Source organism: Rhincodon typus, chromosome 8 (genome assembly GCF_021869965.1).
Source record: "Rhincodon typus isolate 14 chromosome 8, sRhiTyp1.1, whole genome shotgun sequence".
Lineage (NCBI taxonomy): Eukaryota > Metazoa > Chordata > Chondrichthyes > Orectolobiformes > Rhincodontidae > Rhincodon > Rhincodon typus.
The window spans coordinates 15980898-16052986 of record NC_063339.1 but is presented as its reverse complement, the minus strand read 5'-3'; the positions used below and the strand labels follow the sequence as shown (position 1 = coordinate 16052986).

Genomic DNA, 72089 nt, shown 5'->3' with positions numbered 1-72089 from the left:
TACAAGGCCATTTGATACCAATGCTCCCTTTCATTCACTGGTTGAGAAGTTCTCTGTCCACTGTCTTCTAAAACATTTTACTCTGTCTTCAACAGTGGATTTGCAGAGAAAAGTGTACACCATTCCAGGAAAATGAAACATTGTGCAAACAGAAGTTTTAAAAGCGTGTTTATTACGCATTGTATATATTGCACAATCTCCTCCATTTAAAGCAGTATTTTTTTTTCAGTCCAAAAGATAACAAAAAAGATGCAGGACTTGGATTTTAGTCTCACAACTTAAAGGCTTTGAAAACTTTTAACTGCTAGTGCCTATACCTTTTTGTCTTTCTAGACACACAGTCCTCCCAACTATCTATGTTGTCAATGTGGTAGATGGCACATTTTCTAGGCTTAACAGACATGCTCCCAGTCATTCATGGGCACCTTGGAATTGGTTGTCCTTCATTTTTGATCTGGTTAACTAAATTTAAATTGAAGTGTGATGGCCACATTTCAAATAAAAAATTGTTGTGATTGACATAGAGGGCATTTAAAATAAAGAGGAGAACTAATCATCCTCTTCACCTGGTCATAACACCTTACTAGATTACAGTTTATCTTCTAGTTAGGGAGGAGGAAAAATAATGGCAAAAAAGTTCAAAGTGAAAAGTAGCTATAACTTACAAATAAATCATTTCAACATTAAAAGTCATTGTGTTTGGGTTGAAGCCCAGAAGCAACGACCTTGTAAACCTTTTCTCTGCAGAAGCATCCACCGCAAATACTGAAGTGAACCCAGATCCCAGCTTCAGATCGACAGTTACTCAATGGAAAAACAAACTATGCAGAAACACGGACAATTCGTAAACAGTAACAGAAATAATAGGTTACATCACGCAAGAGAGAAATCTGATGACAACATGGATTGCCAGGCACTCTTTTCATTCTCCACTCATTTTTCAAGCAGTAGTCACTGAACTTTAAAAGCTTCAAACAAACGAATTGCAAAATGTAAGCGCTGATACAGATTCCAAATGAGGATCTATTCTTATTCAGTACATGTATATAAACCACAAGGCAAATCAATTCTGAAAATTTTGCTTTAAAAGGACAGCAACAAAATGGAATAACAAAACTTGAATGCAATAACAAGACTTGAATATTCTACCTTAAAATTCTCAGGGATACTTTGTTCCTTTAACTAAACTTAACTCTAGGCCCTGGCTTACCTCCTTTTCAGTGCTCCCAGATCGTGACCAGACTTTTGCTGAACACTATGCATTTTCCCTGTATTTTCTTGAAGATTTTCCTGTACATGTGTGTACAAACACACCAAGAAAAAAAAAGTATGGAAATAATGAACGGTTGAGGTATCTAGGATCTAAAGTATTTCTGTAATATATATAACTCTATTCATTCTTTAAAGGAACACCATCTTCAAAGAACTGTTTAGCAAGCATTTATGTTTGGAAATTGAAACAAGCAGAAGAACCAGTGGGTCATATCATTATAAAGATGCAATTAGTTAGAGCCTGCATCATTGGCTGCATAATGCAAATGAACAAAAAGTTTGCCCGACACTTTTTAAAATGGAGACTTGCTCCCTGTTACAGACTCCTATTCCAACTCCCATGCTTTGTTTCTTTTCTCCACAAATAGGGGCCTTCAGATCACAAAAATTCCAGAGTTAGTAATTCAAAACAACAGCAGCTTGTTTACATTATGTTTAATCTTTAATTTTTTAGCTGCCTAACAAAAATGCATTTTATACTATTTCTCTGGTTTACTCATCCTCTTGTACCTCCAAGTGTTATACACTGTTCTACTAATATAATGTCCATCCAGTCACTATTACCGTGCCCTGCATTAATGCACCAAAATGAATATCGACTCTTACCCAGGTTCTTGCTCAAATATTCCAGTCAACCTTTTAAAAATTCCAAACACAACTCCTAATTTGAGCTCTGAAAAGAAGTCATATTGGACTCGAAACATTAACAATGTTTCTCTCTCTACAAATGCTGGCAGATCCGACTTTTTCCAACATTTAAATTTACCGTACTCTCCTTATATCTGAAACAATGTTAATATCACAATTTTTCATCAAATCAAATTTTGTTTCATAAGAATCTTGGCAAAGCAGACAAGAATAAAACTTTGGACTGGGGACAGCAAGGCACATTTCCCCTGTTTGTATCCATATACTTGGTTTAGGAGACAGTGTATTAACAAAATATTTGCTCACATTTTAATTCTCTCTCTCTCTCTCTCACACACAGACACAAACTTCTACAGCAGAGCCTAGCAACAACTACTTTTTGGGGAGAACAAAACCATTGTCTTCAGTCTATGTCACAAACGCCAAACCCTTGCCACTGACACCATGACACCTGACAACTCTCTGTGGCTAAAGAGATAGTTCACAACTTTGGTGTCATACTTGTCTAAAAGAAGTTTCTCATCAAAGCAGTGTATTCCCTGTAACATTACAAGACTCTGTCTTTGCCTCTGCTCCTTGACTGTGGAAATCCTCATCCATAAGATTACAAGACACAGGAGCGGAAGTAGACCACACAGTCCAATGAGTCTGCACCATCATTCACTAAAAGGTCATGGCTGATCCGATAATCCTCACACCCACTTTCATGCTTTATCCCCATGATCCTAGATTCCCTCGCTGATTAAAAATCTATTTCAGAATTGAATATACTTAACGATCCAGCCTCAACAGCACTCTGTGGTAACAAATTCCACATATTGGCTACCTGCAGAAAGAAATTTCTCCCCAACTTTGTGTGAAGTGGGTGATCCTTAACTCTGACTATATGACCTCTGTTCTTAGACTCTCCCACAATGGGAAACATACTCAGCAGCTGTCTTGTCAAACCCCGCTAAGAATCCAATAAGAACTCCTCTCATTGAAACTCCAATGAATACAGGTCCAACCTACTCAACATCTCATAAGAAAATCCCTCCATAACCAGGATCAACCTGGTGAACCTTCTCGTTGCCTCTAATGTAAGTATATCTTTCCTTAGACAAGCAAAACTGTTCACAATATTCTTGGTGTAGTCTGACTAGTGCCTTGTATAGTTTTTCCAAGATTTCCCTATTTTTATACTCTATTCCCTTTGAAAAAGGCCAACAGTCCATTTGTCTTTCCTATTTCCAGCTACTCTTCATGCTGAAGTGTATAAACTCAAATTTTCCCACTTTATATTTCATCTGACAAGTCTTTGCCTACTCACTCAACTTGTCCATATCCCTCTGCAGACTCTATGTTATCCTCACACTTCGATTTCCCACCTATGTCATCTTTAAAATTGGCTATACAATCCTATACAATCCTGCTATTACACGAATTGGCTATAACGTGATTAACAAATAGGTGAAAGCTGTTTATAAAACGTGAACTGTCACCTACATGTGTTGGCTATTACGTGATTCTATCCCCAAGAGTTTAAGTGTCACAGTGCATGGAGAAATACAATGTTTATGCCAACAGAGTCACATCACATCACATCACATGTTCAGTTGACTCATGTGCTGTGTTGTGAAGTGTTTTTTGAGAGGTGCTCCGTAATTTTCATTTTTTTTTGCAAATTTTTCTGTGTTACCCATAAAAATGGGGGGACAACGTAACAAGCATGTCTACAAGAAGCATCCTGGAAATAAAATCGCAGGTGGGAAACATAAAAGAAAGGCTATAACACTCGAAGAGAAGCTAGATGTTATAAAGTGTTTCAAACGTAATGAAAGAACATGTGATATTGTTTGTGCAACAGGAATAAAGGAGTCTACATTATGCACCATCAAAGACAATGCAGAAAAAATTAAAGCAAACTGTATTCCTGGAACAAGCCTGGAGTGCTAGCAAATCTGAGATCATAGTCAAAGAAACTTGACATGGAGCAGCTTCCAAATGTGTGGATAGAAGATCAAACGAAAAAGCAATCTGGGACCAGCTTTCTTATCATAAAAGAGAAAGCCTTAACAATTTATGAAGGCCCTCTAGTTCTACTGTCCCTACCAGGACTATGTCCCTATTGCCTTCTCCTGACAATGTGAATGTTTCCCCTGTATCATGGTGCCATGCTCAGTTCAGGAATGCTCCCTGTACTTTCCACTCTCATTCACACAGCTTATAAGAACTTTGTAACTGTTAGACAATGCAGGGATTAAGGCTACTCAAAAACTACCCCTGGAGTCCCCAAATCTGCCCTCGCCTGCAGTCACATGCTCCTGTCCCTGATCACTCCAAATCTGAAGTACCTGATCTGAGGATTGCGGCAGGCTCTTGCAGCCAAGTATGCAGGTAAACTTCCATTTCCCTGATGTGCTGCAACGTCTGCAGCTCTGGGTTCAGGTCCTCAAACCAGATCTGAAGATGTCTGAGTTGCAAACACTCGCTGCAAATATGTTCACCCTATATCACCTTTGTGTCCACCAGCAACTCATCTAGGAGTACACAACCTGTTATCACTATCATATTTTATTTAACATATGTAACATGTAGGAGACAGAGGGTGGTGGAGGATTGCTTTTCAGGCTGGAGGCCTGTGACCAGCGGTATGCCACAAGGATCGGTGATGGCTCCACTGCTTTTCGTCATCTATATAGATGATTTTGATGTGAACATAGGAGGTATGGTTAGTAAGTTTTCAGATGGCACCAAAATTGGTGGTGTAGTGGATAGCAAAGAAGTTTACCTCAGAATACAACAGGACCTTGATCAGATGGACCAATGGGCCGGGGAGTGGCAGATGGAGTTTAATTTAGATAAATGTGAGGTGGTGCATTTTGGAAAGGTAAATCAGGGCAGGATTTATACACTTAATGTCAAGGTCCTGGGGAGCGCAGGTTCATAGTTCCTTTGAAAGTGGAGTCACAGGCAAACAGGATAGCGAAAACGACATTTGGTATGCTTGCCTTTATTAGTCAGCTGCATTGAGTATAGGAATTGGGAGGTCATGTTGCGGCTCCACAGATCATTGGTTAGGCCACTTTTGGAATGGTGCATTCAATTCTGGTCTCCCAAGATTTACAAGGGTTGGAGAGTTTAGGAGGTTGGGGCTATTTTCCCTGGAGCATCAGAGGCGGAGGGGTGACCTTATAGAGATTTATATGATGGGCATGGATAGGGTGAACAGCCAAGTTTTTTTTCCCTGGAGGGAGTCCAGAGCTAGAGAACATAGATCTAAGGTGAGAGGGAAAAGATTTAAAAAGGGACCTAAGGGGCAACTTTTTCACACAGAAAGTGGTGTGTGTATGGATTGAACTCCCAGAGGCTGGTATAATTACAACATTTAAAAGGCATCTGGGTGAGTGTATGAATAGGAAAGGTTTAAGAAGGATATGGGCAAAATGCTGGTAAATGGGACTAGGTTAAATTTAGGCTATCTGGTTGGCATGGATGAGTTGGACCAAAGGGTTTGTTTCCCTGTGTACAGCTCTATGACTCTATATGAATTCATCATTCTAGTATCCCAGCTCTTTACCCTTCATTGTCATTTTAAATGCCATTATCATATTATACCTAACAAGCCATTTTTAAGAAAATGAGAAATAGAAGACTAGAGATATAAACATAAACCTTACTTTTACTTTTAAAGACAAGATATATTCACCACTCCTACCCACCAAACAGCTGCTTTCTCTAAGAAATGAGTATTGAGCAATATAGCCAGAACTTGGAAACAAAAGGGTACAGTTCAGAGATGCAACAGACAAAGGTGAAATCAATAAAATTGAGAAACAGAAGAAAAAGAGTTTTAAGAGAGGTGAAGGCTCAGGACAAAATAGTGTATGAAAACTACAGTATTGTCTGACAGCCCCTGTATCCTCACAGCAATGAACTGCAGTGTCCTGAGTGCACTCTTTTGCATGTTCTCCTAATGTCTGCATGGGTTTCTGCCAGGTGCACTGGTTTACTCCCACAGTCCAAATGTGTGCAGTTTAGGTAGATTGGCTGTGCAAAATTGCTCATAGTGTCCAGGGATATGCAAGATAAGTAGATTAGCCATGGCAAATGTGTGGGGTGGGGAGCTGAGTCTGGGTGGGATCATTTTCAGCAGGTCGACGCAGACTCGATGGGCCTAATGGCTTCTTTCTGTACTGTAGGGCTTCTGTGATCCTAAGAGCAGACCAAAGTGACAAGTTTCTATTTGCTTCAGAGACAATGGTTACTCAGCTTTCTCCCAGTGTTCACTAGTGTTGCCAAGACACCAGGTTACATTCCATATTGAAACAAATTGCACAGCATAATCTGCAATATATTCAACCAAAAAAACTGCATATTTCATTCTGCCAACATACTGCACAGGCTGCAATTATTCTTGAGTCACAGGAAAAGCTTTCGTAATGTCACAATCTGGGTTCACTGTGAGGTCACAAATAGCCTGTCATGTTAATTTTTTTTATTCATAAGCCACATAATCCTGTAGGCCACACAGAAAACAGCAAGTATTGTACCTAAAAACAATGGCAAGAAAATAATAAAACAATAAGCTAAGGTCAAATTAGAGAATTTATAATAGCCATCAGAATCATGAAATTGCATATCTCTTGCATTTCCTGCACTTCTGCCCTCAAAACCCCTCCCCCCAACAAAAATAAAGACAGAATCCCCCGGTCCTCACATATTACCCCACCAATCTCTTCAACCAATGTATCGTTCTCCGTCACTTTCACCACCTAAAATCCCAACCCATGACCAAAGAGACATTTCCCTCCTCACCCCTATCTGCCTTTCATAGGGACTGCTCCCTCCACACTCCCCACTAACCCCACCACATCTGACACCTTTCCCTGCAACCACAGGAAGTGCTACACCTGCCCCTACACCTCCCCCCTCACCTCCATTAAAAGCCCTAAGCAAACCTTTCATATCCTGCAGGGGTTCACTTGTACTCCGCCAACTTGGTCTACCATATCCGTTGCTCTCAATGTGGTCTTCTCTACATCGGTGAGACCAAGCGTAGACTCGGAGACTGTTTCGTAGAGCATCTGCGCTCTGTATGCGATAAACGGCAACACCTTCCGGTCACCAACCATTTTAACTCTCCCTCCCGCTCCCACAGTGACATGTCCATTCTGGGCCTCCTCCAGTGCCACAATGACACTACACGCAAACTGGAAGAGCAATACCTCACATTCCGCCTCGGGAGCCTACAGCCCGATGGCCTAAACAAAGAATTCACCAGTTTTAAAATCTTCCCACAACCCGCTTCATCCCATGTCCAACTGTCCCTCTCATCCCCACCTCCTTGACCCGACACAACCTGTCCATCTTCTCTCCCACCCATCCCACTGACCAATCCCCGCCCCTCCCTACCTACCACCATCCCATCTACCTTCCCCAGCCTCACACCTCTTCTCTATTTATTTCCCAGCTCCCTTTCCCCCTCCCCATTTTGAAGGGTCCCAACCTGAAACGTCAACTTTCCTGCTCCCTGATGCTGCCTGACCTGCTGTGTTCCTCCAGCTCCACACTGTATTATCTCTGACTCCAGCATCTGCAGTTCTTGCTATCTCCATGAAATTGGATTGTTGCCTTAAAATCATTTCAAAACTATGTGTTGCCTTAACGACCTTACATTCTGTGAAGACTTCAGTTGTATGCCTATTTTGTAGAAACTCGGCATATGCAATGTTGCCAAAGCTCTGCTTTGTTCATACACAAGATTTGGAATCAAGGATTTATAACAGTTGTAATCAATCAAGGCAGGGATGAGAGGGAGGGTTGGACACGGGATGAAGCAGGGTGTGGGAAGATTTTAAAACTGGTTATAAAGAACTTCTATGCTTGGTAAATAGCAGCCATTTATCTAAACATACAATCCTAAAACATGATGGAAAAAAAACAAGATAACTCACTCCTCCAAAGTTGTGTACTTCATGTCATTGCAGAACATTTATAAGGTGAATCATCATTACACATTGTAATGACTTACACTCAGTCTTGGATTCGGCACACATTATCACAGCTAAAAACAAATTATTTGGAAATGTTTAGAACCTAGCTATATGTAAATTGACTGCATGCTTCCTACATTATAACAGTAACTAAACTTCCAAATTAGATAATTAGCTTTGAAATACTACGGGATATCTTTCAGGAGAAAACAGCACTATTATAAATGCCATTTTTTTCTTGTAGAATCTGTCTGGGCAATTTTGTAAAATTTTGTTTTCTTTTCTTTAGTATTTCTTGGGATGTGGGTGTTATCAATAAGGCCAGCATTTGTTACCCATTTCTAATTGCCCGTACACTGAGTGACCTGCTCAGTCAATTCAGTGGGGCAGTTGAAAGTAAACCACCTTGCTGTAGCTGTCAAGTCACATGCAGGCAGACTTCCTTCCTTAAGGGATATCAGTGAAGCAGATTTATTAACTGAAATCAAATTCTACAAAACATCTGTGGAGGAATTAAAACCCATATTTCCAGTGGAAATACGAATTACATCACGACTCAATCATCATAGAACCCCATTCAGCCTAAGAAGTGCACACCAACCCTTCAAAGAGCATTCCACCCAAACCCATTCCCTAAACCTGCACATCAGCATTTGTAGATAATGCAACTAACCTAGACTTCCCTGAACACTATGGGTAACTGAGCATGGCCAATCCACCTAATTTGCACATCTTTGGACTGTAGGAGGAAACCAGGGCACCTGACGGAAACCCACACAGACATGGGGAGAACACACAAACCCCACACAGACAGTTGACCGAGGCTGGAATTGAACCCAGGTCCCAGGCACTGTGAGGCAGCAGCGCTAACCACTGAGTCACCGTGCTTCCCCCCATGACTAACTTTTTTTAAATTCACTTGTGGGACACTTGTCCTTTCTGAAAAAGTGTTTTAGTCCATAAGTGTTGAAACAAATTAAGCATATCTAAGCTAGATGTAGGAAAGTTGAAACTTTTCAGACAATGTTCCTTTATTTCCTTTTTCTAGGATTGTTGGATAATCTTCTTTTACAAATACGAATCAAGTTTTCAGCATTCCCTATCTGGCTTGTTCTGCAATCTCTCCCACAATGAAAAAAATGGGCAAATCCTGAATTCTCACAATGACCCATAACATCTCAATCAAGTATTAACTTCAGGAATATCTGAGGAAATACCCCTCATGCTTTTAATGATTTTTTTTTTACGATATACAGGAGAAAAAAAAAGATTTGTTTTGGACTGCCTCCAAAAAGGGCTGGCATTGACATACCGGGCCAGGTGACCTCTTGTGCACTAAACATCTATGAATCAAAAACAGTACATTCTTTGGCTTACCATGAGCAATGGATCAGGGGTTAGTTATACTAATAGAAAAAGAGATTGCATTCATGCAAATCACACATGTATTTTAGTCATTCTAGTCACCTAGGCATCCTCCTAGAAAAGTAAAACAGTGGATAGTAACACCTTCAAATCCATACCCATTAGTTCTATGAAAACAAAGTGCCCAGTTATACAAAATATGCCCAACTACTCTTTCATATACATGTTTTAGATAAGTATGTTCTCTCAACATATACTACATAAAGAGTTGTCTAGACTGGTAGAAGTAATCAGTTGAAAGCATTATTGTAAAATTATCATCACCATCAAAAGATACTGTAACTTTGAATAAAGTTACAGTACTTCCCTAAATCAAGGATTGTCTGCTGGTATTCAAAAAACTATTCCTTCATCAACCAACACCATTAAAAAACAATTAATTAAATTGTTGGCTGCTGCATCAGTCAACACTCCAGAAGACACAGAGCAGTGCAGACCACCAAACATTAAAAGAAGACTTGCACCTATACAGCAACTTTCAGGGCTTCAAGACATCTCAAAGCACTTTACAGCTAATGAACTACTTTTGAAATGTAGTCATTGTCTGTTGTGATGTTGGGAACATTCCTGTTTTGCAGTGACCCTTGGCATACATATTGCCACTATGAAGGTGGATTTTCTGGATTTAGGAAAACCATCTCATTAATGCTAGTGTCCTACTGGAACTAGGTCTATCAATAATCAGACAAAGCCCCAGCATAATAAACTTTGTCAGACTGACCACTGTGACCAAAAATCACCTCCCCACCAGTTCCTGTTTCCTCAATTTTCAAATGAGAAATAATCCAATGGAGGCCAAAGAAAATATTTCATAGACACTCTGAAGCTCTCCTTAAAGTGCAGCATCATTGACCTCAATGATTGTGAGGGCTTTCCATAAATCATTCAGAATGGTGACAATTCATCCACCAAGTGCCTTGATCTATATGTCGAGAATGACACATAAAGTTCAGACACATTAAGACCCATTGCATAAACTCATGAGCCTGAAGAGATATCATCCTGAATGGTGGAACAGATGACAACAAGGACAGTTGTTGAGCAAGAAATACAACAATTGATTTGTTCAGAGTAAACCACGCCATAAAGAACAATGTGCTAGTGGTCAGCTTATTTGGTTTGTGATGTTGCCTGACGGATAAACATTGGCCATGACACCACAGAGAACATCCTTCCATTGTTCACAATAGTCTTTATTCATTCATGGGATGAGGGCATCGCTGGCTAGGCAGCATTTATTGCCCATCCTTAATTGCCCAGAGGGCAGTTAAGAGTCAACCACATTGCTGTGGGTCTGGAGTTACATGTAGGCCAGACAAGATAAGGATGGCAGTTTTCTTCCCTAAAGGACATTGGTGAACCAGATGGGTTTTTCCAACATTCGACAATGGATTCATGGTCATCATTAGATTCTTAATTCCAGATATTTTACTGAATTCAAATTCCACCACCTGATTCGTCCCCAGAAGATTATCTGGGTCTCTGGATTAACAATCCAGCAATAAAACCACTAGGCCATCACCACCCCTAACAGTACAAATTTTTGATCTGAAAAATTTTCTAAATGTGTGGCACTCCCTGTCTAATGGCATTGGAGTGTTAGCCCAGATTATTGTCAAACCTCAAGTCTCTCGAGTGGAACTTGTAGCCCACACCGTTTGATCAGAGGCGAGATGGCTACACACCAAGCAAAAACTCATAATTTAAATTACAGCAACTTAATACCTTGCTATGTATCAGACAGTGCAGTAAGTGGCACTGTCCATTCGTGTTTAAAATTGAACCATTCTCTCCAAACGTCTACTTCTCCCAAATGGTTTTATATGGAACAAACGTTTAATAATTTGCTTAAAAGCCAATAAAAAACAACAAACGTCTACCCTGTCCTGATTAAACGTCAGTCTTTAAGCCTGCAATGCCCAAAGTCTGAGTTTGGACTTGGTGAAGAAGAGGGTTTACATGATCCCTGGCACCACAAAAGTATGCAATAGCCAAATAAAGGGTTAAGGCTCTGCAGGCCCTGCCTGCTCCATCACTCACTCATGTCCTTATGCTCAAATACAAGAGCGCAAAATAAGCTAGGAGCCAACGGCACTTCACACCGACAGAAGCCAATCGTAATAAAAAAAATAAGCTGAAGGAAGAGAGCAACTGAATAACCTGAACACCGCAGTTGTCTGATGAAGAGAAAATGAACCGACAGTCAGAGCAGATTGAAAAAACACCCCAGTCAATCAAGCTTGAATCTACCTCTCAGCCTAACTTGATAGCGACCCAAAGCGCCCACCCCTCTGCCGCCTTGATTGGTTCACCTACAAGGGAATCTCATGTCCATTGGTTCCAAGTGTCATCAATCACTAGGCCTACCACCACACCTAACTAGTTTGAACCGTCAAAACCCGCCCCCACCCCTTCAAATGGACACCGCCCCAATCCCGTCGCGGATACCGCCGATTGGACGAATGACGCCAGACAGCCTCCCGCCAAAGCTGGCTTTCAATCGGCTGGAGCTGGCTGTCAATCAGATCGCGACTTGGCGTTCCGTTGTTGGAGGGGGTCGGGGAAGAGAGACATCAGATGCGCATACGCATTTACTCGTTGTCCGTGTGGGGGTGGTCTGTTCAAAATGGCGGCGCCCTGTCTGAATCGTTTGGGAAGTTTGGAGTGAAAGTGCCGGTGTCGGAGAGGGAGAAGGACAGAGAGGAAGATCGTGAGCAGTTCAGTTTGTTGGTCCGCCTTCGTACTCTTTCCCCTTGTTTCTTCGGATCCTGCTGTAATTTTTGAGACCGAGCTAGTTAATTGTTTGTGGGGAAGCGGCTTGAGCTGGACGGTCGGGGAGAGAGGGAGGTTTTCTGTTTGACTGTGGAACCGAGCTTGGTGTAGTTTGAGGCCGGGCCTCAGCACCGCCTTAGGTAAGAGATCGAGCGAGGTGGGCACATGTAGTCAGCGGTGACTATTGCTGTTGTACCAGAGTTATGTTCACTTTTGGGCTGTGATCTGCAACCCCAGCCTCCTATGAAAGCTGAGCCGACTGCTGTTTAGGGCCTCCAGCCCCTTTGGAGGGGACAGGGATCAATAGTGGGGTTTATATCGCAGTTTCACATCTACTGATTATACCAACCCCCACACTTCACAGGTTCAACGTACCACCCCTCCCCTATCCCTCCCCCGGCCGAATTAAAGGGATATAATTTGTTTTTAAAAAATCCTTTCGTGCGTCGTGGGTAATTTATCTTTGAACCATTATCGGGAAGCGAGGGCTAAGGGTGCACCATGCTTTTGTTGTTTTGAGGGAGCTTTGTAAGAACATTTTGGGTCGTTTGGAGCCGCTGCTCCCCTTAACTGCTGCTGTTGTGTTATTGAGGAAATCTGATCACTCGTAACACTGATTAATTGTATTGATGAAACGTTAAATTATTTTAATCTACACTGAAAATCAATTTGGGAAATCTTTTGTTTGGATCTTCTTTCGTAGAATAGAACACAAGAACTAGGAGCAGGAGTAGGCCGTCTGGCCCTTCGAGCCTGCTCCGCCATTCAATAAGATCATGGCTGATCCTTTCGTGGACTCAGATCCACTTACCCACTTTCTCACCGTATCCCTTAATTCCTTTATTGTTCAAAGGAAATCTTTTTTTTAAAAGCGTTTACTGAAGTAGCGTCAACTACTTCACTGGGCAAGGAATTCCACAGATTAACAACCCTCTGGGTGAAGAAATTCCTTCTCAGTTCAGTCCTAAATCTGCTCCCTCTAATGTTGAGGCTATGCCCTCTTGTCCTAGCTTCACCTGCTAGTGGAAACATCCTCTCGACTTCTATCTTATCTATTCCCTTCATAATTTTATATGTTTCTATAAGATCCCCCCTCAATCTTCTGAATTCCAATGAATATAATCCCAATCTACTCAGTCTCTCCTCATAAGTCAACCCCCTCAACTCCGGAATCAACCTAGTGAACCTCCTTTGCACCCCCTCCAGTGCCAGTACATCCTTTCTCAAGTAAGGAGACCAAAACTGCACACAGTACTCTAGGTGTGGCCTCACCAGCACCTTGTACAGCTGCAACATAACCTCTCTGCTTTTTATTTCAATCCCTTTAGCAATGAAGGACAAAATTCCATTTGCCTTCCTAATTACTTGTTGTACCTGCAGACCTACCTTCTGTGATTCATGCACAAGGACACCCAGGTCCCTCTGCATAGCAGCATACTGCAACTTTTTACCATTCAAGTAATAATCCTTTTTACTATTACTCCTACCAAAATGTATGACTTCACATTTATTTACATTGTATTCCATCTGCCAGACCTTTGCCCACTCACTCAATGTATCTATGTTCCTCTGCAAAGTTCCACAGTCCTCTGCACACTTTGCTTTGCCACTCATCTTAGTGTCATCTGCAAACTTTGACACCCTACACGTGGTCCCCAGCTCCAAGTCATCTATATAAATTGTAAATAATTGCGGTCCCAACACCGATCCCTGAGGCACACCACTAGTCACTGACTGCCAGCTAGAATAGCACTCATTTATCCCCACTCTTTGCTTCCTGTTAGTCAACCAATCCTCTATCCATGCTAATACTTTACCCTTAATGCCATGCATCCTTATCTTATGCAGTAGCCTCTTGTGCGGCACCTTGTCAAAGGCCTTTTGGAAGTCTAGGTACACCACATCCACTGGGTCCCCATTGTCCACCTCGCTCGTAATGTCTTCATAGAATTCCAAAAGATTTGTCAAGCATGACCTGCCCTTCATGAACCCATGCTGCGTCTGCCCAACGGGACAATTTCTATCAAGATGCCTTGCTATTTCTTCCTTGATAATAGACTCGAGCATCTTCCCCACTACAGAGGTTAAGCTAACCGGTCTATAATTCCCCATCTTTTGTCTACTTCCCTTTTTAAACAGCGGCATCACATTTGCTGTTTTCCAATCTGCTGGGACTGCCCCAGAGTCCAGCGAATTTTGGAAAATTACCGCCAGTGCACCTGTTATTTCTCCCGCCATCTCTTTTATTACCCTGGGATGCATTCCATCAGGGCCAGGAGACTTATCAATCCTTAGCTCCATTAGCTTGCCCAACACTACCTCTTCCGTAATTATGATTGTTTCCAGGTCCTCACCTACCTTTGTCTCTTTGTCAATTACTGGCATGTTATTAGTGTCCTCCACTGTGAAGACCAATACAAAATACCTGTTCAATGCCTCGGCCATTTCATCATATCCCATAACTAAATTCCCCTTCTCATGCTCTAAAGGGCCAACGTTTACTTTAGCCACTCTTTTTCATTTTATATATTTATAGAAACTTTGCCTATCTGTCTTTATATTCTGCGCTAGTTTTTTCTCATGTTCTATCTTACTTTTCCTTATAGCTCTTTTTGTGGCTTTCTGTTGACCTTTAAAGTTTTCCCAATCTTCTAGTTTCATGCTGTTTTTGGCCACTTTGTATGCCTTCTCTTTCAATTTGATAGCCTCCCTTATTTCTTTAGACACCCATGGCAGATTACCCCTTTTCTTACAGTCCTTCCTTTTCATTGGAATATACTTTTGCTGAGCACTTTGAAAGATTGCTTTGAAAGTCCTCCACTGCTCGTCAACTGTCCCACCATAAAATCTTTGTATCCAGTTTACTTTAGCCAAGTCCTCCTTCATTCTATTGTAGTTCCCCTTGTTCAAGCACAGGACCCTTGTATTGGATTTTATCTTCACACTCTCCATCTGTGTTCTAAATTCAACCATACTGTGATCACTCCTTCCAAGAGGATCCCTAACTATGAGGTCATTAATTATTCCTGTCTCATTACACAGGACCAGGTCTAGGATAGCTTGCTCCCGCGTTGGTTCCATTACATACTGTTCAACAAAACTATCACGGATACACTCAACGAACTCCTCCTCAAGGCTACCCTGACCGAGCTGGTTCGACCAATCTACATGTAGGTTAAAATCCCCCATGATAATTGCCGTACCATTTTTACAGGCATTAGTTATTTCTTTGTTTATTGCCCGCCCCAATGTGATGTTATTATTTGGTGGCCTATAGACCTCGCCTATCAGTGACTTTTTCCTCGTAGAATTTCTAATTTCCACCCAAATGGATTCAACCTCATTCTCCATAGAACCTATATCATCTCTCAGCACCGCCCTGATGGCATCCTTGAATATCAGGGCTACACCACCTCCCTTACCTTCCTGTCTGTCCTTCCGAATAGTCTGGTACCCTTGGATATTTAACTCCCAGACGTGACCATCCTGTAACCATGTCTCCGTAATGGCTACCAAATCATATTCATTCGCGATGATTTGTGCCGTTAACTCATCAACCTTGTTACAAATGCTACGAGCATTCAGGTAAAGTGCCTTTATGCTAGCTTTCTTACCCTCATGATTTCCAACATCTCTAATAATATCTCCTGAGTTATCCTTCCTTTTTGCTTCTTTCATAGTCTGCCTTGAACTTAAACCCTCCTGCACACATGCTAACCTGCTGCTTACCTTTTTAGTTACCATCATACTCCCTGTCGTTTTCCCTTTCCCTTCCCCCCCAACTCACTAGTTTAAAGTCCGAGTGACCACCCTTCGCAAGAACACTGGTTCCAGATCGGTTCAGGTGGAGACCGTCCCATCGGTACAGATCCCTCTGGTTCCAAAACTGATGCCAATGCCCCATGAAATGGAACCCCTCTTTCCCACACCACTCCCTTAGCCACGTGTTTACTTCCCTAATTTTCTTATCCCTAAGCCAATTTGCACTTGGCTCGGGCAGTAATCCGGAGATTATGACCCTCGAGGACCTGTTCCTTAATTTTGTTCCTAGTGCTTGATAATACCCCAAACAGGTCCTCCATCCTAGCCTTGCCTATGTTGTTAGTCCCAACGTGGACCACAACAACTGGATCCTCCCCCTCCCGCTCCAATATCCTTTCAAGCCGGTCAGAGATGTCCTGCACCCTGGCACCAGGCAGGCAACACACCATGCGGGACTCCCGATCCGGCTTGCAAAGGATACTATCTATCCCCCTAACGATAGAATCCCCTATAACTACCACTTGTCTATTTGCTCCCCCCTCTTGAATGGCCTTCTGCACCATGGTGCTGCGGTGAGCTGGCTCATCCTCCCCGCAGCCCTTTTCCTCATCCACACAGGGAGCAAGTATCTCTTACCTGTTGGATAAGGTCAAAAGCTGAGGCTCCTCCACTCCTGAACTCAGGATTCCCTTACCTGCCTCACTTTCAGTCACACCCTGTTGTCCCTGATCACTAACTGAATTTGAATTACTTAATCTACCAGGTGTGACTGCCTCCTGAAACAAAGCGTCCAGGTAACTCTCCCCCTCCCGGATGTGCCGCAGTGTTTGAAGCTCAGATTCCAGATCTTCAACTCTGAGCCAGAGTTCTTCCAGCAACCAACACTTGCTGCAGATGTGGTCACTGCCGTTCACAATGGGATCAGCCAGCTCCCACATCATACAGCTACAGCACATCAGCTGCCCAGCCATCTCTACTTAGTTAATTACTTTATTACTTTATCTCAATTTATGAGTTAAATACTTTCTAATACTTCTCTGCTATGGTCCTTTCAAATAACCAGTTAATATATAAATAAAAACGAAGCAAGTAAATTTTTAACCAATTACACAATACAGAAGGAATAGAAAAAGTATAAAAACCTTACCTTACCAACACACCACAGAGTCCTTTTTTTTTGGTTAGAGGAGGAGGGCGGGTGGGAGACACTACACGTTTAGTGTCTCGGGTTCAGCCGCTGCCCAAATATATTCCCGGCAGCCCCCTGGTCCTCGCTGTCGCCTCTCTCTCTCTGCTGCTGGAAAAATGAAGTTATGAATGTAATGTATTTTTTGGCTGATTGCTTCAGAAATTGCTCTCCAAGTATATCTGCTGTTGTACAGTTGGAAGTGTCATTATGTCTGGGCCAGAACACCTGGGTTCAAGTCTTGGGTTCAAGAGGTGTGTCATAACATAGTTAATATTTTGACCCAAAGTTAACTCTCTTTCTCTCTCCACAAATGCTGCCAAACCAGCTGAGTTTCTCCAGCATTCTGTTTGTTTTAGATTTCCAGCATGTATGGTATTTTGCCTTTATTTGTGTGTCATAACGTCCCTGAAGAGATTGATTAAAAATACCTATCCACTGTGATATCACAATATGGTGATGCAAACTGTTTTCAGTGTTTTTAGCAGTAAACATTAGCTGGGACACCCCCACTCCTCTTCGGTAGTACCTTTTGGATCTTAGTATGGGAGCATGCGAATGGGCCTCAGTTTTATGTCTCAAAGCAGTGACAATTCTATCAATGCAGTGACAATTCTATCAATGCAGTACCTCTCAGTAGTATAGTGAATTCTTCAGTATTAGGTTTTTCAAACACTTGATGTCCACAACACTTTCCACTAGTAATAAGGTGAGTAGAATGTTGAAGCACCCTTGCCAAATGAAAAATGAAAGAATGATATTTATGCATCATTTCCCTGTCTCTTGACATCGGCCAACTCTACAGAATTCCAAGGTCTTAACACTCCTCCAATTAATACCCATTGAGCAATCTGAGTTAAGTTGCTCTGCTGATAATAACTGTTCTTTCTCCTGTCCAGACCAGACCCTAAGCTGTGGATCTCCCTCCATAAATCTCCTCAACTCTTACTCACTTCCTGAAATAAAAACAGAAAATGTTGGAAATACTCGACAGGGCTGGCAATATCTGTGAACATAGAGACAGAATTAACATTTCAGGTCATAGCCCATCATCTTTTTTCTATGTCACTCCATAAAACGTACAGCTGTTTGTTGCAATAGTATCCTGCTCAATGAGAAAGGAATTGCATTTCAACATTGACCAAGATCTTGGCCTTTTCCTAATATCACTTTATGGCTCAGTTGTCTTTTCTGCTTTTAATTGGGACTGTTAGCATTATAACCTAGATGGTTGTCTTGAGAAAGGAATTCCAGACCTTGTGGTCTTGGGGCTGAGGGCAGTCATATACTCATGAAAATCCGGGGAGTAGAAACCAGAGTTGGCGGAACACAGGAGCCTTGTGGGGTGAAGGGGTGTGCTTGTATGGCTTAACTAATTTGCAAAGGATTTGTCTAACTTAATGGAAAGAATTTTAAAGATTGGTGTCATACCACAATAGTCAGTCATGGAAAATGAAAATGTTAAGTTTGAGACATTGAGTCAATGCAGGTTTGCAAAGATTGGGTGAGTGGGAGCTACTGTGGGAGAGAATGTTGTTCTAGATGAACCAGTTACAATATCTGAAACATGGGCTGGTAAGGTGAGTATTGGATAATTGAGTCTGAGTGACAAAGACCAAAAGAAGGATTTCAGCAGTCAATGGTGGTCATAGGCACTAAGTTGGAAATGTGCAGTCTTTTGTGATGGGGCTGCAGCGGGATCAGAAACTAAGCTTTGAACCAAGTAGGAGACTAAGTTGCAAGCAGTGTGCTTCACTCAAAACACTTAGTGAGAGGGTTGGATGCAGTCAATGTCAAGGAACTGGTGATACCAAATAATATCCTAAAGGGCAGAAATCGCACAATTCCAGAACAGTAAATTATGGAAGGCATTCAAGTGTGAGACCACTTAATTCGCTGAAGTTGACAAATAGACTAACAGTTTACAATGGAGACTATTTTCCTGTGATCCTTAATGAGTTGCTTTCTATTTTAGCTGAAGTAATAAAACAAAGTTTGTAGGTATACTCTGAACCATTTAATCTGTGATATAATCTCAGTATTTAGTGGCACCACACATAGATTTGTTAAAATAATCATATCTTTCACTTAGTCAGAAATTAGTAAAGAAAGTTAAAGTTGGCAAACTCATTTTTTGGTACACCATTTATTTCGAATGCAGAAGTTTAACTTGTTGACTGATTTCAATACCGTCAAGTTAGCATGCTTATCGTTGACCTTTGTTCTTACCCGTGGATTCCTTTCAGTCACAGCATCAGAGCTGAGGGGTGATGATGTCAAGTTTGTTTCCATCTCAAGGTAGAACCTGTCTACACCAGCATTATAAGATGGGTTCGTAGCAAATCAGCAGTCATTTATTTTTGAAGATTAATTTCTTAGTGTCTCTCTTTTTGCTTTTACTTGACTTGATATTAAAAAAAAAACTTTGGCAACATTTTCCAGGCCAATAGAAAAATACAAACTGACATGGTGAAAAATTGCCTAGTATTCACTGAGGCCATTTGTGTTGTTACTTTAAACTACTGTTCAATTTGAACTATAGAAATAACTCCTATTTGTTTTAAAGCATGCAGCATTGAAATCTATTTTTCTTATGGTACAAGAGTTATTTTGAAGTTGAAATGTTGGTCCTTGTGCTGACTTCAATATAGTGTTTTCTGGAGGACTTGTAGTTTGTGTGATTTGATTGGTTTTATTATTAAAAAAAACCCTTGCAATACTAAAAAAAAATCCAAAGAACTGCGGATACTGGAAATCCGAAACAAAAACAGAAATTCCTGGAAAAACTCAGCAGGTTTAGCGTCTGTGGAGAGAAAGCAGAAAGATCTGAAGAAGAGTCACTGGACCCCATCTTTGACTCTGCTTTCTCTCTGCAGATGCTGCCAAACCTGCTGAGAGTTTCCAGCAATTTCTGATTTTTGTCTTTTCAGTACGAGTTGTGTTGCCAGTTATACACTTGACAATTAAACTTTTAAAGTAAAAGTTTGATTTCTGATTCCAGGTAAATGAAGGAAAATAAGGAAAACTCCACCCCAACAACAGCACTGGCAAATGCGGACCTCAGGAAGCCATGCTGGTATTGGGATAAAAAGGATCTGGCCCACACCCCATCACAACTAGAGGGACTTGATCCAGCAACAGAGGCACGCTACCGCCGGGAAGGTGCCAGGTTTATATTTGATGTGGGAACACGTTTGGGGCTGTATCCTTTTCAAAATTTACACATTTGAGGTGTCGTTGGGGATGACTGAGAAATAGGATGCTTTTCTCTCCTCACAGATTGTCATGCCTGTTGTCAGGATCTTCTACTCTTTATCAAGCCTTGCCAGGCAACTATAGAAAATAAAAACCAAAAGAACTGCAGATGCTGTAAATCAGGAACAAAACAAAAGTTGCTGGAAAAGCTCAGCAAGTCTGGCAGCATCTGTGAAGAAAAAATCAGTTAACATTTTCGGGTCTGGTGACCCTTTCTCAGAACTGGTAATGAGATATGTTTTGATCCAAATCTAGTTGCCTAGCTCCCTAATAACACAAAATGCTGGAAATGCTCCACAGATATGGCATCTCTGGTTAAAGGAACAAAATTAACATTTCAGTTGTCCTTTCACCAAAACTGACAGCCCAAAATAAATATTAAGCTGCCAAAATTTGGGTCTTGACCTTTGGATATGTGCCTTACTTTAAAGTTTGATATTTGTTTTCTGTTATGTTATTTGGCAGAAACTTAGTGATTTTTGTCAGCACGGTTCAGGGATTGGGCATGGAACCTCCCAGTCCGCATGATTGCGGAATGAACTGATCTGGAAATGTGTAGAATGGACAGAGGAGATCTAAAGGAAAAGCTCTAGTGTTGATAGTGAGACCCACATGTTGCTATTTGTTGCAGTAGTACTTGTGAAAGAAGCATTGCCTCTCGCATAAGTACGTTGTGCATCCTCATTACACTACCATCCCACTCCTATATTTCAGCTTTGTTCAGAGTTGCTGAGGGAAATCATTTCTAACCAAATCTTTCTTTAACCAAAACTACAAGACATTATGATACACTGGCCACAGGAATAATCTATTTTCATCGTTTCTACATGTTTCATTCTTTCAAGCAATTTCCGCGATACGTAAGTACTGACAGTCATTCCAAATGAAACCCAACAGCTTTCTAATGTGAAGATAACATGCATGCATTGCTTTGTTAAAGCTTCCTGAAAACAATAAACTTGTGTTGTTGTAAATAATGGCATTACACAAGCACACTATAAAGCAAACTTTCACACAAAGCTACATGAGGTGATATTAGTGCTGTAAATGAGAAGCTTGGCTGAAGAGATGGGGTTTAAAGAGCATTTTGAAGAAGGAAGGAGAGTTAGAGGTTTGAGAAGGGAATACTGGAGTATGGAACCGAGGCATGGCCATCAAAGGTGAAGGTATTTAAATCAGGGACACCAAAATTGGATAAGCAGACATTGTGGGATGGGGGCAGACTCCCAAGGGCATGGAGGGCGGAAAGGGATTTGAAAATTGAGGGGTGGCGGGCCGTGCATATGCATCTTAAATCTAGGCTTTTGCTTAACCAGGAGCCATTATAGCTCAGCAAGCACAGGAGTGATGGGTGGACAACACTTGGTGTGAAGATTGATGTGGGCAGCAGAATTGTGTATGACATTAAGTTTTCTGTTGTACACCAGAGATTACCACTGTCTTGGGGTGATGAGAGCCAACCAATAACTAAAACCATGCTGATAAGGGCCACAGATCCTGAAACTACTGACAAACTCCAATTAGTAGTATGTCTCCTTTCAACTGCGTGAATAATATGTTTTAAGATTTACAGCTGAGGTGTGGTGCTTTGGTGAGCCACAGTCAGACAGATTCGTGCTTGTAATATTCAAATTAGTAAAGCTGAGTTGTGGCTAGTTGTAATAGTTTGTGACAAGAATAAGTGGGTATGTTTAAGCTGAGGAAGTAGAATCGGCCATAGATGTGAAGAACCTTTACCTACCTGAGAAAGTGATTATTATTCAGTTAGGATTGCTATTTTGAAAAGAGCAACCTATAAAGTCAGGTTGTATGTACAATTAGTTTAGATCTACAAGGTAAAATCAGTGAAGTGTCTTTAAAGGAAACCCATTCCTGTTCTTGTTTCCTTTGTTGCTGCAATTGTAATTTAGGTTATTCAATATTACCTGTGATCCCTCCTCTATATATATTTTGTAGACTAGACCAGATTAGATTAGTAGGTTTATGTCTAGATGGTTTTTGTCATTTATTGTCCTGTGTGAAACGTGTGCTACTCGTGAGAAAAAAAAAACCCGCAAGTGGTTGTATGTTTAATCGTGGGTTGTGACTATGAATAGGGATATTGATGTGCAACAACCAAACAGAGTGCATTCTTCATTTCTGCAATGATCCAGCCCATAATGATTAATTTTAATGATAAATATTTGCTTAAAAGTAAATGTTAGTACTGTAGTTTAAAATCCATCTAGGTCTGAACTTCTTACATCTGTGTTCCAGAGTATGTTATTCTTTATCCATGCGTCATTGTATGTGCATCTCCAGCTTAATTGAGCATTTGGTCAATTTGATTTTGTCCTACACCCACATCAATGGAGAACCTTTTCATTGTAATCTTATAATAAAAATTAAGGTTGAAATATTATCTATGCTGATATTGTAGAGCTTTGCCATACTCAATGGTTTTCTTGTCTGGTGTATTTTTCGGTTGCTCTCCGTTGATTGCTTGGCCTTTCAGCGGGTACAATTTGTCGCTATATGAAGCAAACTCCTCTAAAATCAGTAGCGTTGTCCTGCGAGACTAGTTATGGAACAATATTGCCGCAGGTTGGATAAGTAACTGAGGGAAGAGCATGGGATTAGAACATAGAACAGTACAGCACAGTACAGGCCCTTCGGCCCACTATGATGTGCAGAAATTTTACCCTAATCCTAAGGTCTATCTAACCTCCAGCCGTACCTTATACTATCATCCATATGCCTATCTAATAGCCTGAATTCGGTAGGTTGTTCAGACTTGCTGCTCTCCTATGACCCATATCATTTTAGGATTGGCTGTGGCACGTTCAAATGTGAGCACTTGAAAAGCGGTCTCATAGCACGGTAGTGTCCCTGCCCATAAACCAGAAGACCGAGGTACAAGTCCTACCTGGCCCAGAAATTCAGAATAAACTCATTTATCAAGAAATTATTTATGAAGTCACAAGGAAGGACAAACAGTAACTATGATGCAGAAACAAATTAGTGATGGAAGGGGAGTGAGCATTATTGCTTTAAATGTTCTCTGTATGATCAGTGTAATTAGTTTGAGGGCAGCACACTGGCTCAGTGGTTAGCACAGCTGCCCCACAGCGCCGGAGACCCAGACCCAACCCCAGCCTTGGACGACTATCTGCGCGGAGCCCGCACGCCGCCACCACCACCACCCCCCACCCCCGTGCCTGCGCAGGTCCCCTCCGGCATTGGAAAATAAATAAAACTACTTTTTAAAAATTCAGCACTTCGCAGCAACTGTTTGTAAACAGCACTAGTACTTCAAAAGAAATTTTACTACAAAATTTCATGGTGTTCTGGTTGGATGCTTAAGGTCAGTACCTGCTAATAGAATATTGTCTTTGTTGAGATTCTTTTCAAATCAATTAATATTAGGCATCACACAGCACAAAGACCTTAAATTGGCACAATTTAACTTTCTTGTTTTACATTAATTTATTTTATAGGTTACAGGAGCCTGCTGCCTCTTCCTGGCTGGGAAAGTAGAAGAGACTCCTAAAAAGTGTAAAGACATCATTAAAACTGCTCGGAGTTTGCTGAATGATGTACAGTTTTCACAGTTTGGAGATGATCCCAAGGTAGTTTTTAAGAATATATATGAACAATGCCGTGAGTCACTAAAAAAAAGTACAAGACAGAATGTCTATGCTAATTGACAAAGAGTTACCCAGTCTAAACTCACCTTTCTGCACTTGATCCATTGTCATGCAGATCATGGCTCTTCAAGTAGATATTCAAGCACTTTTTCAACGTGGTGAGAGTTTTGACCTCTATTGCTCTTTCAGGCAGAGTGTTCCAGTTGTCTACCACCTTTTTGAGTGGAAGATAATTTAAGTACTGCAAAAATTGAACCACGTTGGTGTTCCATTGTACTTTCTCCTGTAGTATGGAGTCATTCAGGGCCCCAACAATTTTTCATGGAGTGAAGAAGTGTAGGTGTAAACAAAGATAATTTTATTCCAAGTATGATTGACTAACATTGATTGTTTCTTGATGGAACAGTGTAAGCCTACTTTTATCTTTACTGGACTGCAGTTGTTCTAGAGCTAAACATCTTTGCACTTATTTCTCTTCTAAGACGATATTGTACATCTGCATATTCAGTCCAATTGCCCCACCTTTTGACCACAAGCTTATTTTGAAAGGGAAAGGAGACAGAAATAGAAATAATCCAAAGAGGAAAGTGGGGGAAAAAAAAACAGACTTTGCAGAATAGGATCCAAAAGGATTCTTTTGTGTATGGGAGTTTGTATCTCTCAGCTCATTGTTCTATAGCCACTTTTGCAGTGATGTTTAGAGATAAATATGGCCCTCCCACTCTGCAGTGACATACTGTTCGCTCTGCTGATTTATATTTTAACTTGGACACTATTAATGTCAAAAGAAAATTTAGCTGCTGTAACAAAACTTTAAAATAGGTAAGCAGGAAAATACAAAACAGAAGTTTTTTTAAAAGAACCTTAAATGTTTAAAAACAGCAGTGGGAGATTTTGGGCTCAGCTGGATTTGGTATGCGAGGCAATCCATCAAAGGCTGTTACTGTTTTTTGTCTGAGATAGATTGTATTGAATGGATGACTAATTCAGTCAGGAATGAAATGAGTTTCTGAAAAAGGCAATTCTCTTATGTCCAATGAAATATTGTATGCATTTGATTTAGAGAAACTGTTCTCAGTTTGTTTACTCTATTGTTTGACCATTGCAATAACGTAACAAGAATGTACTATATTTTATGTTCCTCCATAAGAACATAAGATGTAGGAGCAGAAGTAGTGATTCAGCCCATGGAGTCTGCTTCATCTTCCAATGAAACCATGGCTGATCTGATAATCCTCACATCCACTTTACTGCCTTATCCCTGAAACCCTTGATTCCCTGAATGATTGATTGAAAATCTGGCTATCACTGCCTCGAACGCATTTAATGACTGGCATTGACAACTGTCTATAGTAAAGACTTCCACAGATTCACTACCTTCCGAGATTATACGCTGTAGTCACAGACTCTCCCACAAGGGAAAACAACCTCTCCACATCTACCATGTCAATCTCCTTTATAAGCCTATATGTTTCAATAATTTATTCTTCTAAACTCCATTTGGGTGAAAGCCCAACCTATTCAACTTTATAAGAAAATGCTTCCATTTGAGGAATCAACTTAGTGAACCTTCTCTGGACTGCCTCCAGTGTCAGTATATCTTTGTTTAGATAAGATCCAAAACTATTCAGTGTTTCAGGTATGATAAGACTAATGCTTTGTATAGTTTTAGCAAGACCTCCTTACTTCAAAGGAAATAGAGTATAAAAATAAACAGTTGCGGTCCATTTGACATCCATATTAATGGCTGAACTTGTATGCTAGTTTCCTTTGATTCAAGCATGAGACTGCTGAATCCTCTTCTGCAGGTTTCTGAAGTCTTTCCCCATTCAAATAATATTCAGCTGTTCTATTCTTCCTGCCAAAGTGCATAACCTCATGTTTTCCTATATTATATTCAATCTGCCTACACACTTTTGCCCACACACTTAACCTGTCTATACCACTCTGTAGATTTTTTGTTGTCTTACTGCTACCTGCTTTCCCATCTATTTTTGTGTCATCTGCAACCTTGACAGTACATTCGCTTCAGTCATCCTACCTTTGGGAATAGTTCTTTAAAAAGAAATACCAATGTGTGGTGGAGCAGGCTCATGGGGCCAAATAATCTACTCCTATCTTTCTCATGTTTGTCCAGCAATATTAAGTCAAATTGCTTCAGAAAAAATATGCTGTTTAGCAGTAAAATGCTATATATAAATGGAATAGTCCTAAGCATGCATATCATTTCTGTACTAATTTTAAACCGGGGTACCATATCTTTACGTATTCTGTGTTTCTTTTTGCCTTGTTTTTAAACTAGGAAGAAGTCATGGTACTGGAGAGGATTTTGTTACAGACCATTAAGTTTGACTTGCAGGTCGAACATCCCTATCAGTTCTTGCTTAAGTATGCTAAACAACTTAAAGGTACTGGAATTAAATGTTTATACAGAGTCAGTTTTGTTTTTAAATACTGCTTGTTTAGAATGGAAGGCACATCTCAAACAAAACTTAAACAACAATCTTCTGGTGACAATGTTTCTGAAGATAAATAATTGCAATAGTGTTCATAGAACACAGAATGGTACAACACAGGAATAGATCCTTTGGTCCACAATGTCAGTGCCAACCATGATGTCATTCTAAACTAATTCCATCTGCCTGCTCATGGTCCACAATCCCTTTATTCTCTGCCTATTTATGTCTGTCTAAATGCCTCTTAAATGTTGCTATCATATCTGCTTCTACCAACTCTCCTGGCAGCACGTCCAGGTACCTGTCAGCCTCTGTGTACAAAAACTTTCCTTACACATCTCCTTTAAATTTTCCCACTCTCTCTTAAACCTATGTCCCTAGATTTTGAAATTTCCACCCTCTGATTAACCATCTCTATCCGTGCCCCTCATAATTTTATATACTTCTATCAGGTTGCCCCCTCAGCCTCTGAAGTTCTAGCAAAACAATCCAACTTTGTCCTTTTATAGCTAATAAATTCCAGTCTAGACAGCATCCTGTCCAAAACCTCCACATCCTTCCTATAGCGTGGTAGCTAGAACTGCACACAGTACTCCAATTGTGAATGAATTAAAGTTTTATACGACTGCAGCATGACTTGCCAACTTTTACACTCTATGCCAGGACCAGTGACGTATGCTGTATGCTGCCTTTATCACCTTATCCGCTTGTGTTGCCACCGTCAGAGAGCTATGGGTTTGCACCCCAAGATCTGCCTTTATATCAATCCTCCTAAGGGTCCTGCCATTTACTTTCCTCTTATATTTGACCCTCCAAAATGCATCATCTTATATTTGCCCAGATTAAACTCCATCTGTCATTTCTTCGCCCAACTTTTCAACTGATCTTTATCCCAATGTATCCTTTGACAATCTTCTTCTCTATCATAGCTCCACCAATTTTCTTGTTTGCAGACTTACTTATCAGACTGCCTACGTTTTCATCCAAATTATTTTTATGCAACCAAGGCACTGATCCTTGCGGAACACCACTGATCACTGATCACTGACCTCTAGTCAGAAAAACTCCCCTGCACAACTACCCTCTATCTTCTATGATCCAATTTCGTATCAAATGTGGGGTGAAAATCATCGATTTTAAATCCTTAAATTTTCAAAAGGTGGTCCATTGCTAAATAAGCACTGATTGCATTAAAAGAAGACCCAGGTCAAGTTTGAATTAAAATAACCACCTGAATCCTACAACTTAATTCTAGCCCTGAGTTCACTTCTGAATTTGTTAGAATCATAGATTCCCTACAGTGTGGAATCAGGCCATTTGGCCCAACAAGCTCCACACCACGCCTCCGGAGAGCTTCCCACCCAGACCCATCTCCCTACCCTTTCACTGTAACCCTCCATTTCCCATGTCTAATCCACCTAATTTACACACCCCTGGACGCTATGGGCAATTTAGCATGGCCGATCCACCTAACCTGCCTATATTTGGACTGTGGGAGGAAACTGGAGCACCCGGTGGAAACCCCTGCAGACATGGGGAGAATGTGCAAACCCCACACACAGTCGCCCCAGGGTGGAATTGAACCCGGGTCCCTGGTGCTGTAAGGCAGCAGTGCTAACCACTGAGCCACCGTGCCGTTCTGTGATAAACCTTTCTAGTAGTGGTTTTGTTTGAATTGTGCACATTGCTGACAATGCAGCTTGCTCTATAACATATTAATTGGTCACTAAAGGATTGGTGACTTGTGCACTGCTGCACGCTTGCTGTAATGATATGGGAGTATGTATATATTATGCATGCACACGCTTACAGCATATGTGAGTTTGTAATGTGGTTATAAGAAGTAAGCAGTGCAGTGATAACTATGCAATCCATAAGTAGTTCAGCATGCACATTCTAATCAGATATTAAAACCCATGAAAAATAAAATGGCCTGGCTTGCTGTTCCAACAGTGCTGAGAGAACTTATTTCAATGTATTCTGCCTCTGAATTTTTAACAACTTCCTGACGGTGAGTTTTGCAAGTTTCACCATTGCAATTGATTTCTCTGCAATTGCATTCCAGGATTATCATATCCAGTAATTGGTAGGGCTTCCCCTAGTGGAGGCATGAACTGAAGCAGAAATGGCTGCTGTGGAGCTTCTCCCCACTCCCCTTGGCTAACTCATGTTTTCTCTCCCTTCCAGTCTCATCTCCTGGGTGAAGTCACCCCATCCCCACCCCACCTCTCAATTTTCACCAAAGGATCATGACAATTTTCAAGCCTTGAATGGGGTCACTGTGGGAAGAGGTTTGGGAAGCACTTCTTTGTGGTTTGATGTGAGATGTCTAGTAAATCCTAGTAATTTGAAAGACCCAAAGACATACCAGGTTATGCTTGACCATCACCCCAATGCTATTCCATTTAGTCTTTTGCTTATTTAATTGTCTATATAGAATCTAAGCCTGCAATTAAACTCCATCTGCCATTTCTCCGCCCAGCTTTCCAACTGATCTCTATCCTACTGTGTCCTCTGACAACCACCTATATTATCCACAACTTATGTTGTCTTGGATGCTTCACTTGTGGTTATTCCTTCACTTCCTGGTAAGGTTTTTTGATTCGATTCTTGCTGGGATACATTTTCCTGGGCACTCAACCCTCTTGGGCTGATGTTTGGCCAATGTCCATTCTGTCAACTCCTAACAGTGTTATTTGAGTATGGATAGGAATTGAAATTCTATGTTATTATCATTTAGCCATTTCATGAACTATTGAAAAATTTCAGATTCGTAGCAGGCTTTGAGAGGATAAATGCACAGTTGTTGTTTACCCATGCTGAAGAGTTCAAAACATTAAGGACAAAAATGAGAAAAAAATTCCTTGACTCGGGTGTTTCTATTTGAATTTCTCCACCCCAGACAGTTCTGGTACTTTATGTGCTGTATTATGGAATACATTTAGGACTGAGCTCAGTTAATTTTTGGATACTAATGGATATGGGAAATGGGAAAGTGGATCAAAGTAGAAAATAAGCTGTGAGCTTATTAAATTGCAGACCAGGATTGAGGGGCCATACAGCCTAGTGTACTCTTATTTCTTAAGTACACACTCTCGGGGTCAAGGTCATCAGCAAGTCACCTCAACTGTTGTCTGTGTTTCCCCCACCCTGGCTGTGACCCCTCCATTCTCCCTAATAGGAAAAAAACTGGAGTTTGCAGCTATATTTACTGGTTGCCTTGGCTCTGTTTTTTCCTTTTTCTTCACCTGTTGGCAGAAACAGACCAGGAGCCAAACCTGCAATCTTCCTTACGAAGTACTTGGCCTCATGCATTTACAATTTACCTAATTGCAGTATGTTGGATTGGGGTTATGAGCTCGTGGTAGTACATCTTCTGACATGAGCTTAAATCATGAATATATTTCTAAACATACCACATAGTACATTTAAACATTTGAAGCAGGGTGTCTAACCTGCAGCCTGAGTGTCACATGAGCTCAGAGCCCTAAATATCTCATCTGCAAAGCTTAGAAAGCTTTATTCTGTTTCTACTTATTTCTAATTCTTTAATTTGTCCTGAATGACTTTTTTGCAGCCTGGAAATTTGAAGAGGGCTGTTTTTAGATGTAAAGGCAAATTCTAAACCTGAATACTAAGATAAAATATCATCACCTTGGGGTATATGCAGATTAATGGGGATGTTAACTTTATGGGTACGCTGGAGGCTCCATGGGATATCAGGAGCCAGAAAGCTTGGGCACCCTGAGTTAAATGATCAGCCTTTGGGTTTTGGCAAAACAAGGCAAGGATACTGTTAATGCCTTAAAGTTGGAAAGCTCACTAAAATGTGTTTTCAAATGTAATGTGAGAATAATGGTCAATTGCACTTCAGTGCCAACAGATACAGTTTTAAAGTACATTAGGTAAATTAAGACCTTGATCCTAACTGTCCTTTTCTTTTTAATTCATAGGTTTTGAACTTAGAGGTTACACATAATGTTAGTCCAATTTTCTCTCTCTGCAGGTGACAAAAATAAACTTCAAAAGCTGGTGCAAATGGCTTGGACCTTTGTAAATGACAGGTAATTTTTTTAAAAATCTACTGTAAAATTAAAACCATAAAAGCCTATTTGGGCATTAAAAGGATATAATTTAGTATGTATAAGAGCTAAATTTTTGAGCTCTTTTCCTTATCCTAATGTACCTTTTGTGTTGTAGCCTGTGCACCATGCTTTGTCTACAGTGGGAGCCAGAGATCATTGCTGTGGCTGTGATGTACCTAGCTGGTAGGCTGTGCAAATTTGAAATCCAGGAGTGGTCAGCAAAGCCCATTTACAGAAGGTGGTGGGAACAGTTTGTACAGGATGTGCCTGTGGAACTACTGGAAGGTACAGTAAACAGTCCAGATTGCTAAGACAATGTTGGCAATATCATTTCAAGGAAGTAGCGCGAGTTTGCATGTTTCTAGACTTTTACTTTTCGGATATATTTATTTATTTTAAAAATGCTTCTTATTGAATTTAACATGCTATGGTATAAGTTATTTTGCCAAGCTTGTGTTTATTTTTTGACATGCCATTGGCTTCTTAGACTGTAATGATCAAGATGTAAAGCTAAATTTGAAAGAGGGTGGAGGAAAGAAAATTCTAAACCTGGTATAATTTATGTAATAGTAGTGATTCATAGTCCCATTAAACTAACTCAGTGCTTTAGCGATTTGAAGGATCAATCATTTTAGTAAATTTTAATTGATATTCCTTTACACAAGAATGAAACTATTGTGTATATAAAATTAAGGTTCCTCTCCTTTGTAACCCAATTCAGTTGCTTTACCTTTTCCAAACCCTAGATTGATTGATTGTTTTTTTTTTAACCTTGATCTATTGTATAAAAGCCATATAGTTGACTACGTGTTTCTTTCTACAGTTAAAATAACTAATTATCTTTTGGTCTTGCGTAGACATCTGTCATCAGATACTGGACCTTTATTCCCAGGGTCAACAACAGATGCCCCAGGCACCCCAGCCACAACTGCCAACAATCCCAAGTCTGGAGCAACCGATACCACCACTGCAGGTGCAGCAGACAAAAAAGCTTTCACCTCAGTCAACACCACCTCGGCAGATTAAACGGCCTGCAGTAAGTGGAAAAAATACAAATATATTATCATTTCTGCTCAAGATGTATTCTTGGTGATTGACGGTGCAGTCTGAGAATGAAGTAAAACATGCTGTGGCACTCTATTTTATTCTACTGCAAGTTCAGTTGTTGTGTTGTTTCTGCTGTATTGTTATGTTGTGTTTTAACATTTTATATTTGCTTCTTTTATTATTAGGTGGCTTCTCCAAAGGAAGATGGCAAGACAATTGGTAACATTTTTAGGCTTTAACCTTTGCACCCACATATTTATTGTACTACATTTGTGTATCTTCCGAAGGGGATCTGTAATCCAAAATAGCCAAATTTGCCAAGTAACCCCTAGAAGAAATTGTCAAAAAGGTTTCATTTTATAAACACCAACCATAATTCATGTAAATTGAACAGCCAAATCTTAATTTAAATAAGAAAGTTAATTTTGTGTTAAGTAGTCAATATGATAAAGTTACATTTTGCAGGATCACAAGCACCCCATCGCTCCCTGCACAAATATAACAATACATAATTAGAGTCCGACCATATACTGTTCTTCGTTTGCACAGGTAGGTCAGGAGTTCTATACAACAACTGCTTTTACCTTTTGAGTTTCATGTGTGCCATTCTCTGCAGCATCTATTTTGGCCAAGCAGAATCTCTCGTTCTCAGAGAAATGTGTTTTTTTTCTGGCAAGGATATAATATGTTGATCCTCCTGTTTTGTATTTTATTTGAGTCTTTATTTGATAAGATAGTTGTCTTCGGTCTCCTAGATGTAGCTCTCCTTTGTGCCTGCAGCTGTTTAGTGTGAATGCCATGGACATAATTTCTGGTCTGAACCTCTTTCTTTGGTGGCAATGCTTACAGGTCAAGGCTTTCTAGGTGACATAGAAAATGCAAATTTTTTTTAATACACACTATTTCATATTAACCAAGAAAACTGCAATTTATACAAACTCAAGTCCTTTTCAAACATTCTTAAAATGTCTGTGAAATCTGTAATTTTTAAAATTACAAGTTTTCTTTACTGTACTGCTTCCAGGTCAAAAGTTATCACAATTGTTTGTTTGTGTATGAGTGGATTGCCTGGCTAATTCGGGTCAATATCTATGTGCTTTAACTTCTTATGTAGTCATGGATGGGTAAGGTGGCAGATTTATCTTCCTGAAGGTCATTCATGAACATTTGAGTTTTAATCATGCAGTTTTTATGATTTATATTTTCTGGAACTCGCCTTCAAAGTATCAGAGTATTTATTTCTTGTGTTTTTGTATTTCTGTAAATATCTGAAATCTGTCTCTCAAATTCCACAGAGCTACAGCCTCCTAAAATTCCAAAGTTGGAAACCCCACACCCGGTATTACCACCAACTACCCATCCTCCTCCAGGTGAGCTTTTTAAAATTTCTGCCAGTAAATTGTATACTTTTGCTCCAGTAAAGTAGTAAGTGCATCCATATTTTTATTAGTTTGTTTTATTAGCCATTTATTAGCTGTTTCACAGTTGTTGCATTCATTTAATGTGATGGCCTGTTGCAAGCTGACTATCAATGGGTGTTTTTAAGAGCACAGTTGAGTGGATAGAGTGAGTACAAAGCTTCTTCCTTTTGGAAGATCTGAACTAATATCATTGCAATTACAGTTTGTATGCAGGCAAATAAGTTTGGACTATTTTGTATGACTCCTAACTTCAACATCTGAAGTGGAATTTTAACTGTCTTTTTACTGTAGGTGGGGTGTCTGCTGTTACACTATATCAAGAAGTTAATATAATCACTACGATTCAATTTATTTCACTACCTGTAAAATGCTTTGGGGCATCCTGAGTTCTTGAAAAGCACTATAGAAATTCAAGTTATTTGTATTTCCAAGTGGGCATTTCTTGCAATGCCAGCCTTCGCTCATTCCTAATCTCTGTTGAAAATGAGCATCAATTAAAATGGGATCATGTTGGAAAGTAGTTTGCTGTAGTCATTTGCTTCACTTTGCATGTGCATACAGTCATGTTCTATTGTTAGTGTGGACTTTGTCCTGCATTGAATTGAAATGCAGAGGTCACTTTGGTGACTTTAAGTGTATTGGTTCACAGCCTTGATGGTAGTTTTATCTTAACCTCTTGAAAAATACAAGTTCCACCCATTTGAAGTTGCCTAGCAACACTTGCACTACAGTGCAAATCATTAAAATGTGCCATAATTACATGATTCCTTGTGACCAATTATTTTCATTACTTTGTCTTTGTCTACTCTCCCTGGGTAAAAGTAGCATCTCCTTAATTTTTTCCCCCCACATTCCTGTTCCTGTTTATTAATGCTTAGTTAGTGAGCAAGAATCCTATATAAATGATTGTGCTGTACCACTTTGTTTCCACCTCCTGATTCCAAATTTTATTGCACCTTCAACCTTCCTGACCAGCAGTTTCTTTGCCTGTGATAATCCTGTGGTACCAATATAGCTATCCCCATAAAGTCTGAAGTTGCCCTAATATGCCTCCATTGTTCCAGGAAGGATCATGGTAACAGATATTTGGCTGTTTATTCAATCATCAGTCTAAGGACATTAAAATCCACTGTAATACCATTTAGGGTGAAATCAATCAAAACGGATTTTCTTTGCTGTGTATGGCTCAAAATGTTGCATAGACACGTTTGATATTCAAATATACCAAACTCATGAGACTGTAATGTAATTATATCAAACTAATAAAGATAGTGAAAATGAGGAGTGGACAAATGATTGATCTCACTAGTGTATTATCTGGATATCTGCAGTTAAACCGATCAGATTTAACCCCCTCGTTAACGTTCAACAAAGAAAAGTTGTTCCTCTGCTCAGTTAGTCAGGAGATGTCACTTGAATGGGAAACTGGAAGGAGCCAGATTTTCTCACTGCTTTGTGATGGTTATCTGCTAACGCAAGCACTGTTATCCTGGGTCAATGCAAATGGAAAAAGACCAGTCTACGTTCCATCTACCCGGTTATTAAGCTTTGTATGAGGGTGAAGGAAAGTAACGTTCAGCCATAACACAATCATTCTCAAAGACAGACATTTTTTATTCTCATGGGATGTGGGCATCGCTGGCTAGGCTAGCATTTATTGCCTGCCCCTGGATGCCCTTGAATGTGGTGGTGAGCTGCCTTTTTTGAATGTAGTTTAAGAACCCATTTTTATTTCTGCAAATATCCTGTTTTCCATCTACCCAAACTCCTTGCTGAGGATCTGGAAGAAGGGTCCCGAACCAAAATGTCGACTTTCCTACTCCTCTAATGTTACTTGACCTGCTGTGTTCCTCCAGCTCCACATTGTGACTCTGACTCCTGCATCGGCATCTCTTGCTGAGGTGTGATGTGCTGATTGTGCTTTGATACCACCCCCAAATTATATCCTTCATAGTTGGGAGTATCTATAGGTTGTTAGACCTGATTGATTTGTCACAGCACTGTTGCCTGTGTCTGTTTCTGGATTTTCTCCGTTTTTCTGTCCCCATTGCCCCCAAGAACAAGGGATTGCTGCTTGCTTTGTTCATCGGTAAAGTTGTTCTATATTTGTTACATACTTGAAGTTAAAATGTACCTTTTTTCTTCAAATTGCAGAACGCAAACCATCCATAAGTACAGGGTCAAGCATCATAGAAAGTGAACCACCTCCAGCAGGAAATGCCTCGGAAGTGGCTAAACCTTCTATTCCACCACCTCTTCATCCTCCTACTGTACACCAACAGCCACAGATTCCTCAACGGCCTCCACCCTCTGCTGCTTACATAATGGGAATGTCGACAACAAGCTCCTACATGTCTGGAGAAGGTTTCCAGAGTCTGCAGTCCATGATGAAGACTGATGGACCCTCATATGGAAGCATGCCATCTTATGGACCTCCAACCCATGTCCCTTACCACCCACATGTGTACCCCAATCCATCTGTGCCTCCTCCCACAAATTATCCACCCAACATCCCCCCTCCTAATCCAGGATATCCCCCGCCAGGGTACAATCCTACTTACTTGCCGCCTCCTCGGATTCCCCCAGCACACACTGTGCCACCTCCGCCAGCACTAGGTCTTCCGCCAACCAGCTATCCTCCCCCCACAGTACCGCCTGGGGGGCAACCTCCTGGACCACCACCGCCACCACCACCAGGCATGCCACCTGTGGCCGGTCTGAGTCGTGGAGGTTGGTTGAGGTAATGGATGTTTGGACTTTGGTAATTGTCAAGTGTAAGTTGGTTTCTCTCAAGGTTTGGGGTGGCCCTAAAAAAGGTTTAGATTGTCTTGCGTCCCACGTCGGAGTGATGTTGCCGATGCATATTGTTCAACTGATGTTAATACTTCAGTTTTATTTTCTATCATACGCTGCCAGTTTCTGAGGTGCAGGAAAACTAAGAAGAGTTTTCGTTTTGCACTGATGCCTCATCTTTTCTGTTTAGCCACCTTTCTTCCCCCTCTCCATCCCAGCCAAGTATGCTCCTGCAACTTGCTGTTTCTGCTGCTCTTGTCTGCAGTTAAAATGCACCTGCTCTCGAAGCATCCAAGTGAAATCAGTTACCAGAAGTTTCATAATATTTTGTAGAAGCTATCCTCTACTTTACTTTCTGCTGAACAGTTTTTGGCTTGGTATGTCCCAATTAGGACTTTTGCTAATGTTGATAACTTGGACAGATCTTGGTTAGTGGATGAGGTAAAAAATGAATTAAAGGAGAGCTGAGATCCCAGGTTTGTATTTTGACATGTGTTGGACCTGTCTTTGACGTGGTTGCTGATGGGCTGTGGAAGGTATGAGTCGAATTGAATTTGATTATGCTGGAGGTCACTACAGATTTCTAATCTCTATTAAAAAGTAACTGCTGTCACTTGAGAGCAAGTAAGAAAGTTTTTCTAATATTTGTGTTCTTGCCTAAAAGGCAACAATAGTAAACATGTTCTCAGTTTACACTAATTGGTTATTCCTCATCCATCAGCTCAGACAGACGGTTAATGGTCAAAGAATTTAAGCTAGAGAGTTATCACTCTAGTCTCATTTGAGACAGCACATCATCAAATATCGTCAAGGCTTGTTGAGCAGTGACCAGGAACAGGCACACAGTCCCACACAATAAATTTTCCTCTTCGTATTCGAATGGAGAATTTGTGAAACCAGTTATGTGAGCTCTGTCATGCCTTGAATTGCAAACATTGAATTCACGGATATAACTTGATCAATACGAGTTGGATTTTTGGAATCATCTGTTGACTCGGCTGGAGTTTAACCCTTGCGTGGCTTCTGTCTTACCCCTACACCTGTTGTAAAATTAACTCTCTCATCACTAATTTCATTTTTAAAGTAACAAACTCCTGACTGGAGGGAAGGCATTGGTTTAGACATGGTAGTTTACGTATAGTGAGCTGTGGTAATTCTTGTGTCTTTGTCATTTATATCACCTCTTTCTGTGCCGAGGTAGAGATTTTGGTTTGCTTCTTCTGAGCTTACCACCCCAGGTGGTGACAGTAACTGTTCTCCCTTGGGGGTTGTCATACCCATTCAAAGATATCCACACATCCGGAGTTGCCAAAATTTCTCTTGCTGTCTCTTACTCTCTATACACCCCCAGTGCAAGGAAGCTGAAACCAGTTGTTGTACTCTGGTTGTTGTAACAGCTGTGATTACTGGTACAATTTGCATGAGCACTGGCTCTAACTGAAATCATCAGGTTACATTTTCATTATATTACTCTAATATGTTTGTAAAAACAACTAGTTGAAGTGTTTTTTTATGTGGATTGATTTCTTACCTTAAAGAGGTGGAATTGATCTCTTGTTTATATTCCCAGAACTGCTGCTTTTCCAACCTCAATATTGTCTTTCGATGGAAGGACCAGGAAAAAAAAAGTCTGGGCAATGTAGCCTGGGCCATGAACTTTGGCTTCTGGTTTGAGAAAACAGGCCTGCACCACTGCTGCAGCAGTCAGGACTGTATCCTTGGAAATAAATGCTTGTGTTCAAAAAGATATAATAGCATCTGAACTTTACTAACTTCTAAAAGTACAATACGGCAGTGCATTGGTTTATGCTGGTCAAATTATTACAGTTCATTGATTTATGCTGATCGAGTGACTGTTCCAATCAATATCTCAGATGTACACTGACGTGATTCATGCTTTTAGATCTCAGTTGGAACACTCCACTTGGACGATTGAGAGTTTTTAAACTGGTCTTTTTTTCCCATTAGTTTAGATCCTCTATTTTTCCAGTTGTCTGTATAACTTGAGAATTCTTTGTAATTTACTCTTTCTCTGTAGGCAATTTGTCTATAGGTAGAATTGTTTATTTTTCCAAGAAGTGTCAAAGCCTGAATGTAACACATGAGATTGTACTGTGAGCTAGGCATTGACCAGAGTATTGTACATTTAGTGGCTAATTGCAGCCTAATAAATTTGATATTGGAGCCAATTTATCCATTTATTTTTGAAAAGTTCTTTCATTGTTTCACAGCTGTATGTTAGGTTTAGTACAAGTTTGGAAAATCTGGACAATTAGATCTGAGCTGTGAATTACTAATGTGCAAATAGGCTGGACGTAACCAGTCTGTTAGCAAAGAGAATTAGCAGTTGATCTAGAACATATCCAAACTGAGAGCATCCCCTATCTGAAGAGAAGATATTTCCTCAAGAACTCAGTCATTTATTTTTGCAAAATTCACTTTCATTTGGATTCTCTTGCTCTTTGCTCCATCCTGCCAGTCCTTCCTTTCTAGAAATTGTTGGCTTTGTTCGGTACAGTTCCATGAGTACCAGTGCTTCCATGTTTTCTTGGCTAAAACACCTCTCTTGTGATCCCAAATACCATGTATTGGCTACTTTCTTGGACCCTGGCTCCTTGGGGCTCGGATTCAGATCTGGTCCAGAATGTTGATCCAAATAAAATCTTCTAAAATAAATGTGGACACACTCAATCCAATAACCAGGTAAGCTTAGATCAACAATGCAAAGCTGCACCTAATTCAGCATTGTTGCATGTCGAATCATATTGGTACTGAAGCACTTGGTGTGCATTCCACGTTGTTGCCATCAACACAAAGATATTCAAGTTATTGCGGGTTACTCATAAATGATTAGTTCAGCCACAGCTGGAGTACGGCATCCAGTTCTGAGCACCACACTGTAGGATGGATGTGAATATATTTGGAGAGGGAGGGGAAGAGGTGTGCAAAAAGCTTCCAGGGATGCAGGTTGGATGGTCTTCCTTGGAAAATACAAGACTGCGAAAGATCTGATAGAGGTAGATGCATCTTGGTGGGGACAGAGCGTTCCTACTCGTGAAAAGATTGAGAAACAAAACGGCTTAAGAAAATGTTTTTCTGGGCAGCAAGCGTTTAGGTCTGGAATGCGCGGCCTGGAAGTACGATGGAGGCTGGTGTAATTGAGGAATTCAAAAGGATATTAAACTATTATTAAAAAGGATGAATGTGCAGCATTACATAGAGGAGCACGAAGTGAATTGCTTATTGGGTGGACCAGTACAGAAATGATGGAATGAATGGTCTCCTTCAGCACTGTACTAATCTGTGATATTGCAAGCATGGTAACATTGATCATTGGAAAATCCATCTTTGGGGCATCATTGGATTTAGTCCTAGATCTGGAAGACAAAGTTTTGAGCATCAGCAATGTGAGTAAAATAGTTGTTCATCACTCAGTTACAGCAATAAGTGGCATGACCCACCCTTGGGCACTGCAAGGACCACTGTTCAGTGGGCACTGGCAGCAAGTTAGTCATTTAGTCTTATAACTTTATTTTTCTGGTTACAGCTTTTATTAACTGCCTGTATATGACATGGTTTATCGGTTGATGGCAGGGCAAACAAAATCTGAGAGCAAGGAGAGTGCCAGAGAGTCTTTATCCTGCCAAATATTAGGAGCATGTCATAGTGGTGTATGAGTGGGTGGTAGATTATTGTGATTTGCAGAACTTCTCAAAGTGTGATCCCAACAAGACAACTGAAATTGGAGAGTTTTCAGCAACCTCCAAACCCTCAGCTCCTTATTTACTTGCCATTAAATTCCAGGAATGGGTGTGCAAGTTACTTCTCATTGCACTGTTGTGGATCAGGGAAGCTAATATTGAAAGTTTTGTGTTATATTACCTGGAGTAGATTTTTTTTTTACAAAAAACACTTCTTTGACCTTTTAAATGGCTAAATTGCAGAATTACAGGACTAAATTAGGTAGCTCTTTCAAAGAGCTGATAACATGGATAACAGAATTACAAGGCAGGCAGCTATTCAATGATTCTATCTCAGATATTGCTGCATTTCCAACGTTTTCTGCATTTTATTGCTGATTACCAGTATTCATCGTTTTGTTATTGCTTATGGGAGAGCTGGCTTGATTTGTCCCAATTTGTCAAAATAATTCCACCTGCACCCTAATGGGAAAAAAAGACCAGTGGAAAGAAACAACAAACAATCTGAAGAAAAAGTTAGATGCTGCAAGCTCCCGAATGCACTCTTCCATTATTTTGTTGCTAACCTGGTTTCAAACAGGGATCCATAAATTGGGCAGCAACTAATTTGCTGTTATACTTTGTAATGTGTACTTTAATACAGCAGAGGGCGTTTTGGGACCATGATGGCAGTAAGGATGAGCAGTTAGGATTGCTCTTCATTCAAATCAACTTTACTTTAGAAGCAATAAGAAACAGCAGATGTGACTGGCAGTGATTCGTAGCTTAATTCACTTTCAACTTTTTGTTCCCCTTTTAGCTTCCAGCCTCCACTTTCCATGCTCACAGTGAGCATCACTGCTGTCTCCATGTGTGACTAGAAATCTATCTTGATGCAATGAGTGAAAGGGGAACTTGAACCTGAATTCATGTGCACTGTTGTTACTGAGTATTGATCTGCTTGGGCCCAACTTCAAAATTTGGAAATGACATGAAGCTCAGCAGTATCGTGAGCTATAAGAAGGTCGGTGATAGACCTCAAGAGTGTACTGGTCACCATAGTACTACAGGCCTGCTGTCTTAGACATGACTGGTAGTGAATTTAACCTGAGAGTCACTGTGCTTCAGGTGAGGGGGGGATGTTGAGAAGGTGGGGCCTTCACAGTGACCTCAGCCAGTGTGGTATGGAACCCATGCTGTTGGAGTCACTCTGCATTGGAAGTCAGCCATCAAGCTAAGTGAACAAACGGAACCCCAGTAGAGGGTGTAATGACAATGGAATGGACCAGCATTTGGTAAATGAAATTTAAAGCACAGGTGTGAACTGATTCATTTTGGTTGGAAAAACAAGGAGGCTATATAACAAGTTCTAGAGTGAGAGTCACCCCTTGCCATGTATGGAACCAATCTTTTACTGTTGGTTTCATTCTGTCTTTGTAGTTTAGAACAAAATTGGATGCCTCTGTAGCCAGTAAACTAGTACAAGAACTCTGAATAGCAGTGGAAGGATGACCTTTAACTCAGTGTATTCTGTCATTCTATTGTCTCTTCCCTCATTCTACCAAGTAATTTAAAATAATACAGTAAGATGTGCTAAGGGTAACACTGATAAGTTCAACTATTGCAAGTTAACTTATGAAATGCTTTAGATTTGCTAACAACTGGAAGATACCAATGTTCATAAGCCCAGAAAAGGGCAATTTATTAGCCATTTTAAAAATAGAAGCCTTAAGTTCTGACCACTGCCAATTAGTGAATGCAAGTTTCACCACCCATTGTTGCTAAGGATATTACCCCTTCTGTGTTCCCGTGAAGAATAACAGCTGAGTGATGTACCAGAGGCTGACTGGACAAAATTGGAGAACTGACGGTCATTAGGTTCTAATCCAAAGAATCCATGCTAATCCAGAAAGATGACCATTAGTTAAGAGGTAGGTGATCCAGAGGGCAGTAGGATCTCAGCCTTGGCAATTATCCAACAGTTTTGATGTTCCTTAGATTGCAGTTTCTCTCCTTTTCTAGACAAGGTGGATCAGCTAACAAACCATGGGATTGTGGTACAGGAAGCCATTCAAAATGGGGAATGATGGGAAAGAGGTGGCAAGGGGACAGTATAGTGAGAGGGCTTGATACAATTCTCTGGAACAATAAGTACGAGTCCAAAAGTCTGTAGATGCCTTCTCATTGCCAAGGTTTGGGATATTTGCTCATGACTGGAGAGGAACTGGCATTGGGAGGAGGAGAATCTTTTGATGTGATCTATGTTGGTACGAATACATGAAGGAAGACAAAAAAGGAGGTTCTGCATAGTCAGTAAGAGAAACAAGGCACCAAATTTAAGCAAGACATCAAACGTCAAATTCTTTGGATCATTGCCTGAGCCACGAGCAAACCTGGTAGAGGGCAAATCCAATTAGAAAGGTGAGTGCATGATGTGGGAGAAATAGGTTGCAGTTCATTGGGTACTGGCACAAGTTTGGGGAACGTGGAACCTTTGTCAATGGAACAGTATCTGCCTGAACCACGCTGGGGCCAGTGTCCTTGCTGACTGCAGAACAATAGAAGATTTCAAAATCAAATTTGGAAGATATGATCAATCAAAGAAGAGTCTAGGCCAAAGAAAAGGCCATCAATATAGAAAATGAGAAGCAGACCAAGACACAAAGAGTGTAAGAGAGTGTAAATCAAAGAGTCAATCAATAGATTAGATTAGAATTTTAAATCAAGTAAAAGGATAAAGCTAAAGGCTTTATATCTGTATGCATGTAGTGTTTGACACAAGACAGGTGAAAAGCACAAGTAGAAATGAGAAGTTAGGATCTCGTGTCATTAAAAAGATATGACTGCAGGATTGCTACCTGAATCTTGAAGGATACAGGACATTTAAGAAGGACAGGGAACTAGGAAGAGTTGGAGGTTGATACTCCCAGTTGATGGTATTTCGCACAATATAGAGGGATAACCTCGAATCAGGAAACTAAGATGTGAAAACTCGAGCAAAAGCAAAATATTGCAGATGAAAGAAATCAAAATGCTGGTTTGGCAACATCCATGGAGACAGAAACAGCACTAATACTTCGAATCCAGTCCTGAAAAAAGAGTTGTACTGGACTCATTTTCCACTTGGGAACTCTAACAGCGTTCTGAGCTCAATATTGATTTCAACAATTTTAGGGCTTGAGGCACCTTCACATGTGCTTACCCCAACATCCACACACCAGGCCCTGTTATCAAAGTGTGGATTTTCTGAAGAAGGGTCGTGACCTGAAACATCAGCTTTCCTGTTCCTCTGATGCTGCCTGGCCTGCTGTGTTCCTCCAGCTCCACACTTTGTTATCTCTGACTCCAGCATCTGCAGTTCTGACCGTCTCAGACCCAGTTATCACCACCCATTGTCAGCCAATAATTGTCCACTAATAACTATTCATTCTCCTAGGCTAATTGTTATCTACTTCTTTGTCTGCCCAACTGTTGTCTCCCCTCTCTTCCCTCCACCCTGCCTCCCAACCGCTCTTCGCCCCCCCCCCCTCCACCGCCAAACTTCTGCATTTTAAAAAAAAACCTTTTCCTAGCTACCATCACTTCTGAGGCAGGGTCACTGAACCCAAAACATCCAATCTGTCCACAGACCTGCTGAACCTTTCCAGCAATTTCTTGTTTCTCTCGCCACAGATGCTGCTAGACAGGACGTAGAAACTGTTTGCGCAGAAACGAGAAATGACAGTAACTACAAGATCGGGTGGAGCATAAAGTAAGAAATAATAGGAGCTTGTCAGAGAATCACAGCAATAATTGTGGGAAAGTTTCATTCACATAGACTAGAAAAGTCAGATGGACAAAGGTAGCCTAGTGAGGAGTTCATGGATTGTTTTTGGGATAATCTCTTAGAGTAGAATGTTCTGATCTGACCAGAAAAGAAGTTAGACTAGACTTGGCATTATGTAATACCATTGCATTAATTAGTGATCCCATAGTGAAGGTACCCTGAAGTAGTAGAGTTAATAATTTGACTGAAAGGGAACGAGAGAATAGGGGCAATAAGACTCCGAGGAAGAGCAGGCAGGGTGTAGTTGCTAATCCAAGCGGGTCTGGTGGACTGAAGTGCATCTGTTTCAATGCAAGAAATGTAACAGGTAAGGTAGATGAAGTTAGAGCTCGGATTAGTACTTGGAACTATGCTGTTGCTATTACAGAGACTTGGTGAAGGACAAGATTGGCAGCTTAACGTTCCAGGATAGATGTTTCAGGGGGATAGAGGAGGATGTAAAAAGGAGGGCGGGGGGTAAGTTGCACTATTTGTTAAGAAGGTTATCACAGCTGTACTGCAGGAGGACACCTTGGATGGCTCATACAGCAAGGCAATATGAGTAGAGCTCAGGAACAGGAAGGGTGCAATCAGAATATTTGGAGTTTACTATAGGCCTCCCAACAGCCAGCAGGTGCTAGAAGAGCAGATATGTAGGCAGATTTTGGCAAGATATAAAAGTAACAGGGTTGTTGTCATGGGTGATTCTAACTTTTTTCATATATTGACTGGGACTCACTTAGTACTTGGGGTACGGATGGGGCAAAGTTTATAAGGAGCGTTCAGGAAGGCTTCTCGAAACAGTATGTAGATAGCCGTAAGGGACCTAGTATTGGGGAATGAGCCTGGCCAGGTGGTCGACGTCGCAGTAGGGGAGCAGCTCGGGAACAGTCATCGTAATTCAGTAAGGTTTAAGGTACTGATGGATAAAGATAGATGTAGATCATAGAATCCCTACAGTGTAGTTGTCAGGTAAAGGTGCTAAATTGGGGGGAGGCTAATTACAACAATATTAGGCAGGAACTGATGAATGTAGATTGAAGGCAGATGTTTTGAGGGCAAATCAACATCTGGTATGTGGGAGGCTTTCAAGTGTAAGTTGCTGGGAACTCAGGACCAGTATGTTCCTGTAAGGATGAAGGATAAATATGGCAAGCTTAGGGAACCTTGGATAATGAGAGATATTGTGAGCCTAATCAAAAAGAAAAAGGAAGCATTTATCCAGACTAGGAGGCTGGGAACACACGAAGCAAGGGTGGAATACAAGGAAAGTCGAAAGAAACATAAGCAAGGAGTCAGGAGGGCTGAAAGGGGTCATGAAAAATCATTGGCCAACAGGTTTAAGGAAAACCCCAAGCTTTTTGTACATGAGCAAGAGGGTAGCCAGGCAGAGGGTTGGCCCACTCAAGGACAGGGAAAGGAATTTGTGTGTGGAGCCAGAGGAAATGGGCAAGGTATTAAATCAGTACTTTGTGTCAGTATTCACCATAGAGAAGGACGATGATGAGTCTGGGAAAGGGTGTGTAGATAGTTTGTGTCATGTTGAAATCAAAAGTGAGGAGGTATTGGGGGTCTTGAAAAACATGTAAGGTAGACAAGTCCCCAGGGCCTGATGGGATATACCCCAGAATACTGAGAGGCCAATGTTGTTCCTTTGTTTAAGAAGGGTGGCAGGGATAATCCAGCTAATTACAGGCTGGTGAACCTTACGTCAGTGGTAGGAAGATTATTGGAGAGGATTCTTCAAGACAGGATTTACTCCCATTTGGAAATAAATAGATGTATTAGCAAGAGGCAACGTGGTTTTGTGAAGAGGAGGTTGTGTCTCACTACCTTGGTTGAGTTTTTTGAGTAAGTGACGAAGATGATCGATGAGGGTAGGGAGGTGGATGTTGTCTACATGGACTTCAAAAAGGCTTTTGACAAGGTCCCCCATAGCAGGCTGATACAGAAGGTAAAGTTGCACAGGGTCAGAGGTGAGCTTGCAAGATGGATAAAAAACTGGCTCGGTCATAGAAGACAGAGGGTAGCAGTGGAAGGATGTATTTCTGAATGGAGGGCTGTGACTAGTGGCGTTCCTCAGGGATCAGTGTTGGGACCTTGTTCTATTTGTCATATATGTAAATGATTTGGAGGAAAATATAACTGGTCTAATTAGTAAGTTTGCCGATGACCAAGGTTGGTGGAATTGCGGATAGCGATGAGGACCATCAAAGGATACAGCTAGATATAGATCAGTTGGTGAATTAGGCAGAGAACTAGCAGATGGAAAAATGTGAGGTAATGTATTTCGGAAGGTCTAATCCAGATGGAAAGTATACAGTAAATGGCAGAACCCTTAAGAGTACTAATGGGTAGAGGGATCTGGATGTACAGATAAAGTGGCAATGCAGGTGGAGAAGGTCGTTAACAAGGCAAATGGCATGCTTGCCTTCATTGGCCGGGGCATTTGAGTTTAAAAACTCACAGGTAATTGAGGATGGGGATATTTGTGAAGCTGCTTCCTCCAGTGAGTTGTTTAATTATCCACCACCATTCATGACTGGATGACACAGGGCTGCAGAGCTTGGATCTGATCCATTCGTTGTGGGATTGCTTAGCTCTGTCTATCACTTGCTGCTCATGCTGTTTGGCATGCAAGTAGTCCTGTTTGGTGGCTTAACCAGGTTGGCGTCTCATCTTCAGGTATGCCTGATGCTCCTCCTGGCATGCCCTCCTGCACTCTACATTGAACCAGGCTTGATTGCCTGGCATAACAGTAATGGTTGAGTGGAGGATATACTAGGCTATGAGGTTACAGATTGTGCTGGAGTTCAATTCTGCTGCTGTTGATGACCCACAGTGCCTCATGGATGCCCGGTCTTGAGTTTAGTTCAAGACTGATGGAGAGTATTCTCAATGTGAAAGCAGGGACTTTGTCTCCACAAGGACTGTGCGATGGTCACTCTTACCAATACTGTTATGGACAGATGCAACTGCAGCTGGCAGATTGATAAGGATGAGGTCAAGTATGTTTTTCCCTCTTGTTGCTTCCCTCACCACTTGCCACAGACCCAGTCTAGCAGCTATGTCCTTTAGGACCCGACCAGCTCGATCTGTAGTACTGCTGCCAAGCCACTCTTGGTGGTGTGCATTCAAATCCCCCACCCAGAGTACATTTTGTGCCCTTGCGTCCTCCAAGTGTTGCTCAACATGGTGGCGTACTGATTCATCAGCTGCTCAATGATGGTATGTGGTAATCAGCAGGAGGTTTTCTTGCCCATGTTTAACCTAAAGCCATGAGACTTCATGGGGTCCCAAGTCAATGTTGAGGACTCTGAGAGCAACTCCCCGACTGTATGCCACTGTGCTGCTGCCTCCATGGGGTCTGTCCTGCTGGTGCGACAGGACATATCCAGGGATATGTCATTGTTGTGGATGGAGTTTGGATAGTTTTTTCTTGTAGGTCTATTCTTTTCCTTGTTCTAGTCTTTTATTGTTGAATGGTGATGGCTTATTCCAGTGTGGTCATCCATTCTTGGTTAGTCACGTTGGCATATGAAGTTTTTTGGCGTGCAATTTCCCGTTCATATTTGTGGAAGCAGTTGTGAGTATCGATATCTTTCTGCAGCCATTCTTGTGCCTGTGGATGGTTGATCGTTATATTTAAAACTTTGTGGTAGTACCTGTTTTCTGAGTATTCGTGCAGGACATATAATTGTTTGTGGTCGTGCTCAGACAGATAGCATTTGTCTCCCATCTGTAGGCCAGTTTGAGGAAAAACAATCCAAATTCATCCACAATGACATGGACAACACACAAATATGGATCAAGAATATCTCAGATTGACCATTTACAGGCACTGAGGAGACCGTCCTAGTACACAGACTGAATTATAACTACCGAGATGCCAAAGAAACTGACTTCCTGGCTGAGATAGTAGGAACTGCAGATGCTGGAGAATCTGAGATAACAAGGTGTAGAGCTGGATGAACACAGCAGGCCAAGCAGCATCAGAGGAGCAGGAAAGCTGACGTTTCGGGTCTAGACCAAAGAAGGGTCTATGCCTGAAACGTCAGCTTTCCTGCTCCTCTGATGCTGCTTGGCCTGCTGTGTTCATCCAGCTCTACACCTTGTTATCTCTGACTTCCTGGCTGCTCTGGAATTGCCGGAGGAAATACATCAGACAGATGATAGTCCCAACACTAAGCAGAAAAGGCAAGTGGAACACGTTCAACACAAGAGTCCTGGATAGACTCAAAGACAGAAACAACATAATCTTACCAGCAGACAAAGGATGCATGACAGTAATCCTTAATAGAGCCTAATACATTGAGCAAGCTAATGCACTACTAGCAGATACTGACATCTACCAACAGATGGTGATAGACCTAACCCCACAGTTGGAGAACTCGATCAAAACAACCCTGAAGAAATTGCACAACTCAGGAGATATCAACAAGACAGACTACCAGAAAATGAAACCAGAGGGATCCAACACACTCCGCTTCTATGGATTCCCCAAGGTACACAAGCCAGGGGACCTCTCAGACCCATTGTCTCACTACCCAGGCACGCCAACATATAGACTAGCCAAAGAACTACAACGGAAACTGAAATACTTAGTTGACAACACTGCCCATACCATCCACTCCTTCCAAGAATTCCTCAACATCATCAAGGACACCAGAACAGAAGAGGACGAGATAATGATATCCTTCGACGTAACGACACTCTGTACATCCGTGAACATTGACCTAGTCAAAGAGACAATTGCCACACTGCTGGATGAATCAGGAAGGCAGGCACCCCACAACATCAACAGCATCAACAAGAACAGCACCCTGAAACTGCTGGATCTGTGCCTCACAACCCCCTTCACCTTCAATGACTGTATATTCGGACAAATCAACAGAACATCAATGGGATCCCCAATAACAGGACTGATTGCAGAAGTGATAATGCAAAGGTTAGAATGAACAGCGCTCCCCACTATAAAACCCAAACTCTGGGTCCGCTATGAAGATGACACCTTTGTGATTATCAAACGTAGAAGAAACCCACCGACACACGAACCCCATCCTCACCAGAATAAATTCACAAAAGAAGAGGAGAACAATAACCGACTACCCTCCCTACACGTAATGGTGGAACGTAAGAACAACGGGGAACTCCAGACTAGCATATACAGAAAGACCACACGTACCAGATACTTAATTACTTCAGCAACCACCCCAACACCCATAAATAGAGCTGCAGCAGGACATTATTCAAATGAGCCACAACACACTGCAGCAACCCAGAATTACGCAAAGCAGAACAGGAGCACATAGATGGAGTTTTTAGGAGGCATGGATACCCAAAAAGCACAATCCGCCATTACCTCCGCGACAGATCACCAGAAGACACAACACGTCCAGACATACTAGTCACCCTACCATACATCAGAGATAACCACAAACTACTCAGACCCCTAGGTATCAGGGTAACCCACAAACCAATCACCCTGTGACAGCTACTGATGAATGTAAAGGATCCCATACCCTAACTAACGTAATAGACAAAATACCATGCAAGGACTGTGAAAAACATTACATAGGCGAAACTGGAAGAAAACTGACAATATGGATACACGAACACCAACTAGCCACCGAGAGACACGTCCAATTCTCACTGGTCTCAATACATATGGACAAAGAAGGACACGAATTCGACTGGGACAACACATCCATAATAGTGTAAGCCAAACAGAAACGTGCCAGGCAATTCCTGGAGGCCTGGCATTCCAACTGGAACTCCATCAACAAACACATTGAATTGGACCCAAAATACAAACCACTGAAAAACAGAACCAGAAATGATGCCAACCACCCCAGCAATCCGAAGCATGTAAATAACAAGCTGGATAGAACACCAATGCTTCATCGGAGGTGCGGTAACTATGTTACCTTGCAGGATGATGAAACGTCTGCACTAAACACACTGACTTGGCGAGCAAGTCTACTACACCATCCTTCCTAGGGAAGAGTGACCAGAATTGTATGCAATATCTAAAAGTGGCCTCCCCAAAGTCCTGTAGAGTCGCAACATGATGTCCCAACTCCTGTATTCACTGCACTGACCAATGAAGGCAAGTGTGCCAAATGCTGCCTTCATCACCCTGTCTCCATGAGAGTCCACTTTCAAGTAACTTTGTGATTCACCCCAAGGCCTTTTTGTTCGGCATTTCCCCAGGGCCCTATCATTAACTGTATAAATCCTGCCCTGGTTTATCACCAAAATGCAATGCTCACATTTATCTAAATTAAACTCCATCTGCTACTCCTTGGCCCATTGCCCCATCTGATCAGGGTTCTGTTGTACTCTGAGATAATCTTCTTCACTGACCACTAAACCACTTTATTTTGGTGCCATCTGCAAACTTGCTAACCATACATCCTATATTCACATCCAAATTTTCCAAATTACCTAGATTTGGGGAAAGTCCCTTTATAATTAAAGGTAATGATTGTAACTCCTTTTATTCAAAAAGGAGATAAAACGCAGGAATCCACAGGGCAGTAGCCAAACATCTAGCATAGGGAAACTGTAAGAAGCTATTTAAGATTTCTCAGGATATTCAGAAAAAATTTGAGGTCATCTAGCAGAGTCAGAATGGGAAATCATGTTTAATCAATTTATTACCGTTTATTGGAGAAGTAACAGGTGTTGTGGATAAAGGAACATGATAAGGTGCCACATTAAAGATTATTGCAAAAAAAAACACTCATGGTGTCAGGGTAATACATTGGCATAGATAGATGATTGGCTAGCTAACAAGAAACAGTAGGCATAGGTGGATCATTTTCTGGTTGGCAAGATATAAGGAGTGGTGTGCCACGGAGATCAGTGCTGGGCTTCAACTGTTCGCATTTTATAGAAATGATTTGGATGAAGGGATGGTGAGTATGGTTGCCAAATTTGCTGATGACACAAAGATAGGTAGGAAAGTAAGTTGAGAAGAGGACATGATGAGGCTCAAAACAGATATAGATTGGTTGAGCAATAGAGTGTGACAGTGTGAAGTTTTTAAATAAAGCGTATTATCTAAACAGTGAGAGATTGTAGAGTGGCATTTCAGAGTCCTAAGGCATGAATCGCAAACGGGTAGGCAGTTACAGCAAGTGGTTCAGAAAGCAAATAGAATATTATAATTTATTGTGGAGAGGATTGAATACAAAAATAGGGAGGTTATACAGGGCACAGGTGAGATCACCAGAACAGAAATTGCTGGATAAACTCAGCAGGTCTGGCAGTATCTGTGGAGAGAAAATAGGGTCAACATTTCAGGTTTGACCCTTCAGAACGCTTCTGTTCTGAAGAAGGGACACTGAATCTGAAATGGTAACTGATTCGCTCTCCACAGATGCTGCCAGACCTGCTGAGTTTCTCCAGCAATTTCTGTTTTTGTTTCAGACTTCCAGCATCCACTGATTCAATCTCACCTAGAGTACTGTATACAGTACTGGTCACCTTATTTAAGAAAGAGTGTTTAGGCATTAGAAGCCGTTCAGAGATGGTTTGCTAGAAGACTACCTGGAATGAGGGGATTGCCCTAGGAGGGCAGTTTGTAGAGCCTAACCTTCTACCTGCTGGAGATTGAAAGAGTATGAGTTGACTCGATTGAAATGCACAAGATCCTGAAGGGCCTTGATTTGTGTGAGAATCCAGGAGAGTTTTAAATAGGAGGACATCCATTTAAAGCTGAGGGGTTTTTTTTTGCACAGAGAAGGATGTGAATATGGAGAGATTTTTGGTAAGAAAGAGAATGCAAGATTACTAGGGGATGGGGGAGGCAGACAGTGAGGTTGTCGCCATAGTTAGATCTTCTTGAATGAAACGGTAGCTCAAGAGGCCAAATGGCCTCCTCGTAACTCATATTCTTATTAGAAATAAATGAATCAACAGATATTTTGCAGCAATTGAAGTAGTTATCACCCCACCTCCAAATGTCTGCTAACATATTTTCCCATTCATTAAATAATATTCAGTTCATTCTCTCTATTGCTGTATGAGTCCATACTGTGATTGACTTTTTTGATGTGCAATTAACCAGAGATATCCTGATGACATGAATAGTTCTATATAAATGCATATTCTTCAGTGAATAAATGCGTTACACGTACTTTGAGTTGGCAATATGAGTGTTAGTCAGAGACTTGTATGAGAAGACAGTCCAGGCTTCTTGCTCCAGAATGGGCTTGTCTATAAAGTTAGCCAGCTCCATTTAGGCTGATGTGTGAAGGATGTCAACAGGGGAGATCTTAGGAGGCCTGAGGCATGTGAAACTGCATATCAAGAAGGCAACTTTCCCAAAGTTAAAGAGTAAATAGAATAAAAAGAAGTGTAACAGTTCACAAATTTTTTTTTTGCATTGTACCTTGTAAGTTAAATCAGTGGCACACATAAGACAAATCAGACGTTAATATGAATAGGTAATACTGGGTACTATCATCAGGAAAGACTCCTTCAAGCTCTGGTAGTTAGGATGCCCCTTTTGATTACAGCAGCAGAAGCAAAGAAATGCTTGAATAGACAAAATGCAGCTGAAACGCTGAGATAGAAAGAATTAAATATTAGCAATGAAAGAATGAGATAGCATACTTATGCGTACATTATCTTTGGATTTTTAACAAAGGAAGACACATGACTGCACAACAAATTGGTATGTTTTATTTTGCCTGAAAGTCAGCTAACAGCTCGTATGAGATGTATTTCCTTTTTATTGTTTAACTAAAATATCAGAGACTAAAACTGTCATCTTTTAAGAAAAAGTACACTTTGGGGTGAGGGAATAAATGGTGTGTTCTATTGAAGTTACAAATCCATGCCAGGCCCACACAGCTTTCAATATGTACAGAAGGAGCAGTCAAAAACAGCAGTGTTCATTATAGTTTACAGACTCAGCACGCACACATATACACAGCAGATAAAATAACAGCAGGAATTTCCTCATCAAGTTCCACAGCGAAACTTCAGTTGCAGTTGTGCTCAAGTACAGTAGTTAATATGGTCACTTCACAACCTTATCAAAATATCCATCTTTTATATTCACAGTGCATCTACTCTCATTCTGCACTTTTCTAGTTTTCTTTTATAGATGTACATATCTATCCTCAGAAAAAAAGTTCTTAATTTTAAAAAAATATCTACCTCCTATCTCACTCCTTGCCCTGAAGCACTTATGATACCCCCAAAGCAGCTTCTTCAACAGGTATGGTTGAGTTAAAAGTGATCTGTTGTGGGATCTCGCCCCTCCCCCCATCACACAATTTTGTTCCAGCAGTTTATCTAGATTATTTGGAAATATGTACTCTGTCGTTACAAACTTTTAAAAAAAATCTTTGTTGCTCAGGAAGAAAAATAATGTTTCATATTTAGCCAGTGCTTTCTTCTTGCAGCTTCTCTTAAATGCATTACTACCTAGACCCTGTGTCCCATTATAAAGCAAGGAAAAAATCTGGGAAGGGAAGAAGAAAGATTTCCCCCTGACTTTGTACAGACAACTGGTAGAATCTGCAACATCTCATAGAAATGCATTACCAGATCAAACTTCAAAACTTCTCAGAAATTGAACTCATTCAAGCCATAAAGATTGTTGTACTAGAAGATTTTTTTTTAAATTATGGAGCCAATTATTTAACTAGAAGAGATTTGTCTTGAAATCAGATTGTTGGCCTTTTCTGTATAGTTCTCATCAGAAGTGACCTTTCACACACAGCTTAACAACAGAGAATCCAGTCTGCAGAATTTTGCGAATCAATTGATTAACTGCACCATGTACCTGCATTTATTCAAGTACAGATAATTGCTACTGGCTACCAATATTGCATATAGGAAGTGAAGTTTACAATGGTAATTTTCTCTGCTTACTACCTCTGGTTTTGCATAATCTGGTATAAAACACAGTTAATGTTCAGTTCAATTTTTTTTCCAGGCTTAGTGTGAAGCTAAAGATTCAGAATCTGCAGGCGATGTGCATATGTGTAAATAAAAATTCAAGAGCCTAACAGATTTTTTTGACAGATAAGGGTGCTAAAATATTATGAATTAACGTGGAAAAATGAATCTTGTGACATTTGGCTCTAGTCAGATGGGTAAAGAGGTTTCAAGTTCCCTGTGGCTTTGAGACACGTAGAAGAATGTGGGAATAGCTTGTGTATCTAGTGATAATATCACAGATAAATATCAAAGATATTTGATTGCTTTGGGAGTTTGAGACATATTTCCCAGAATTATTTTCTTAACAGTGGCAATTGGTTCTATTTCTCTCCCTGGATTTTTGCTCCCTCACAAGCTGGCATTATAGTCGAGGAAGATCAGATCGAACAGATTGGATGAGTAACAGAGGGCCCGGCTGTCTCTCCTTGTATTCTCTTGTCGCATGTTTACATGCAAGGGGCTTCGCTGCGGGGGTATGATGTACCAATTCAGAATGTACTCTCACAACAGCAAAGAGTCTCACTTCTATCAGGCCACCATTGTCTAAAAGCTATTGACATCATGAATAGATATGCAGAGTTAGGAAGATTGCTGAACTTGTGAGGAGCTGATACAATTAGATGTTTGCTGGATTTGAGCTAGGATTCTTAACCATGACAAGTAGAGTGTGATCCTAAAAGAATCTTCCGATAGGAAATGCTTTGGGCATCTCATCCATCCCAACTTATGTAAATATGTGTGTTCCTTACTGGTCATTTGCTAATTTTCAGACTTCCACTACAGCACAATTTGGCATCTAGATATTTTTTAAACAACCTATTTTGAGATGTTATTCCACACCTATGGACCAGATGGGGCCTGAACCCCAGCCACTTGTTCCAGAGGTATGGACACTACCACTGTGGCATAACAGCCCTACAAAAGTCAATGGGCCTTGAATAGCAAGAAAAGAATAGCTGTAAAGAGTAATTAACATTGTGAAAATTGAAGAGAATGGGTAATGAGATTTAACCCCTGTTGAGACACCAACATCTTCTGATGTGCTCTACAAAGAGTCAGGATATGAGTCTGCTTAACTTCAGTGCTAAAAATTAGTGACCAGAGAGAGAGGTGAAAAAAGTCATCAAAGTGAGCTGGATTTTTGTTTCACAAAATTCTCTCTCCTTTGCTCCCGAAAACAGACACATGAGAGGTTCCAATTCCCGGGGAATTGGTTGTTCCAGCAGGAGTCACTGGTCTGCAATCAGGAATAGGAATTCCATTTCTTAACAACCCAAGGGTGAACTGGTCGTGTCCCTATTGAGCTAGAGATCAGATGAACAGGAGAAAGCCATCCAGGCTCTCAATTGGTTCAAATGATCTATTTTAAGAACTGACTGACCATCCCTAACCCAACAAAAAAAATCAATCAATCAATCTTAGTCTTGACGGCTCCAGCTTCCATATCCTTTTGTGGGAGAGAATTTCAGAGATTAAACCTGAACGTTCTGATCTGTGTGGGTTAATGATACAACAATCAGCACCTTTCCTCAGCATGTCATCAGGGAACTGTGCTTAAGTACTTCTTTAAAGCACTTGCAGTTCAAAGATTTATTATGGACGTTGTTGCAAAAAAAAATGTCCACAGGCTGCAGATTCTTACAAAGCAAAATCATTTCCATTAGACACCTATTAGGCAACCTACTGAGGGAAATGATTAATAACAGCTTGAGTAAGGATAACTCATTTTTATCATTACTTCTAAATGGTAAAGAAAACCTATTCAAAATGATTTATTGACCGACCACAGAAAGTGTGAATTGGAATTATAAAGGGGCTGTCGAGATCAACAGTTGCAGTTAATTAACCAGGAACCTTTCAAATATATTCTGAGCCAAGCAGTGTAAATCATCCTCAATCTAAACACCCTACTGTGCCAGGTACAAAGATTAATGCTCGGATTCACTGATGGAACAAGTTCCTGAATGACGCCTATTGATCCTAATATTGTATTGCCTCACACCATCAGAGCAACTAGACTCCTCATACGGTTTGCCCACACTATTATGCAGATTTAATCTCAAATCATAGAATAACAGGATGATCTATCTTCTCTGAAGCTAGATTTAAACTCTGTTAACCTTTTCGGTGTAGGGTGTCCATTAGACTTATCTTTAATTACTTTTGACAATAGTTTTGGTGTGATGGCTGCAGTATCGTAGTAATTGAAGGATACAGAAATGGGAACATTGCTGAAACGATCAACACAACGCATGCCCAGATACACAAGATAGGTACCTTAAACTCCACAAACACCCTAACACTCCTGTACACAAAATCACTATTTTCAAGCAATTGTATCAGCATATTAGCAAGTTACCAACTGTCCAAATTTATGACAAATTCAGAAGGAATTTGGAAATCTGATTCCAGAACTAGATTGGATCAGTTGTTCCCACATCAGCCAACTTATTTCAAATGAGGTCTCCAGCATTAAAACAAAATCAATTTAACTTGTTTATTGTTCTCAAAAACTCCTTATTGTATTATATGTAGACCACAATAAAATGTTGTCTGCACAAACTTAAGTATCATTTTCTTCTTTTGGTTATAAAGTGCCAATAACATTAAGTGAACCAGTTTGAGGAAGTATCTAAGCTGAAAGAGAGGGATTAATCACCCAGGCCCTGTGGGTAAATTACCAGATTGTTGCTTATATTCTACCAGTTTAATATGCTTAAACTCCAATTGTTTTCAAAGATATTTGCTGCATGCTAACCAGTTATAATTCATACACTGGCCAGTTAAAAAAAAAACTCAGGGAACCAAATTATCAGAGTTCTGATTGAGTGTCTTCACTTAATAATTTAATGTTTTCTTTTACAGATGCTGATGAGTCTGCTGTGGCTTCCTGGTTTTATTTAAGAGTTATAATGTATGAAAGCATGCATTTTTAAACTTGTTCCAGCACTAGGGCAATGGAAAAGCATTGTAACAAATTCTGTTGGAAGTTTTCAGAACTTTTATTGTTTTAGTTTTACTAACATTCATCCTTCAATCATAAAAATAAAGGAGGCAGAAATGAATTTAGTCAAAACAGTGACTGCAAACTAAGATAACAAACTGTGGCTACTGGAAATTTGAAACAAAAATTGAAATTGCTGGAGAAATGCTGCAGGTCTGGCAGCATCTGTGAAGAGAAAGCAGAGTCAACATTTCGGGTGTAGTGAACTCTGGACCCGAAACGTTTACTCTGCTTCCTCTCCACAGATGCTGCCAGACCTGCTGAGTTTCTCCAGCAATTTCTGATTTTGTTTCTGTTTGCAAAATGACATTGATATTTTAAGCGATTAGACAGTACTATATTTAAAGGAAACAAAAACTGAAACAACGGTGCATGCTGTAAATTAGAGGCAAAAACAGAAATTGTGGAAAAGCTCAGCAGGTCTGGCAGCATCTGTGGAGAGAAATCAGAGTTAACATTTCATGTCAAGTGACCTTTCCTCAAAGGGTGGCATGGTGGCTCAGTGGTTAGCACTGCTGCCTCACAGCGCCAGGGACCTGGGTTCACTTCCACCCTCAAGCGACTGTCTGTGTGAAGTTTGCATATTCTCCCCGTGTCTGCATGGGTTTCCTCCCAGAGTCCAAAGATGTGAAGGTTAGATGGATTGGCCATGCTAAATTGCTCATAGTGTCCAGAGATGGGCAGGTAGGTGGATTAGCTATGGGAAATATGGGGTGGGTCTGGGTGGGATCTCTTCAGAGGGTCAGTGTGGACTCAATAGGGCTGAATGGCCTGCATCCACACTGTAATTCTTTGAACTCTGATTTCTCTCTACAGATGCTGCCAGACCTGCTGAACTTTTCCAGCAACTTCTGTTTTTGTCTCTACATTTAATGGAGTTTGGTTTAAAATTAAAATATGTTAAACAGGAAAACTGCAAGTGTTGATGCTATTCTTTACTTATTCCTGGACAGTGTTCATTTGGTTAAAGAGAGATCTGTGTCTCAAAAAAGAATCAATCCACATCGATAAACCATGAAACATTGTGTGCAGTGTGTCACCAATATAAACAAAATATATGAGAAGCAATCAATTGAAGGGAGGGGTATTCAAGAAGAAGCTTTTAGAATTCATTCTATTAGACCAAGGGGACTATAATATTTTTTGACCAATTTCTCTTTGGTGACAGCGTGATAGCTGAATGTGACGCTCTTTTAAGATCATGGCAAATGTTCAAACTTATTTTTAAACCTACTGCAACAATCAAATTACAAGAATCAATGAATAGTATTGAATCTTTACTTCCTCAATGACTAATTCAGCAATATTTAAAAAAGATATATATATAATATATATATATATATATATACACACACACACGAATATGCTAAATTTATACTGCAATCTTAGTAAAATTTATACTGTCAGAAAACAATTATGTTGGGTATTACCCATATTCCAGTGTATAGCAGACTACATTATAAAGTTCTGAGGGAAAATGCTCATGAGTTTAAAGAATGCTATGGACGGTATAGTTACAAGGCGGTTAGTGTGCATAAACATATACAACAGTCTTTAGAATTACATTTTCAGAATTCTGGTCTGATTAGTAATCAGGTTCTAATTAAAATGTTACTGTTCTCTGCTTTGGACAAATTAATGACTGGAAATTCTTTCCAAAAGAGGCTGTTACCTAGAACTGGCCAAGTGACAAAATACTGTTCAGTCACCACCGTCGTGATGCCTTTAAAAGCTCCAAATGCTCCATGAGTTTGTGAATCTTAAGAGTATATTAAGGACCTTACTCTAGTTCGGTCAAAGTTTTAATCCAGTCTTCTGTAAGCACAAAAGGCTCACCGAGGAACAAAAGGTTTAGTAGCAGGTTCACAGCAAAATAAGGGAAACCTTAACCTGAGAAAAATATCCCACCTCTCAACAGGAGTTCTTTATCACATCCTAGTTCATATTGACACTAACAGTCATTCCTTCAATTTCTACCTCAATCAATATCCAATAGAGAATTGCTTACAGGCCACACCTATGGACTCTTGTTCTATATGGTCAAGTGTCATACCAGACGGTACAGTTACACTCAGTTCAACCATATTCCTCCTTCCTGTGAGGATCCAAGATAAGTATTATGTGAACAGCACTACACAAACTTTAGAATCCAACTGCTCTTTTGGGAGTGGGAATAGCCATTTATGAAAAATTCAAGATAAAGTCCAGCAAACTTAATCCACATAACTGATGCACAATTTCTGCCAATTTGTTTTAATTTCTCATCTCAGAGATACCAGAATCAGATTACACTGCAGATGTGTCAGTTATCAGGAAAGCAAGTTCAAACTAGTAAAATGAACACACTCCCAACCTACTATCACTTGGGAATGGCAGTCAAGTGACTATAAAATCAAACCAGGTGCAGGCAGAAACAGGTTCAATCTATTTTATTTTGCCTGCATTGAAGACTGACGTAAATAGGCAGTCTGCTTTAAAACAAATTAAAATGTTTGTTTGTCTTGTTTGCAGAGGGTTTAGGTTGAAAGTGGTTCAGTTACTTGTTAGGTTCATCAGTTTTCTCTTCAATGATGTAAGAAACAGATTTGAAAAAGGGACACCCAGTTCTGAGGAAGGGTCACCGGACCCGAGATGTTAACTCTGATTTTTACTTCACAGATGCTGCCAGACCTGTTCAGCTTCCAGCAACTTCTGTTTTTGTTGTTGTGTTTGAAAAAAGGGCACCTAATTATACATCATAAGATGGTTTATGTGCCAAGTCTGAGAACTAACAGTGAACAGTCCCTTTTGCATTTGGATGCCAACTATGGCTCAAACAATTTGCATTTCAAACTGTATAAATTGGTGTTGCTTTTTACAAGTCTGTTTCTTGTATCCTAGTCCTGATGAGTGCAAGATGAAGGGTTTCAATTTGTTGTTTCCTCATAAGAAATGTTCAAGATCTAAAAATTTACAAGTTCAACAAATCTTCCCTTATATTATGGAAACGTCCTTCCTTAGTGAGTTTGCAGGGTATCTTTCATGTGCATTCTTGATTAAATTGGAAATAGTGTTCCTGAATATCCACATCACACTGTTGAGGTTCAGATAGAAACCAGTGCTGAACTTAAGCACCTCTTAGTTAAGTCAGTTGGACACAGAGTAGTTGGTACTGTGTCATTCCCTAACCTAGCTTACAACAGACATCGAGTAATTTGCCCTCTGTTACCATTTTAATCCCAAAGTCATCTTCTGTGGAAAGAAACAATATATTCACTTGAATGTGTTTCAAAAAAATAAAGTAGCATAGAGTTTGGGCAAACATTTCAGTGAAACAGCATGAGTGACTTTGTGTGGATGAAACTTACTTCAGAGCCAAAAATTGTGCTACTTGCATTAACTTCAAAATTGCTTCAAAATTCATGGATTACTGCATAAGTTTCAGGTGTATTTTGTGCTCCATACAATTTGTGACTATGTGTATCAAAACAGAGGTTTGGGATACAATCATCCTGAAAAACTGCAAATACAGTGGGGGCTGAAGGAAACAAGTTCCCACAAATTTCAAGTACAGAGCAAAGGCTTACGAGGGAAATCCTAGTTATTGAAAAGAATGCGGTCCCTTTAAGAAAACTATATTTTCTCCTTAATAGGCCACACTTTTTAAACATTTAAAAGTCCATCATTTGAATACTTTCAGATATTCTGTTGGCTTCGGGCTGCAAAGGTCAATGACATTGTAAATTAAAGCTGATTACAGGCCCGTTCAGCGAAAATGGCACATGTATATACTGAGAACCAGGTAATCATGTACATGGAAATACGACTCCTTTCATGTTGCTAGTATGAGGATTTGTTTATAATACCTCCCGGCAATTTTGTCCACCCTAAGTAATATAATAAGGAAACTGCACTTAAAAGAGTCTGCTAATAATGGCATCATATCAATCATCAGTATGGATGGGACAATCAGGGAGATGGGGTGGAGGTAAGCTTATTCAATATTATTCAGTGATCAACGTACTTCAATTAATCTCTCTACACAGGCACATGTAACTGTAGTTCGCTGTGTAGCATGGCTCACCAGACCTGCAATTACAGTCAGCTATACATAACAAGTAATTTACATTTGCTTTGCAGTCAGCACATTGTACAACTCTCCACCACTATAGGCACACGTCAGCATCCTTCTTCACATGTAGACATTAGGTGGGGCCATGTTGAGTCAATGGCCAGGATTACGCTTCTCAGAAGTTGTATTCTTTCCACTTGTGTATTGGTGAAATGAGGATGTCTCTCTCTATCCTTGTTGCAAAGTCCAGGCCTTGCAGGCAATAGCACTACAATGGTCCCTTGAATTGATTACCCGAGAGGTGTTGCCTGATGGAAGGATTCGAACCAGCTGCATCTCCAAGCTTACGCCAGACCACCTGAAAGGTAGACAAGTCATAGTTCAAAACTATCTGGAAAGAGACTCATTTGTCCAAAAGTTTTCACAGTTTGTCTCTCTGTCCTTTGAACACACCATCACAGGAAGGATTATAGAAAGACGGGTCAACGGACCCGAAACGTTAACTCTGTTTTTTCCTTCACAGATGCTGCCAGACCTGCTGAGCTTTTCCAGCAACTTCTGTTTTTGTTCCTGATTTACAGCATCCGCAGTTCTTTCGGTTTTTACAGAAAGAGGAGTAGGCCATTCAGTCCCTTGAGCCTGTTCTGTCAGTTTTTTTAATGAGCATTGTAAATACTTTCTCTTTCCACAGCATTCCTGATGTAGAAATTAAGGTTAATTGAAATGCCTTAAATGACACCTTCCAAATTCATGAACTCCTCTGACGGCACCCATAGCATAACCTCTATCCCATTGAAGGACAAGGGTAGCATATAGACAGGAACACCACCACCTGCGAGTTTCCTTCCTTGACTTGGAACTAGATTGCCAGGAATTCCCTTCTAACAGCTCTGTGGGTGTGCCTACATTGAGAATTGCAGCAGTTCAACACCAGCTTCTCAAGGGCTATTAGGGGTGGGGATAAATCTTGGCATATCCAGAGTTGTTCATGTCCCATGAACAAGTTCTTAAAACATTATACTTTTTTAAAAGTTCTTTCCTCTCATTCTGATGTATTTCCTCCTTGCTGAACCAGATTTCACGTGAATACAGCTCCCTGTGGTACCTCACCAAGTGACAGTCTGGAAGCAGTGTGCTGCAAGGTTATCCAAATGTATGGACAAAACGCAATCCTATTCTCAATTATGCTTCCAGCATAACTGGTAGATAACAATCATGGAAGGGGATACCAGGCAAGATTACAGTCCCCAGGGATGCTAAAACCAATTGCTGTGCATTTGCCTCTATCCCATCTGAAGTCATCTGCTCCTGTAGTAACCAGGCCGAACTAGATATCACAGCAGCAACCACGTAATATTCTGAAGTCATTTTGGATCTGAAACATTAACTCAATTTTCTCTACAGATCCTGCCCACATTGTTGAGTGTCGCTGCATTTCCTGTTTTTAACACATTGTAAAATGCACCACAGATAATGTAAAAATGTTATTACACAGTAGTAGTGTGAAGAGTGAATCATTCTGTCAGTTTTTTAATCCATCAGAATCTTGTGCTGACTATGGACTTTAATAACAAGCTGTGTTCCAGTGCAGAATAAACACAAGTGGGTCGAGTTTGACTTTGTGCAATAGCGCAAGTCTGGCCATTCTGAATCAGCAGCTTGTTTCACAACTTTCCCAATTCACCCGACATCAGGAAAAATGAAAATCAGGAGATGTTTTTTACCAGCTGCCAATTCATTATAAATCAACTTATGCTATCGCAGAAAGCCAAATTCTTACCTAAAACTTTGTTTCTTTTATTTCCTCAATGTAACTTCCCTGCGTAGATCCCCATTGCATTGAAAACAGGCACTGTTATTTGATATTGTGTTGCTATGGTATCAGATCACATTGCTAAGACAACAGAACCCTTACATTACACATCTCCCGAACAATGGCCTTCTCCTTCTCACTCAAGTCATCATGTTCGCAGTCTTCCGGCAATTGTCTATCCAGGTTGTCATGAACTTCCAGGACCTGGAAACCCAAAATATACATCAAGTTAACAATGAAGAAATTTTAAATCACATATATTCTAGAAAGGAGGTGCTGGGCGACTTAAAACTCATAAAAGATGGATAAATCCCCTGGACCTAATCAGGTGTACCCTGGAACACTGTGGGAAGCTAGGGAAGTGATTGCTAGGGGCCCTTGCTGAGACAGCTGTATCATTGATAGCCACAGGTGAGGTACCCGAAGACTGAAGGTTGGCTAATGTGATGCCACTGTTTAAGAAATGTGGTAAAGAAAAGCCAGGAAACTATAGACCAGTGAACCTGGCATCAGTGATGGACAAGTTGTTGGAGAGAATGCTGAGGGACAGGATTTACATTTATTTGGAAAGGCATGGACTGATTAGGGATCATCAACATTGCTTTGTGCATGGGAAATCGTGTCTCATGAACTTGATTGAATTTTTTGAAGAAGTAACAAAGAGAGCTGATGACGGCAGATATGATCTGTATGGACTAAGTAAGGCATGTGACAAGGTTCCTCATGGTAGACTGGTTAGCAAGGTTAGATCACACAGAATAGAGGGAGAATTAGCTATTTGGGTTCTGAACTGGCTTGAAGGTAGAAGGTAGAAGGTGATGGTGGAGGGTTGCTTTTCAGACTGGAGGCCTGCGACCAGTGATGTGCTCCAAGGATCGGTGATGGGTCCACTGCTTTTTGTCATTTACATAAATGATTTGGATGTGAACATTGGAGGTGTGGTTAGTAAGTTTGCAGATGACACCAAAATTGAGGTGTAGATTACAGCGAAGAAGGTTACCTCAGAGTACAATGGGATCTTAATCAGATGGGCCAATGGGCCTAGGAGTGGTGAATGGAGTTTAATTTAGATAAATGTGAGGTGCTGCATTTTGGAAAGGCAAATCAGGGCAGGACTTTTTAACTTAATGGTAAAGTCCTGGAGAGTGTTGCTGAACAAAGAGACTTTGGAGTGCAGGTTCATAGTTCCTTGAAAATGGAATCGCAGGTAGATAGGATAGTAAAGAAGGCATTTGGTATGCTTGCACTTATTGGTCAATACATAGACTATGGGAGTTTGGAGGTCATGTTGCAGCTGTACAGGACATTGATTAGGCCATCATTGGAATACTATGTGCAATACTGGTCTCCCTGCTATAGGAAGGATGTGGTGAAACATGAAAGAGTTCAGAAAAGATATACAAGGATATTGCCAGAGTTGGAGGGTTTGAGCTATAGTGAGAAGCTGAATAGACTGGGGCTATTTTCCCGGAGCGTCAGAGGCTGAGGGGTTATAAGAGGTTAATAAAATCATGAGGGGCATGGATAGGGTAAATAGATAAGGACTTTATCCCAGGGTGGGTGAGTCCAAAGCTAGATGGCATAGGTTTAAGGTGAGAAGGGAAAGATTTAAAAGGGACCTAAGGGGGAATTTTTTCATGCAGAGGGTGGTGCGTGAATGACCTGCCAGAGGAAGTGGTGGAGGCTGGTACAATTACAACATTTAAAAGACATCTGGAAAGGAAGGGTTTAGAGGGATATGGGCCAAATGCTGGCAAATGGGACGAGATTTATTTAGGATATTTGGTTATCATGGACGAGTTGGACCAAAGGTCTGTTTCTGTGCAGTATATCTCTAGGACTCTAAATCAGCTGTCTGTGGTTACATGGAAGATTTGTGGTGTCTAGCTTTGATTTTCATACCTGGAATACAAAAGCCCAGCTTTCTAATTGTTCGCATGGAGGATTCAGTTAGTTAAGGCAGTACCCAGTGAAGAAATAAGCGATGAAGGATGTGCCTTGGTTCAATGCCTCATACTATCTTTGTTGACTGATTTATAGGGCATGAAGAAGCAATTTAAAAAATCAAAGAGGGAACCTGATTTCTATCAAATGGGTCTTGACTCACATTTGAACATTTGAGGTGACTGCGATACCCTCCAGTGTCAATCAGTCTGCTGGTAATCATTCTCTAAGGTCCCCCGTATGGCCACTTGATCAAAAATAACTTGGGAGCATTGGCATTGAGGACTGGTACCTCAGCAAAAGCCATGCCTTCGGGATAGGATGGAGATGGAGATTTAAATAATTTTGAAAAAGAAGTGACATTTTAAAATATAATGTAGCACCAGTGGCTTGAGTAGTAAGTTCATAAGGGCATTATGATATCCATTGCCTGATATACAGCCCAATCCATATCATGCTCTGCTGAAGTCAACAGAATGGAATAAAGCTCAACACTCATGAGGTGGAACACACATCAGATACACAGGGGCTGGAACTCGGTCATTTAGACCCTCCAGCCCTTCTGCCAATTGATTAGATCATGGCTGATCATTATTTTAACACATGCCTTCATTCTGTAATCTTTAACACTGCTGTCTAACAAAAATTAAGCAACACCAGTTCTCAATTTTCCTCCAGATTCATGGCTTCAACAGCATTTTTGATTTGTCTGGTGGGGAGAGAAAAAGGTGAAAGAAAGAGTTTCCAATTTTCACTAGCCCTTTCACAGAGACATATTAGCAATGAAAGACTTTCCTTCTCACAACCAACATGAGCTCCAATATTCAGAGCAGTGAAGTGTCTGAAAGATTATGAATGCATTTTTAAAAACACAATGAATTTCTCTTTGTGGTGCCTGTGAAGGCTTTGACACCGGTATGTAGATGTTGTGGAATGGGCCCTAGAAAGCACTGGCCAATCTATTAACTCCCTGAAAGGAAATGAAACAACAGTTTGCGGCATTTTTTTTAGGTTCCATTTTCTGCATTGCCGTTTCAGAGATGGAGCATTGTGATCAGCAAAGGGGCTGTTGATTGGGAATTACTGGGGGCTTTGCTGAAACTGTGCCTGAATCCCTGCCATACATCTCAGCAAGCAAACCTCTATGTAACTGAACGTAGTGACCCTGACCTATAAAGGAGTAGACTCAACTATAGAGGAAGGAAACAGCATCAAAACACTGAGTTAAAAATCCAAGAATAAGATTAAGATTATCGTATAAATATTAAAATATAAAATAAAATAACATTAGTAATTCTATTGTTATTTGTTCATTCAGCATATCATGGTGACCCCTTTAAATCCTATGTAAAGAATTTCCTCTTCAATATGTGGGGAGCAGGGTGGCAACAGTGCATTAAAGATGTAAGAAAATGATCGCTTTCCCACACATTGGAGGCAACTAACACGTGAGCAGCAGGTGCACAATTAATGCAAGCGGAAAGGCATCCGTCAGACAAAGGTTTGTGACGACCTTTATTTATTTTCTTGGTAAGGAATAGATTTAAGAACATGAGGGAGCAAGAGTGCACAAAACACCTATTGATCAAGTGAGGCTCTTCTGTCAGATAATCCACAGAATAACAAAGGCCTCTCTTTAGGTTAGCTACCTGTCCCAGCTGCAGCTATGAGTGAGAAGGATGGGCCAGGTGAGGGCTGGTGGGAGAGGAGAAAGTGTGTGAGAGAGAGAGAGAGAAAGAGAAAGAGAGAACTGGGCACCAACGTGAAAAATGACAACACTGTGAACAAAGCAAAACAAGGATAAATTTTGAGGAAAAAAATGCCACTTATTTGCATTATTTCAAGGATTATTTAGCCATTGGTGATGAGAAAGGGGCTGACTGTCTGATCAATAAAGGTAATTGGTGACTACCCAAAGGATTACAAGGTTCAGGCTCTGCAGACCTCTACCCTCTTTCTAGGTACTGGGAACAAAGGGTTTTGGTCCCCCAGTTCACAGAGACAGAGTAAAATAAAGCTGCCTCAGTATTGTTTTGGTGGTTACTTCCATCAATAGTTAAGTTTGCACCTTTGGGGAAGATAGTTTTCTTTGAATGTATTTATAGAGGGGAAGAAAAGGCTGCAGTGGTTTACCTTCATTGCATGCACAACTGCTTCTGGCTTTTGGGCAGTGGGACTGAATCCAGGTGGCATCACTGGAACATTGGGGTCCCCAGTCATCAGCCACGGTGGACCCTGTTAAAAAAAACACAAAGGCTGTGAATACATTGTGTACATCAACAGTGGGGAGAAGGGGAATGGGAAAAGGGAAAACTGAGACAAAAATGGAAGGAAAATGTGGAGTGAGTTCAGAGCAACAGAAAGAAAGGGGAGAGAGGGCAATAGATGGATAAAGAATGGACCGGGGGAGGAATGGACAGGACAACAGAACGTAGGAAGGAGAGGGAAGAAAGAGAAACAGGAGATTGGGGGAAGGTGGGAGGGGACAATGGAAAGATATGAGAGGAGGAGATTGGCATGAGCTGGAGCAGCAGAGAGAGACAAGAAAGGAAGGGAACAGAGAGACAGAGAGAATGGAGTGGAGGAAATGGAGAGGCAGAATAGGAGAGGGAGAAGAAAGGGCAAGTTGTACTAGGTGCTGAAAGTGAGAAAGGTGAAAACAAGCACTTCAGTGGGGTTTGGACTTTCCAGCAATATCTCTATTGCTTGCTTGTGGTTACTGTCAAAATGTAACAATTTGCAAATAGGATCCTGTGGTGAAAATTTGTAGAACAAGATATGATGGCACTACATAAGATTATCTAATTTATTGTATTGCTTCTAGAAACTAATCTTCTCAAAGTAAATGGTGCAACTTCAACCTCTATAAATACTCCGACGTCCCTTGCACTAAAGGTGAAAGGAATGAGAACAAACAGCTGCAACGCTTGTTGTATTTGAGTGCTTGTAGGATTTAAAGTGTGGACAAGCTGACAACAAAGCTACAACACACTTGGAATAAAATCCCTTTTCCGAAGTCCATTATTCAACACTGACCCAGCTCTCAGCGTGGAACAATGAAACTATTAACTCCAACATAAACTACTCCAATAAACCCAGTCTTACTACACCTGCCTCCAGGCAGCGCTTGTTTCAAACTTAATGTACATGTCATTTCATGCAAAGCAGCGTCGAATAAACTTCCAAATAGCTTAAAACAGCTATGAGGAATTAAGTCTGTATCTTATCTTCCCTCAGGCCAAGGGAGTGGCTTCATGCCTCAGGTTTTAAGAGTGATTTAAACAAATGCCAGGAGTTGAGATAATCTGAACAGTCTTGAAACTGTAGCTGAAATTACACACCACAGCAGAATTATTTTTTAAAGGACTCCATTCAGGACGTTAGTAGGAATATAGTGAGAAATGCATGGTGTGAATTTAACACATTAAAAACCCACCCACTTGCAGTTAAAAATCAGCCTCACAGAGAAGGCACAACACCAAAATAGGCAACAGCTATCAGGGTGACTGTGTTGCTATTTACCCTGCACCCTTGTGGTACGAAATGATGCATCTATACATTGGTCTCAGGATCATTGTTACTTTGGAACTACATATACTTACAAGTACATGTTGGCTGTCCCAATTAACTCTTACCTCACTCAGCTGAGAGACATAAACTAAAGTTTTATCTATTGGATTAAAGGGAATGGGTTTATGTAGCCTTCTCCACTGGCACCTTTTCCTCCTTTGAGTACCTCACTATCTTCCCATTCCTCTTAAAATCTGCATTTTCTTCCATCTTCTAAATCCCATCCCATATTCCTTGAAGATATTCTGATTTTTATAACCCTAATCTCAATTTGTCCTCGTCCTTCTGAAACATCTCCCACTATACCAGCTCTCCTATCCATATTCATCACTCCTTCAAACTTGCCATCTCATTTGGCCTCTCCGATCCAATGGTCTCAACCAATGACAAGAATATCTTCAACCATTTCCTGTATCTTTAGTCACCCACATCCTCCTAGCTACCTCTCTATTTCCAACTTCAAATCCTTCTTAGTCTGTCTCTGGAAACAACTCTCTCCCAAAACACATACAAGAAGAACTTGCATTTATATTGAAAATTTAAAATGCCAAAGTGTCCTGAGGTGCTTCAGGTGGGCATAACCAGATGAAATTTGATATTAATACATTTAAAGACGGGTGTTCAAAAGCTTGGTCAAAGAAGTATATTTTAAAGAGCATCTTAAAGCAGGACAGGGAATTTCAGGTCTGAGGTTGTAGATTAAAGATATGGCTGAAGATGTTGGAGTAACTAAAATTGAAGGAAGCTGGAATTGAAGATACAACTGCAATTTCAAACTGCCAACAGCTTCACCTTTGGATTTCCATCCACTTAAATACTTCTACAGCTGTTGATCTGTTCTATCATCTTGCTTACTGCAAACCCTTTGCTCTCTTTCCATCCTAGAGATTCCTTTGACGTAGGAACAAGAGTAGGCCATTTAGCCCAGTAAGCAACAATGGCAAGGCCCCTATTTCCACACCCTTGACTTCAGCTTTTCTGGCACATGCTTGTTTAGCCATTCACCACCAGTGCAATAAGAACAGTTGGGCTGTACTCTCCACTATCAAAAGCCCACCCACCTCTCCAGGGTCTGATCAGATATCTGATTCCTTTCCTCTAGTAAATAAAAACTTGCATTTATATATTGCACTTCATAACATCAGAACACCCCAATGCACTTGTACAGGCAATAAACTACTTCTGAGTGTAAGCACTGTTCAAATGTAGGAATCATGACAGCCAATATCTGCACATCAAGTTCCCACAAACTGAATTTGTTTGAAATTCAGAATTCTTGCAATTGTTCTAGTGATGTTAATTGAGATATAAATTTTGGCACTCAGAACTATGTACTTTCTTATTAATTCACCAGATGTAGGAATCATTGACTCTGCCGGAATTTATTGCCCAACCCAATTATCCAGAGGGCAATTAACAGTCAATCACACTGCTGTGGGTCTGGAGACACATGTAGGACAGATGAGGTAAGAATGGAAATTTCTTTTCCTAAAGGACATAAGTGAATCAGATGAGTTTTTCCCAACAATCAACAATGGTTTCATGGCCATCATTAAATTCTTAATTTCAGATTTTCATTCAATTCAAGTTTGATTGTGGTGTGATTCAAACCCAGGTCCCAACAACATTACCTGGGTCACTGGATTAATAATCAGTAATAATATCACTAGGCCATCACTTCTTCATGTAGTTCAACATTAATTCTCATATATACATGAATGACACTCAGTTTCACCTTACCACCACCTCTAAACTTCCCCGTTGTGTGTGGAAAATAAAGCATGTTGTGAAGATTTTTGACTGGTTATCTTAAAGCAATTGTTAGTGTGGTTATTAGCACACTCAGTACTGTTCAACATGTGTTGTCCATCTGTATAGGCATATCTAACTTTGGTTACTTTGTTCTGGGTTTTCTATGCTGTTTGAGTTTGGTATATACCCTGCTGGCATAGGCTTGCCAGAAGAGATATAAATTCATGCACAACAATTCCATTCTCTATAGGCAAAAGGAATATGTTCAACCCATGCACCAGTTTTGAATTATCCAGGATCTTGGCTAGTGATCGCCAAGGAAGAAGCAACAGGCAATATCTCAGTCAGTCACAGTTGATTTGCTAACCATTCATCTCTCTTTTCTCCTGCAGTTTGAACGGATGTGCGTGTTTGCAATGCAGCATTCTTGCATTTGTCCTGATGAGTGCAAAATGGAAAGCTTCGCAGCGTGTCTCTCTTTTGGCAATTATCTTATCGTATTCTCTGTGAAGTCAAGTGGAAAGTTTTTCCACATGCAAGACACTATTATCGCAGATGCTGTTGTTTTAACAATGTTCACCCAATAAGCCAAAGCAAGCACTTTAGTTTCTCGTAATCTGTACTAAAATAAAACCTCTTAAATCTAAAAAGGGCTGCAAAGGGGGTGTTGTGATTCATAAAATGTGTTAGTGAATCACTTTGTCAGACCAGTGAACTGAGAAGACTGGAACAAGACAACCTCTGATCTACACTGTTACAATTCTTTCAAATTAATGACTGGTTTAAATTTAGCCTGTGGTTTTCAGGATGTTAAAGCTGGAAACTATACAAGATAAGAATAAGTGGCAGCCTTGGCTCAGTGGTAGCACTCTTGCCTGTCAGTCATAAGGTTGAAAGTTACAAGCTCCCCTGCAAGATTTGAACATATGACCTAGTCTGACATTTTCCTGCAGTACCGAAAGTGTATTGCACTGTTGGGGTGCTGTCTTTTAGATGAGATGTTAAACTAATGCCCTGTCTGCTTTCTCGGTTGGACGTAGATGATCCTATGGCACTATTCAAAGCCGAGAAGGGAGTTCTCCTAGTCTCCTAGCCAACATTTCTCTCTCAATCCATAGCATCCAAAATAGATTAACTTGTTAATTCACAGACTCCTGCCCTTCCCTTCCCTCCAGCAAAGACAATAGGGTTCTGCTGGTACTCCCATCCATCTGGCCTGAGGAATCAATGGGTCACCCTCCACATTTCCCTCCAGCAGCAGTGTGATACCACTAAACACATCTTCCATAACCTCTCCCCTTTCAATATTTTGAAGGAAATGTTTCCTCTGTGTCTATTCCTTAGTCATTCCTGAGACTTTGATCGCCTGTCAGCTTAGACCTGTCGCCATCCTCAGCCTCCTGCAATGTTTAACTGAAGCATAATGCAAGATGTGGAACACTGGGAATTTTACAGTCTTTGGGAGTCAGAATCAATTTCAACAGTTTTAAGTGATGGTAAAATGAGGGCAGGGGTTTCCTCCTTCTTTGCTGCTTTTGGTTTTTGCTTGTTCTTTTTGTCCCCTTCTTACCATGCTTTCTCGGCAGAACTTTCTGTGCATCTATCATTCACACCTCCTCTAGACTTCTTTTATTTCTTTACTTGTACCTTGCATCATGAAAACTTTAGTCAGTTAATCTCTCCCTCTTTCCACTCTTCCACAGACCTTCCTTCTATATTCTTTCCCAACATTCCATACCCACCTTTTAGTTGCTACAAATCTATCACATTTGCTAATTTTTCAAAGTTGTGATGGATGGTCATTGACCTGAAAGGCTAACTCTGTTTCTCCTTCCACAGATGCTGACAGTGCTGCGACATTATTCCAGCATTTTTTAATAGTTAGTTATTTAACTCATACATCTTTGGAGAACTTTGCAATTCACAAGTTGGCTATAAAACAATTGACCGCACTTCAACAATTACTTCAGTTTGTGAAGCATTTTGGAGCACGCTGAAGATGCAGAAGACTCGGTACAAAGATAAGGTTTTTGTTTCTGTTCTATTATGTTGGTCAAATTGCTGTTCTAAATTAAAATGAGTCTAAAGCCAGATAAAATTCCCTTCATGGGAGCACAGTTGCAGACTACTCTGTTGATTCACTTTTAGCTTTCTGTTAGCTAATTTTATTCCACACTGTTAAAAGATTCCTCATTCCTATTCCTCCAGAAACCCACAGTTTCTCTTAGCCGTCAACATATTCCCATCCTCCTCTGACACAGGTTTCATATCTGAAAACATTCCACTATCATGTGTGGCTGCACTTGGAGACAACCCTATTAACTGTGAAATCAGAAGAAAGGGGCAGCTAGCCTCCTGTCAGGAGAGTGCCTGCTTCCTGCTGGAATAGTCTGTGTTTGTTCACCGTGTATCATAGAATCCCTACAGTGTAGAAACAGGCCCTTCGGCCCAACAAGTCCACACTGACCCAAAGAGCATCCCACCCAGACCCATCCCCCTATAACCCACCTAATCTACACATCCCTGAACACTACGGGCAATTTAACATGACCGATCTACCTAGCCTGTACATCTTTGGACTGCGGGAGGAAACCGGAGCACCCGGAAGAAACCCAGCAGACATGGAGAGAATGTGCAAACTCCACACAGACAGTCGCTCGCGGGTGGAATCGAACCCAGGTCCCTGGCGCTGTGAGACAGCAGTGCTAACCCTGAGCCACCATGCCGCCCTAAGTATGCTGGCCACTGCTCAATCTCCAGCAGTAGTTCCGTTCAAGCTAAGCAAAA

General features: G+C 40.7%; 2 protein-coding genes across 6 annotated transcripts in view; one reads left to right on the top strand and one right to left on the bottom strand.

Moving 5' to 3' along the window:
• Positions 1 to 11755: 11755 nt before the first annotated feature.
• ccnk (cyclin K) lies at positions 11756 to 37916 on the top strand. 5 transcript variants are annotated; one of them, XM_048600079.1, is made up of 11 exons: positions 11756 to 12030; positions 20042 to 20242; positions 21074 to 21155; positions 23772 to 23903; positions 26224 to 26329; positions 30363 to 30441; positions 30578 to 30747; positions 31320 to 31498; positions 31695 to 31728; positions 32805 to 32879; positions 35085 to 37916. In XM_048600079.1, exons 2-11 carry the CDS (start codon positions 20046 to 20048, stop codon positions 35672 to 35674), a joined length of 1644 nt encoding a protein of 547 aa, XP_048456036.1. In that variant the 5' UTR covers positions 11756 to 12030; positions 20042 to 20045; the 3' UTR covers positions 35675 to 37916. The 5 variants fall into 5 exon arrangements, with proteins under 5 accessions (XP_048456036.1, XP_048456037.1, XP_048456035.1 ...); XM_048600080.1 differs by having other exon boundaries at positions 11756 to 12037; XM_048600078.1 differs by having other exon boundaries at positions 11756 to 12050.
• A 19083-nt stretch (positions 37917 to 56999) lies between these two features.
• Positions 57000 to 72089, bottom strand: part of ccdc85ca (coiled-coil domain containing 85C, a) — a 204270-nt gene continuing 189180 nt past the window's right edge. The window contains exons 4-6 of the mRNA XM_048600040.1: positions 66114 to 66215; positions 62139 to 62240; positions 57000 to 60581 (exon numbers count right to left, since the gene is read on the bottom strand). Coding sequence (XP_048455997.1) covers positions 60492 to 60581; positions 62139 to 62240; positions 66114 to 66215 — 294 coding nt within the window. The 3' untranslated portion in view covers positions 57000 to 60491. The remainder of the gene's footprint in view (positions 60582 to 62138; positions 62241 to 66113; positions 66216 to 72089) is intronic.

What these genes read in the sequence shown, in the direction of transcription:
- ccnk (XM_048600079.1), top strand. Translation starts at nt 20,046, where the DNA reads ATGAAGGAAAATAAGGAAAACTCCACCCCAACAACAGCACTGGCAAAT. An exon ending in GTGGGAACACGTTTGGGGCT is followed by an intron (nt 20,243 to 21,073) that starts GTATCCTTTTCA and finishes CAAAACTACAAG; the next exon opens with ACATTATGATACACTGGCCA. An exon ending in GGCAGATTAAACGGCCTGCA is followed by an intron (nt 31,499 to 31,694) that starts GTAAGTGGAAAA and finishes TTTTATTATTAG; the next exon opens with GTGGCTTCTCCAAAGGAAGA.